Source organism: Apostichopus japonicus, chromosome 9, assembly GCF_037975245.1.
Source record: "Apostichopus japonicus isolate 1M-3 chromosome 9, ASM3797524v1, whole genome shotgun sequence".
Classification (NCBI taxonomy): Eukaryota; Metazoa; Echinodermata; class Holothuroidea; order Aspidochirotida; family Stichopodidae; genus Apostichopus; species Apostichopus japonicus.
In genome coordinates this window covers 30,400,924-30,473,012 of record NC_092569.1, presented here as the reverse complement: position 1 = coordinate 30,473,012, position 72,089 = coordinate 30,400,924, and the positions used below count along the sequence as shown (strand labels likewise).

General features: G+C 34.7%; 4 protein-coding genes and 1 long non-coding RNA gene across 10 annotated transcripts in view; 3 read left to right on the top strand and 2 right to left on the bottom strand.

Annotated features, from left to right (window-relative positions):
* The first annotated feature begins 1,170 nt into the window (after positions 1–1,170).
* Positions 1,171–3,770, top strand: LOC139972943 (alpha-tectorin-like). Its single transcript, XM_071979260.1, has 3 exons — positions 1,171–1,443; positions 2,270–2,481; positions 3,555–3,770. Exons 1-3 carry the CDS (start codon positions 1,326–1,328, stop codon positions 3,768–3,770), a joined length of 546 nt encoding a protein of 181 aa, XP_071835361.1. The 5' UTR covers positions 1,171–1,325.
* Positions 3,771–4,039: 269 nt separating this feature from the next.
* Positions 4,040–6,454, top strand: LOC139973418 (ficolin-1-like). The gene is made up of 3 exons (XM_071980102.1): positions 4,040–4,190; positions 4,442–4,703; positions 5,619–6,454. The coding sequence occupies exons 1-3, from the start codon at positions 4,170–4,172 to the stop codon at positions 6,092–6,094; spliced, it is 759 nt and encodes a 252-aa protein (XP_071836203.1). The 5' UTR covers positions 4,040–4,169; the 3' UTR covers positions 6,095–6,454.
* A 14,195-nt stretch (positions 6,455–20,649) lies between these two features.
* LOC139973421 (uncharacterized) lies at positions 20,650–50,773 on the bottom strand. 3 transcript variants are annotated; one of them, XR_011795207.1, is made up of 4 exons: positions 50,545–50,773; positions 39,441–43,464; positions 26,279–26,616; positions 20,650–23,391 (listed from the first exon to the last, which is right to left on the bottom strand). It is a non-coding gene; the product is annotated as an uncharacterized lncRNA (long non-coding RNA). The 3 variants fall into 3 exon arrangements; XR_011795206.1 differs by lacking the exon at positions 20,650–23,391 and adding an exon at positions 49,577–49,670 and having other exon boundaries at positions 23,400–26,616; XR_011795205.1 differs by lacking the exon at positions 20,650–23,391 and having other exon boundaries at positions 23,400–26,616.
* On the top strand, positions 44,520–57,963 carry LOC139973402 (uncharacterized). 2 transcript variants are annotated; one of them, XM_071980055.1, is made up of 9 exons: positions 44,520–44,600; positions 51,157–51,187; positions 51,797–51,969; positions 52,324–52,588; positions 53,419–53,630; positions 53,901–54,110; positions 54,840–55,139; positions 55,393–55,654; positions 56,979–57,963. In XM_071980055.1, exons 1-9 carry the CDS (start codon positions 44,535–44,537, stop codon positions 57,482–57,484), a joined length of 2,025 nt encoding a protein of 674 aa, XP_071836156.1. In that variant the 5' UTR covers positions 44,520–44,534; the 3' UTR covers positions 57,485–57,963. The 2 variants fall into 2 exon arrangements, with proteins under 2 accessions (XP_071836156.1, XP_071836157.1); XM_071980056.1 differs by lacking the exons at positions 44,520–44,600; positions 51,797–51,969 and having other exon boundaries at positions 50,950–51,187; positions 56,979–57,962.
* A 13,194-nt stretch (positions 57,964–71,157) lies between these two features.
* The window catches only part of LOC139973597 (ferroptosis suppressor protein 1-like), a 16,132-nt gene continuing 15,200 nt past the window's right edge, over positions 71,158–72,089 (bottom strand). For all 3 annotated transcript variants that reach the window (XM_071980398.1, XM_071980396.1, XM_071980397.1), the window contains one exon: positions 71,158–72,089. This exon is cut by the window's right edge and continues 440 nt beyond it. The gene's annotated coding sequence lies outside the window, so the exon portion shown is untranslated.

Sequence of the window (72,089 nt, the reverse complement as noted above, 5' to 3'; positions counted from 1 at the left end):
ATTACACAGGGAATCGTCGGTGCCGATAGAAGATCTTCAGGTAGGTGTAGTTGTTATGTTATATGATTGACCTTATGATAAGAAGTAACCTCAGTAAGCTATATCACTTATGTATTATAAATGTTAACACCTCAGTTGACCAACTTGAATGGCTGGAAATGTTGGTTCTTTAGTGGTCGCTCTAAACGTTTTTTTTTTTTTTTCAATCATGTCACCATTTCCAAACATCTATTATGAAATTGATTTCCTCTGAGTCGTATATTTTCGATCTTTTCATGTCCAACGTGCTACATCGATATTTTTTTCATGTACGTTAAATGGAATATGACTGTTTTCATTAGTCTTTAACTACTGATAACAACGAAAACATTTGATTCAAATGGTCTTTGAATTTTATGTTAACGTAATTGTTTCAAAACAGTTACATCTGAGAATCCAACCACGATTACCTTATTCAATTTAATATTGGTCGTGATATCTTCCTCTATACGGTAGTTGAGTAATAATTGGCATAAAGGCTTATCTATTATCTTAACTCTCATAGTAACAAAGCCATGTTTATTACAATTGGCTCGGAATGCAATATTTGTTAACTGAAATGATTTTTCAATCGCGATAAAATGTTTACTTTGTTTTACCTTTCATCCAGGTTTTACATACTTCGTTTTTCAACAATCTGAGTATCCGAGAGATTGCAGAGAAGTATCGAATGCATGTTCCTCAACCCACAATACATCTGGAGTGTACCTTATTAAACCAGATGGCTACCCGGAACCGTTTGAGGCTTACTGTTACAATGATCTTTATACTGGTGGATGGACGGTATGCCATAGTTGATAACTCGTCCCCTGTTCAACTTTAACCAGTTTTGAACAAATTTACTTCAATTTTGCCTACAGCAATACATAGTGATGTAAAAAATCCTTTTTCAACTTGAATCTTTTTATCGAAGCAAAATTTGAATCAATTATTTTTATACATTTTGAAATTAAGTCCAGTGTAGTTCATCTTCCAAGAAAAACTGTAAACCTTTAGCCTACACTACAAATTGAAGTTATATATATAATTTCTATTTTCTGTTAGAAATGTTAGCAACAAATCCCATTGCGGTAGGGAACGAATAATTAATATTTAATAACGTCCTAGTTAACGCTTAACTTCTTTGGTATTCGTCGTAGGTATTACAGCGCCGAAGATCAGATTCCGTCAATTTCAATAGAAGTTGGAAAGATTTCAGAAATGGCTTTGGCTTTCTAGGGAGTGAGTTTTGGATTGGAAATGAGAAAATTGCCTTCTTAACAAATCAAAAGCGGTACCAACTGCGAATGGATTTTGAGAACGTTGCTGGAGATACTTACTATGTAACATACGACGAGTTTCGTATCTCAGATGAATGGGGGGATTATCATATATCTAGTTTAGGTACATTCGAAATATCAGATGGTAAGTGTCTTTACATTCTTATTAAGCATAAAGCCAAAATAACTCGTATTTGTTTATTAAATGTCGAAAGTAAACGTGCATAAACTGAAAGGTTTATTCTTAGATCGAATTGATCTTTTGGAAGTAAAATTGACATGGCAACATTTTTCTTAGCTTGAATAAACTGCTACAATACATATAGTAAGAGTATACATAGAGTACACCAGCGAGTACAACGGTGCTAAAATTCATATAGAAGCGGTTACAACATGCTATGATATATATGATATGTTGAAATATTAATATTGCATTAGTATCTATACTAGATTTCGAAGTGGCCTCCATTAGCTGAATTTTTATTACGCACTTACTACATTACTGCTTCGTACTCAACACTTACCTTGGTTCTGAACAAGGAACCGTATCTAACATTTGTACAACAGAATGTTTACACTTTAACAGGTCCGTCTCCCAGTTTGATCAGAACAACCAACGTTGTTATTAATAATCACTGTTGTCAAAAAGTAGTATAGTAACTCCGAAGGCACTCAGAAACAGAAGTAAGCTATGACTATATGGTTTCAGACCAGTTGTGCAACAAATTATGGATTATTATCTCGTAATGTTGAATAAATATTAACATAAAGTTGAATAAGAAACAGCCACTACCTGATTTAAATTGTTCCGTAAATATTCGAACTGTTTCTGAATGTGTGTTTTTTCCTTTAACCTTCAGATAAGAATGACATGAGAGGGCAGAATGACAAACCTATTCTTTCTCACGTCATATTCTTCGTTTCTCTATCAGGTTCATATTATTTACATTTTATTGTTTCCTGATCTCTAGGAATAATCCCTGAATGGTGTCCAGCTAATGAGATATTTAGCAATGAGACCTGTGAGAGGACTTGTGATGACCCTGATACTTGCATCTCGCCTACATCTCGCACAGACACAGAGCAATGCGTTTGTGTCGGTGATTATCTGAGACATCAAGAACAATGCATCCCTCTGAACCAATGCAACTGCTTCGTTGCTGACAAAGGAGGTGTATTAAGGGTCAGTACGGCTCTTTCGGGTCATTTTAAATGCTTTCCTCTTCATTAATTGTTTGATAGCTCTCTTTTCTTTTCTTTTTTGGCGAATCCGTGGGCCTGCTTCATCCGAATCGACTTTAAAGACCGCATTAACATTTCTTAAAGGTTCATACCCTTACCTAGATCAATCAAAAGGAAGTTTACATTGGCCACCTACCGTTGAAACCCTGTCTCTTTCGCTGTGACAACCCCAAATCCATCATGATTATTTTTACCCGCTGAATATCTTAAATTAGGAAGGCGAATTTTACGTCAATTCAAGATGTACACGTCGATCAACCTGTAGGAACAACCAGATTATAGAGGCGAGTTTACAGTGTAGTGATCACGCAACCTGTGATGAGAGGAACGGTGTCTCTAAATGTTACTGCAATCAAAACTACGAAGGGGACGGAGTGATGTGCACCCACAACTGCTTCGTTGATACCGAAATAAGTGTATTAAGGGTCATTGTAGTTCTTTCAGGCCATTTTAAATGCTTTGCTCATAATTCTTTGTCCATATAATTTGAGACAAACCTTTTACTATTTAAACGTGTCGAGTATCGCATTACTTTTAAAGATAACCGTGTGGCGAGAGCATCGCGGTTATCCATTGATTCCATTTCATTCGAACAGGCCAGGCAAAACTGTCAGTCAAAGGATGAATTATATTTAGTCGGATTCATAGTATCCCTTCTACGGGTGTGCATTCCCTTATAAACCTTAAACAAAATTATTTGATACATCTTACCAAAATCGTGCGTTTCAAACGTATTGTAACTTGAGTTTTCAGTTTCAACAAACCTTTCAAGGAAGGCAACATTTGGCAGCTACTTTTAAAATAAAAAAAAGTATGGAAAATACCTAGGCCCCCAACATCAGAGTTGGCTGCAAAGACCTCATTAAACTATCTTAAAATTTGATACCCTTTGCAAGAAAAGGAAATTTGCATTGGTCTGCCATTCTTGCAATTCTGTACATTTAACTGTTACAACCGCAAATCCATAATTGATTTATTTATTACTATTTTTTCCCGCTAAATTGATTAAATTAGGAAGGCGAGTTTTACGTCAATTCAAGATGTACACAAAGATCAACTTGTAGGAACAACCAGATCATAGAGGCGAGTTACCAGTGTAGTGATCAAGCAACATGTGATGAGAGGAGTGGTGTCCGTAAATGTTTTTATTTTAGATCTAGCCAAATTGCATATCATGGCAACGCATCATTTGATACACCGAGAACGATGAACGTTACCAAATTTATTTAAAACGCTCATGACCATATATTAAGGTTAATCCAGTGCGTCATCAAAAGTTGTTAAAAATATAACAAATTAACATGTATTTTACTATCTTTGGTATATGTCATTTAACATTTATCTTTCCAGGGAAGTGAATCATACATTAGTTCTGACTGTTCCTTACGAATAACTTGCAACAGTAACGTACTTACAAGTGAGAGGTACAGTTGTATTGCAGATGCAACCTGCCAGAAGCGAAATAATATCCATCGATGTTACTGTAACGAATGGTTTGAAGGCAATGGTGTTACATGTACCCGTAGTGGACCGAGAGATTGTTCTGATCTTTACACAGCGGGTAGAAGAAATAACGGAAAATATACCATTTATCCCGCTGGAAGCTCCGGGTTTGAAGTTTATTGTGACATGTCTAGTGGTGGATGGACAGTAAGTTTTAGCCATTGACAAGCAATATCTTTCCCATGTTAAACTTGTGTTTTCTTATATGACAGGACTTCGTTCACTAACATTTGAAGTAAATCATTCAACTACTTAATTAAATTGATCCATCTTCCTTTCAGTTTAAAATAAATCGGATTATTGACCTTCACCAATGAATTTCTCTTACTTATTGTAGTACAATGAAATATTCCATACGTACGTACTTGGCATCTAAAACTAATTGATTCTCTTTGTAGATTTTGCAACGACGTACAAGTAGTTCCGTCAGCTTTTATCGAAACTGGTATGAGTACAAAAACGGGTTTGGAAGTCCCACAGGAAATCATTGGATTGGCAACGATAAAATATACAAATTGACAAACCAAAAAGGCTACCAACTTCGAATAGAAAAGACAAACAGGGAAGGATCAACATACTACAGCCGTTATTCATCATTTAGAATCAGTAGCGAAGGAGACAGATACCGACTGTCATTGGGTGGCCACTATGGAAATGCTGGTATGTATTGTGCTAAATGTCAATCATACGCATACTTGTAGTTATTACGTCATATCATTCTAGCATAACTACCTGTAGTCGTAATCGCACTCTTGGATTTGTACTCGTACATATACTCAGGTCATGTTATACATCTAGTGTAGATACTGATGTAGAACTGTATTAGACGTCGAGCTTTGAGTCCCGTGCGCATTGCTGATCGTACAATTGCTTTACATTGTATCACGTGTTGGTAAAATGATATATTGTTGTAACATCATCATATATCATATCAACCACACTCCTATATATTTAATAGCGTCTGCTTTCTCGCATTTTCACTATGATCTTGTCGAGCTTATAACGCAAGGGAATAATAACCATTCTGGAAACCTAAGAACTACAATCAAACACTTTAATTCTTTCACTCCAATTTGAACACCTAGCATATATTGAACAGTCAAAACTATACATTTTACAAAATGCCGAATGTGAACACTTCAACAAATGCACCGTTTACATTTCTGTTAATCTGTCACTCACAACTATATTATTAATTAATATTTGTCGAAGGGAAATAAATAATAATATAAATACAATATTGACATTAAGAAATATATTTTAATAATTAACGATGTTTTCAAATGAGGTCCCAGACGAATTGACAGAATTGGAACCGCTCCAGTTAAATTCGCAAACTTGACTCCTTTGTTCAATATTGTAAACTCCCTTACGATAATTTAGAACTCGTATATGAAACCACAAAAATATAACGTAAGCCCAACTTAAACGAACAAAATAACAAACGCAATTATAACCGACAGCTATAGCAAACGAACCTAAAGTGACTTAATAATGTCCAGTATATATAAAAGGAAAAAAACTTCGTATTTTACAAGAAAATACCTTCATTCAGTATTGCTAATTTCCTTCCAGGTTACAATGCTATGGGAGCAAATTCAGGGCATCGGTTTAGTACGCACGATCAAGACAACGATGGATCGAGTACCTTCGACTGCGCAGAAAAACACCGAGGTGGCTGGTGGTATCCTGACGATAGTAATACGGGCTCTACCAGCAACTGCTACTCATTCAGCGACCGCGTGGCTACTGGTGGATACGAGTACTCTGACTGTACATGTTTTTATACTTATTATTATTATTACTGTTATGATTATGATTATTATTACCATTATATATGCTATCATTGTGATGGCTGTAGTGGTCGCAACTCTTGTAGATACTGCCGAAACAAAAACCCGGTCTATGCGACAACTTTCTTTTCCTGTGGCTACTCCAATCTGAATGGGTACTACTCGTACAACGATTACCGCGGTATCTTCTGGAAGAATCTTCAAGGTTCTGATTGCGGAATAACAGCAACAACAATGAAAATACAGCCAAGTCAATGATCAAAGTAGTGGATTTGAAGTCTTCAAAGTAACAAGGACAGGAAGCCGTTGGCGATATAATAACATATATTAAACAAGGAAGTACATATCGAAGCTAGTGGACGTTTGCATATTTAAAAGATGAAAGTGAAGGAAAGAGACACTAGTTAGCCTTCCAAGGCAATACTATATTATGGGGCAAACTATCAAACGACTGTAAAACAATTTAAGAGGGGTACAACGATCACAAGAAACTCGATGGCATTCGATAATTTGTCCAGAGTTTTCAAAAATGGTATTGAATTCGATTTTTCTTAAATGTTATTAGTAATGATGTCACTGAGAATACTAAGAAGTGATGCAAATAAAATATATTAAAAATAAAACATCAGTATACTGACCAGTAATATTCCTTTCCAAAAGTTGCGATTATATTGAATAAACACAAGTGACAATGTTATGACATCGCCTAACTATGAACGATATCTTATACGTTTCGATTTAATTTCTGGGTTGTTTATGTAATATGTTTGAGAGAACAGTTCTACTGCCAGAGTAAAGCGCAATAGTTTATGCAGAAAGAACACAACCAACCGAAATCACCAGAATATGTGCCCTCTTATTCATGAATCAATATCCTTACATTGACACAATTAGATGATACATTTGCTTACGATAATGAAAGAAGCGTTTACATGCACACGAAGTTGATCATATATAACCAGGGTTCTGGGAGACTCCTTTAATTAGATATTTGCCAAAGGTACGTATTCAACCAGACTCACTAACTTACCATTAATCTGCATAACTTTCATTCTTTCTCACTCATCTCCATGTAAGAATATGATGTAGTGATTGTTCATTTTGTCATCTGCTTGATTGTTCCGACTATAGAAATGATCGTTCTCCGAATTCCTAGTTAAGTGCGATAAACACCTGATCATCCCCACGAACCCCAGCGTTTAAAGCGTACTACTGTGTTTGAAATATAACACATATATTCCGACATGAATCCCCTTGAGACTTACAAATTCAAAGGAGAGTGTCATCTTCAAGAATTTCACAGAAATTGGAGGGCATATGTGGGGAGCTGGGGGGGGGGCACGGGATGACAGTGGCCTATGTATTCCGTCTCCACATCCCTGGTATTCAACAACAGATAATGGAGTCTTGTTGATTAGTCAAAGAACTTGCGGGGTTCATCTTTAAGATTAAAACAATGTCAAACACGTTATTTTCAAAGTGACAAAAGGTACACTTTGATTTATGGAAAGTGGTCCTTTGTCGGCCCTGAACATTGGATCCTTAGTTTTTCTTTCACAGTACTGGAAAGAGAGTGTCGCACCATTTTCGACCCTGAGGATAATTCGTAAAGAGGGCAAAACTACAAGCCAGACGAGATGGGTAATATAAAAATACATGGAAATATATAACTAACCTTGATATCGAAAAACATAACAAATGGATGATGTAAAACTTGCAAAACATTTTATTAAATGAAGTTTTGTTATCGCTTGAAAACCGTAGAGTTTCCCTCTACTTTCATTTTCCTGAATACATTTCAGGTAATTTCTAAATAGGAAGGATTGAAGTAAAACTTGAGTTAAAATCAACAAAAACATTCAAAAATAAAAAGGAAACAAGTGCTGTCTTAATAAATATAAAGAACAATTGTTAGAAAACATCAAATAAACAAGTTTAAAGTGTAAACAGATTATAAGAAAGGCTCTTCTGTCTATATTTGTCACCGACAGCAACCCACCCGCTCTTTCCAGCACCTATACCAGTGAAATATGACTCGGATCTCTCTGAAATACCATAGCTTTTTGTTCATTTATGGATGCCAATTACTACAACGAAAAGAAAATACTATTTTAAATAATCAATGGTTGCTTTTCCCTTAATATTTTCAAGCAATATCCAATAACCTAGAACAACTATTATAAATGAAGAAAGAGATACATAAAACTGACGTATTATCCTTACCGTCATATAATTGCTGGTTCGTATGGACAGAATTGTTATCAATCAAATATTGGTGGTGATGTATTTACATGTTAAAAGATTCGGTAGTAATTCTACTTCAAATCGGCTGAAAAAGAGAGAGAGGGACTGTGGATGCAACGCCGTCGCACCATTTAACTTCATGGGCCCAACATTCTTATTTTAACGTTATACGTAGACGGTGAACAGCTACCATGGAAACCGTTACGCCCTAATTATACGGTTGATCGCTACGTAATGGCCTGCTTTCGGGATTAAATAGTATAATCAGAGACAAAGGCAATCAGATCAGTCGTAGTGACTACGCCAAAGGTTACCCGTTTTATGCCTTTGAAATGACACCTGACCTAGCTAGCGGAGGCCACTTTAATTCCGTAAAAGGATAATGTGCGTCTTGAAATGCAATTTGAGTACGCCCTGAGCAGAAGTGTGAGCGTGCTTGTATACGCTGAATATGACGTTGTGTTAGTAGTGGTTAAACTTGTAACGTATTAATAGACAATTTACCCTCTTTTCTAGAACCGTCATTAATACAAAACAATTAAATAAAAGGAAAACCGGGAAGTAATTGGGTGGCAATTCTCGTTAGAGTTGAGCAAATTTTTTTTTCTTTTACTCCTTTGGACGTCTTATTTCTGGCATTTCATATTGCCAGAATCATTTTAATAAGACGTGTGCGTGGTAATCAGGATTCAATTATTCGTAAGCTAAAATGACGGTAGCTCCCATGAGACAATTGCGTATATTGTCCTTTTCATAGTCGATACATTTTTTCTTTATAATTAAGGTGATATTTGAAAACGGATTCATTTCTCTCAATATATCCGAAGTTACCAATATACGCCTGAGAGGGTTGTGCATTGCTATGGGGAATACCAGCCATCTGTTATGGAGCTGTCTGTGATCCTCTCTAAAACCCTTTTGTTGAGGGTCTCCGGTCGGAATTGGAGGCAAATCTTGACCTATCTTACAACAAGTTGATTATTTTATACCATATCATGATGTCAAATGGGAACGATCAGCGCATAAATGATTGGTTGTCTAAAAAGAATTTATCATAGAGATATGATGTTATTAGAAAGATGATCATATGAAATATTTCCATCAGCTATATCACAATTTTTATTTAACTGGCAAAAGAAACAAGTAATATCACACATTACATCGTCTTACTTAAAAACCCTGCAGACAAAACCCAGGTCTCACAATTGGCAAAACAGATGTATCCAGAGCAAGCCAAACTTATGCAGGACGCGTTTGCAGATGCTACCAATGAACGATACGGATACCTATTCATCGATTTAAAGCTTTATACGCCCACGGAATTTAGTGCAAACTCTTTCCACATGAGACCCAGTATGCTTACGTACCTAAGTGATCGAAGTAAAAACAAATTTGATAAAACATAGACGCAAAGTTCTATAACTTTCCTTTGTGAACTGAAGCGCCACCGTAGCACCAGCAACACGTCGCTTTGGAACCATGCCCGTGAACTTGATAATAGTGTTTGTTAACAGGCTACAACATACCAAATTCAAGTTTGAGTATAATATTAACATAATATTTAATGAAGTGTAGGTTAAATGAAAAACAATTTGTTCCACTGTGAACTCATTCTTAGTTCAATTATGAATTGTATTTTATGAATACACAACATTGAGGAACTAATATTTAACGTCGTACATAGACAAGCGTACCAAGTTGCTTATTTTTTTGTGATTTTTCATGTATAACGTCAGAGGTTTTTGTTCTATTAAGTCTAACATTTAAGTATATGAACACAATTTTTAATAGTCCTATCAATGGAATAAGCTATGAAGCTGTAAATTGAATCAATGTGATTAGTTACACCAACATCCTATCATATATTTTATTTAAATAGGCTAATGCTACTTTACGCTTTAACAATAACTCGAAAATTCTACGGACGAAGTATTGGATAGCTTATTAAATTCTTACTGATTAACCTGCACTGGGTAAAAAAAAAACACTGGTGACAAAATATGAGACTTGTCTGCAGCATAAAGAAACAGCTATTTACTAAACTTACCACGATTAATCCGTATTATCGATTAAAACTACCATTCCCACTCCCACGAACACGAACACGAACAAAGTAAGGTGGTTATATGGAAAATTATAACAGCATATACAATGTTCCGACAATGTAATCTAATTTTATAATTTATTAAATAAAAAATAAAGGATATTTCTAACATATAGGTGAAAATATATGTTTGAATAATCGCCAATGAACTCCACAAATAAGAATTTCATAGAGTATATGTTGTAAAGGTTGTCCCCCGATCCATATACCCACCGGAATCGAATAGAAGGGGCTCTTCCATTATTTTTTGTATAGAACTTTAACAAAACCATTTCCAATATCCCATATTCCTAACGTATCCCAATCCCACTCATAACTGTACAACTTTATTACATAAACAAAGGTGGCGTATACGACACTTGAAATCAAAAGATGTTATTCACATATATGTGATTGGTAATTGACAAATATACATGAATATTCATTTTGATATCCTAGTATCGGTGAAAATCGATATGTCCGATGACAGGAATCGCTTGCAGTATGGGACGCAGAATATTGTATTACCAAATTGCTACCAGCAACTCAAAGTGGTGTTTGTTGTGGTAGAGGGTGGGACATAACACAAACATAAGCAGGTAGATATATTCTAAACGTCTTTGGAATGGTTTTTATTTACATTGATCGAAAAAGTTTTCAGTAACAATAATGGTAAGGACTTGGTAAGGCTACTCCGTACAGTAAAAATAAAAACACTTACACGGAATGGGAGAAAATGGTGAAGAACACGAGAGAAATTTAATAATATTCCGACAATGACTTATGATTGACGAATTTTCATATTGCAAGAAATGTGTTTGAATAAGCGCTTATCATTTATAAGTATTTTTTGGCACTTTACCAGACCCACTTTCAATACCCCTTATCCCTCACTCATCATCGCACGAGAGAAAGTTTATTACAACGAATACAAAGTTCCGACAATGTAATCTAATGTAATAAATGATTAAATAAATATTGACGGATATTGTAAAATATTGGTGGAAAAATATGATTGAATAGTCGCTTATCTATTCAAGAAATACATATTCCATAGAGTATATGATGAAAAGGTTCTCTCCCCCCCCCGATCCTTTTACCCCCGGGAATCGAATAGAGGGGGCTCTTCCGATTGTACTTTGTTTTAGAACTTTAACAGAACCATTTCCAATATCCCCTATTCCTAACGTATCTCAAGCCCACTCGTCACTGTACAACTTCATCATCATATATACAAAGGTGGCGTTTACGATACTTGAAATCAAAAGTTCTTAATTCACCTATATTTGATTGGTAATTGAAAAATAAGCATGAATAATCATTTTTATTTCCCAGTACCGGTGAAAGTCGATATGTCCGGTGACAGGAATTTGTAAGCAGTATGAGACGACGAATATTTGATTACCAAATTGCTACCAGTAATTCAAAGTGATCTTTGTTGTGTTAGAGGGTGGGACACTTGCATAATCAGGTGCAAATATTCCAAACGTCTTTGGAATGGTATTTCTTTATATTCATTGAATGAGTCATCAGTTACAATAATGGTTAAGACTTCCATAGTCTACTCTGTACAGTAAATATAAAAACACTTAGACGGATTGGGAGAAATGGTAAAGAACACGAGAGAAATTTAATAATACTCCGACAATGACTTATTATTGACAAATTTTCCTAAATATTGCTAGAAATATGTATTTGAATAAGCGCTTATCGTTTATAAGTATGAGGCGATGGCTCTCCGATATGTCATAATGATTGTCGTTGAGACCGCCTACTTCCTTGTTGTAATATTACAATTGGAGATACTAAAGACATATCTTTGTATCATTTTGACCAAATCATCATGTACTATAAACCCATCGATACCATTCAGTGTAACTCACGGCATATATGCGGGTAAAACTGTTTGATTGATTCTTACTACCAGTAAACATTTTAATACAGTGTCAAACATTTTGTCCGATACAGTACAATTTAATGTGAACTTTTTTAATAGGCTTATATAATACTTCACTATGATCTTCTGTCACCACGTTCCGAATACAATCCTGTAATCACAACTACGTTATACGACGAAGGGGGTATGCAAATGCTTTAATACAAGAAATATGAACTCCGATTTCTTGGCAAAGATGATAACGTCTGACAATTTTCATTTGTCTCATTGTAGTAAAGAATCCAGACACCATTCGTCATAATTCAAGATGTACTTCCTTGTGATGTCATCACATCGAACACGTGGAACAGTGCTACGTGTCTCAATCACGTGATATCATACGGTTTATAGGTCAATCAGATTCCGTTAAGTATCGTAAGTTACCAGCCACGTTGTTTAGCATATAGTAGCTTGTACATACTAGCAAGGTAAATATAAGTCATTACCTTGTAAATGCTTGTGTAAAGTTTGAGCAGTTAAGGTACTTTGAAATCATAATAAATATCATTGTGTTTATTCAAATTGTATATGGAATGGGTAGTCCCTGGTCATGATCATTTAAAGTGAATCGTATCATATGAACAGTTTACTGCATGAGTGATATCGTAACAAACAATGTACTGATATGCGGAAAACCATCCGATACATATAACTAGTACAGCAAATACCGGTGCCACCTGTAACACATGTTACCGTGTTACGAATCCAAAGTATTAATTACTGATGCACTGTTCTGGGACACGAACAGTAGTAACAAGTGTCACAGGTGGCACCAGTAGTTACTGTACTAGCTATGTGTTTGAAGTTTAGTAGGTACTGTACCGTTGATTCCAGTTCACAGCTCTCTTTAAATTACGCCAATTCTTCATGCCGAGAACGAAAAAAGGCCATGTTTCGATATACCCATAGGCCTACTTCTACCATAAACGACTAGATATGACTTCATTTTAGAATCGCGTATTAAAGAACTCGCATCCAATGGTTGGCACATGAACTACTCTTATGTCCCACATCGGTGTTTTAATCAGTTATTACTACTTTGTGTTCAAAACATATGTTACAGGACATGAACAGTACTTACTGTACAAGCCATTCTTATCTTGTGCAAAAAAGAATATTACTGTTGTTGTTTCAACAAAATTATTGTTAATTTTGAACTCCCTAGTAACTAAACACAAGACCACATCGTAAAAAGAGAATTACTCTATTCACTATTAGGCCAGCCAAACTTACTATTCCTGTGATTCGTCTAATATTCGAAAGGTGCTGTTTGATAATGATATGTTACGAGTCCAAGCGTTTTGTGTTAAAGTATTTTAATACGTTGTGAGCATCCTTTCATGTCCCATGTCAATAGAAATGTTCAAACGACGAAAATACACACTTTTTAGTGCTTATCATTAACCTTTCATATTTGACTTATTATTTATTTAACTCGGAAAACATATTTGGCAAACTCAAGACAATGAGAATATAGTAATATAAATCAGAAATGGTTCAAAATACAGATAAGTAGTAATTTATTGTGTAAGATGTACACAACCATACTTATCCTTTCCTTGTGCTTGTATTTCTTATAGTTCTTTTATTTTATTCGAGATAAAGAGCTTCTAAGTAAAATATAGCACATGTTTATTCTGTAATAATAATGACACTTGCATAGTATAACAGTTTTCGATATGGGACACACTAGACTGAAAACATAGATTGTGTGACCAGCTGTTAAATGACATGGTTTTAATGGACATCCGTACGTATGAAGGTCTTTCTTTGGGTAACGATTTCACCTTCATTACTGTCACTGTCTACTCTCAGAAGGTCAGCAAGTCTCTCCTTTATTTCGTGCAAATTTCTCTGTTTCATTTTCGATCGATGGCAGAACTTCGAAGAAAATATATTTTCGTCTTTGCTGTGTGGCTGATTTTAAACTTAAATGGTTTTCGGGTAAGTCTCTAAACATTAGTTGAATCAAATTAATGTCTACAAAGTAAACCTTTACTTGTATATTTTTTTTCAATAATTGGCAATGTGTCAGTATTTCATTCACTTCAGCTTCAAATAAGATCTGTACCTTTTCTCTACATATAAAATAAAACAACTGTCTAACTGCGCTGAATTGTTACCACGATTGCTTGTAGAGAATATTACGATTGATGAGCTATCGGCTCAATGCAACTGTAACTTTTTTGAAACTTGCGTTATCGAGCAAATTTCTCTCTTTATTACTTATTGCATTTAATATATTGTCATTATATATTCTCTAACAGCCTCCTATTCGTACGGTCAATTCTGTTTCATTTTGTTGATACCCAATTAGTCACTACATCATTGAGTTTTGAGAATAAAACAAACACGTAAAAAGAAAATCTACAACATAATTTTTACTAAGCAGAACATCATCTTGTTTATGCCATTTACAGAGGCTAAACTATTTACAATCAACACGAATCTGTTTGGCGGAGAACTTTGAAATACCTGGAAGAATACAAAATACATATACATATTGAAATTTGAAATATTATAACTTAAATATATCCATAATTCACACAATATTGTTTCAAATACAACATGTTTCGCGTCCATCTTGAGTGCAAAGCTTAATCGTTTTTGTTACGAGAGCATATGGGTTTCGAAACCCTACATATGATTAAGTATCCGTTAACTTATTCTAATAACTTTATGATTAACTTGTGAACTAATCATCTGCTTATCAAAGAAAATATATCATGAAGTTTAAAATGCAAATGTATAAAGCAACTAACAATTTCAAAATACAACGAAGTTTTTTCTTCACGATGACAATTTGTTCCGTCAATTCATAAAACTATTCATATTTTCCGAATACAACATTTATCTCTCCGTCAAAATGAATACCCAACTAGTAGGGTAAAGTGAATAAAGTTCAGCTTTTAATTTTTTAAAACAACAAATATGCATACGGAAATGATAACTGCACTTTTGAATACGTTTAATATCCAATTTGCTATATTTAAAACGTTATAATATATAATCAATCTGTTGGATGTAATGTTTGAAAGAAGCATAATGCCTAATACACAGACGTATAATTTGTTCAAGAATGGTTTTGTGTCTTAAATAGATACAGTAAACGTAAAGTTGCCGAAAGAGTATCCGTTTTTCTTGATGTGCACAAAGGGTTATCAAAACAGTTTTGGTTATGGATACGGTAACTTGTTTTTTGCTATGATACATGAGGTTATGTTGATTGAGCGTCAATCGTCATTTTATCGTATCTTGTAAGAAGTTCGCAATCGTTCCATCACATGTGTTGTAAAGATCGTTATCCATTTCTTAGTTTAGGTAATTAAGTTTAGATTAGTTGAAAAACTATAATCATGAGGGTAATAAAGTTCCCATCAAGTGTTAGGCTTTGCCCAAAATTTTATAAAAATATAGTTTATGACATGAACCATGTTTTTGAAGGTAAAACAGAACTCTGCATAATGTATGCACATTGAAAGCCTTAATGATTGCATACGTTCTGAGTACAATTTTCCTAAACAGATCGACATATTTATCTATATAAATATTGTATCTATGATAAAGCAATAAGTTGTTGTTGTTGCAAAAAGTTATTGAAGTTGACAACAAATGTCATACCCACATAGTATACAGTTGTAGCTTTCAGGCGAACTAATGTTGACAATTATCGTCAGTAGCTGGAGCGTACAACGTAAACGTGGTTTGTGATGTTGAAGACAAAAAAGATCTATATGATGCTTGTCCAAGTCAATCAAGTGGCTTGTATCGAAACAAACAAAACTCTTCTTCACAACGGATGAATTTTTATGCATTTTTTTGCTCTTTTTCATGACATGTTTTCAAAACTTGGCTATTTTTAAGCTTTTGATGGTAAATTGCACGTTATCCCAGTGTATAAGTACCTCATTAGCATTATATATTCAGTTTCACCTTACAGATAATTGCACTAAGCTTACTTTACGAACACAACTAGGAGATCAAAGTTTACGGATCACAAATTTTCTTCATTTCTCTTCAAGAAGGACAGAATAAGTGTCTCATTGTAAAAATATAACACAATTTAAAAAATATTCTAACTAGAATACGTTTGCACATAGCTCGAGATTTCTGCAATAATTTGTGTGCATATTTTTATTTAAGTTTCTAAACAGAAAATAATGAATTCTTGAATTGCATCGTTTCTGCATAATAGAGACTTTTCCATTTTTGGTTATAGCTTACGGAAGCGTGTAAGGGACACGAACACATTGCAAAACGTCATAAATCTTATCATAAATCACCGTTTTTAAGAGATGTTCTTAGTATGCGAATAGGTAAAAAGATAAACATTACCGCTTGTGGTCAATAGTATGCAACTTAGGAGCGTGCCAAACAACTTTGGCGGTCATCAAGGTTCTTATATATTGATAAAAGCCTAATTATATCAACTATTTTTTATTATTTATAGTTCACAACACACCTGCAATGAACAAAATTCATTATTGCCAAAATAAATAATATTATGCGGTAAAATGTAGAGTCGGATACATGTTTTTTTTTTTTTTTTTTTTTTTTAAGGACGTGGGTAAGGTTTCAATTTGTTTTAAATCCACATAGCGCTGATGTTTGCACTCTTAATTTTCTTTCAATAATATATTGTAGGTTTTCTTTTCGCTTTTTCAGATAATATGTCATTCAAATTTCGATTAGCATAATGCAAAGGGAATAATTACTTTCATCTACTTATCGTAGTTATGATCGTTAAATTAAGTTAGTGTATTGTGACCTATGATTTTTTTCATGTGTAATAATGTGAATAAGAAATATATGAAGACATGCAAACAGACATATACTCATATTTTCAAACAATTAAAGTTATTCAATAAAACCTACTTTTAATTTTAGCTATGCTTAAGAGCAGTAAAATCAATGTTAAATAAATATTAAGATTGCGAAACATTCTATAACTGCTTAGAATTTGGATTTGTGAATTTTTTTTCCCGTTCTTTTCACCTTTTTCTATAATAATTTACAAGTTGGATATTTATTTCATTTATTTGATCAAAAGCGAAATCAGATTTTATTTTAATGAGTTATAAAATTATATTCTGTATATTTAAACTTAAAATGATAGGATCTGTTAAAGTGAAGGTGTAACGGATTGGCGTATGTCCTGTATATTGTGATACATTGACCTTCGTACAACCTTCTTCACTCGATATTGTTTCTTCAGAATGTACTTCACTTAATCGTACATTCCTTTTATTTATTTTTTACCACAGATAACGTTAAGCATAAGAGTCAACGATTCAAGTAAGTTTTCATTTCAAGGGTAAAGATTAATATAAACTACCGAGAACTAACCAATTAACAGAAATTTGTTATCTAAATAATAGTTCGGAAAATTTAATTTAGAAAATAAACCATATATATAGATGTACTTTATATGTGGTACTTTCTCCTATTTCAATTTGTAAGATAAATAATGATTTATAATTGTCAATAATTTCCCATTACTGTGTATTGAAGTAGATTTAGCGCTGATTGGGGTAAATTTTCGAAACTCAGCGATAATAAAACTGAAAGAAATACAAGCCATTAGTCATTTTTTTTTCAAGCAATAAAGATAGTTCCGATTATATGTATTCATACTTGTTAGTAATTGGATCTTAGTAAGTTGGCTTTGACGTTTCGATCCTAGCAGGATCTTCTTCACCGGCTAAATGGCAAGTAACAGTAACAGAAGGGACAAAAACACGCACTTTGTTAAGACTTTGCATACTGTAAGCTCGTTCAATCATTTGGCACTTTGTAAATCTCAGAACAGTGCTGATGAACGTTAGATTGTTGTAAAACAGGTGAAAATAGGGCAAAATTATACCTTAATGTCGAGGAAAGCTATTACTAATCAGTTTTGCTTATGTGACCATATCGCCAGAGAGTCACGGTAGTTCTTTGCGTTAGATATTCAATTCAAATAAAGTATACTTGCTCATATTAGCCTCCATGAATATTAGCCGAAAGTTATTGAATACCCTTTCTTATGGTTTATAGTATATAGTTACCACGTCATGTTTACTGTGTAGTTTAAACAAATATATTGCAATGTAGCCATATATCATATTTCTCTTGAAATAATTCTTTACAAATGGAACTGCATCTGCAACAGTTTTACGATTTGTTCTCATCTTCTTTACATAATCGTGGTGCTAGACTTGCAGTATTTTCTATTTCAAACACCGGAGGATCCAAGGGATTGTCATGAAGTACTTAACAAATGCTCTTCTACCAACGCCAAATCCGGTGTTTACCTGATTAAACCTGACAAATACCCGGAACCATTCCAGACATATTGTGATCACAACACTACATCTGGCGGTTGGACAGTAAGTAATATATTTCAAGACGTGAACACTTACAATCACAGACGTTACTCTCCAAGACAAACTTTGTAGGACACATTAGAATTTTCAGTCCATTTTAGTTTTACAATCCGTCGGATGATATAACTTGTACGATGTATGCATATTTGGAGCCTAATGTCGGAAACAAAACTACCCAGAGTAATTATATTTAATTTTAGTACGATTATAAAACTTATTTTTTTCTCTGCTCAACTAGGCTAGTGATCTATACATGTATAAAGATAAGATACAACGCAACATCACAAGTGTGTTCTATCCTATTCGTATTTATTGAGATGAGCCGCACATTTTGGCTATAAGGTTAACATCATAAGATAATGAAATGTATCCGTTAGTTGTTTACCTTTTTTTTTTAATTGTTCAGGTCATACAACGACGTTTTGATGGATCCATCGGTTTTAATCGAACCTGGGACGAATACAAAAACGGAATTGGTTTCTTAGGCAGTGAATTTCTGATTGGTAATGAAAAGTTAGCTCACTTGATAAACCAAAAAAGGTACCAGCTGCGCATCGAGCTAGAGAATTATGCAGGCCAGTCATATTCCTTGACATACGACAACTTTCGCATAGCTGATGAATGGGGGAATTATTCTATAACAAGTCTTGGTGTTGTCGATGGAATAACAGGTTAGACTTTTTATATAAAATATTTCCTCTATATCTTTGAACTCAAACCGGAAATTGAAGAATGCTTTAAGAAAAGTTTCAATGGAGGAAATGATTATCATACACAACTATATTGATTGATTCCAATTTTTGAATACATGAAAATGTAATACTATTTTTGTATGTGACATAAATGAGTATAAGTAATGAGCCTTAACAATAACACAATAACAAATCCGGCTTACATTTAATCCTATGTTAAAAGTCACCAAATGTTCCGAGCGGCCAGAGCATCACGATGGTAACACGACTCGCTAATAACGTGATGTCATAACAGTGAGCTAACACTTCAAGCTAGGATTAACTTGTTGTGGTTTCAATTTCCCAGATTTAAACATCACCTGGTGCTCATCCAACAAGGATAATTATGACAATACATGTGTAAGAACTTGCGAGAATCCAAATGATTGTGTCATACCAGTGGATCCAGAGATATGTCTTTGTCCAGAAAACTACATGATTCTTGGAGATAGCTGCATACCTCAAGAGCAATGTGCCTGTTACGTCCAAAGAGAAGGCGTCGTATTAGCAGTAAGTTTATTTGATGTCATTCACAAGTCTTAATATATAACATGAAAAGTACGCTATAACATAAAATCTTGGATTTCAATTGATTGGACCATACTTTTTATTTTATCTGTAATTAATTCTCATGATTATTGATGATATTGATTTTCACTTCCATTTCGGTTTAACATGTTCTTGCAAACGTCTTCTAATTGAGACCCAGCAAAATACAAGGCATCCAAAGCAATTTCACACATCATGATGAACTTTACGTAATATATTTAAAACGCTCACGACCATTTAGTAGTAGAAATTGAGTTTTACTCAGAGAGCGCTACCAAGCGTTGTACCAAATAAACATTGATTTTACTTCCACTGGAATATGTCGTTTAACGTTTATCTTTTCCAGGAAGGTGAATCATACATTAATCATGACTGTTCCTTACGGATAACCTGCATCAGTAACGTACTCACAAGTGAGAGTTGCAGTTGCAGTGCAGACGCAACATGCGAGAAGCTGAATGATGTCCGTAGATGTTACTGTAACGAATGGTTTGAAGGTGATGGTCTTACATGTACCCGCAGTGGACCGATAGATTGTTCTGATCTTTACACAGCAGATAGAAGAACTAACAGAAAATATACACAATTACCCCGCTGAAAGCTCCGGGTTTGATGTTTATTGTGAAATGTCTAGTGGGGGTTGGACAGTAAGTATGAACTATTGGAAAACAAACGCTTTACCATGTTAACAGTACATTTTCTCATACGACAGAACTATGTTCTCTAATATTCGTATTAATAATTCAACTATTGATTAAATTGATTCATCTTCCTATCAGTTCAATCCAATCAGTGTAGTGACCTACCACAGTTAATTCTTAAGTTATTGTAGCAAAATGGGGCACTTCATATATTACTCACTCGATGTACTTGTTTATTCTGTTTCTATAGATTTTGCAAAGACGTACAAGTAGATCCGTCAACTTTTATCAAAACTGGAATGAGTGCAGAAACGGTTTTGGAAACCCCACAGGAGATCATTGGATTGGAAACGATAAAATATACAAAGTAACAAACCAAAAACCCTACCAACTTCTAATAGAAAAGACAAACAGAGAAGGATCAACATACCACAGCCGTTATTCATCTTTCAGAATCAGTAACGAGGGAGAAAATACCAACTGTCATTGGGTGGCTACAATGGAAATGCTGGTATGTATTGTGCTAAATGTCAATCATACGCAGAAGTGTAATTATTGCGTTATCTTATTCTAACATAACTACCTGTAGTCGTAATCATACTCTAGTATTTGCACTCGTACATATACGCAGGTCATATTATAAATCTATTGTGGATACTAATGTAGAACTATGTACTAGACATTGTGCTAACAGTCCCGTACTGATTGCTCATTGTACAATTGCTTAACACTTTGACCCGTGTTGGTATAATTTTAGATTGTAACATAATGATATATCATATCAACCAAGCCTCTATATAGTTCTGGGTATACTTTCTTGCATTTTCACACATGCTTTGTCAATCTTAGGAAGGAATAATAACTAGTTTGGAAATCATAGAACTGCTGCAACATTTCAGTTCACTTTGTGGATGAAAGATATTATTCAAGAGTGAAATAATTACATTTCATGAAAAAACAAAAAGAAATTTAAGTTTCATTTCACAATTCAAAATTAGTTCATTGTATTTATTAAGAAGCCAATGATATTACAATAATAAAAACAAAAGTATACTATAAATTTGAACTTTTTTGACAGAGATCAGTCGAGACGAACTGTATGTTTCACCTTCTCAAAAATCATTACCTGCCTTAGTTCTTATCGTTATAATGTATAATCAGATAAGCAAATAATTGTTTTGTCGATATCAAATGGAAGTAAAGTACGTCAGAAAAGATATTTTACTATAGAGACGATGACGACAAAAAAAATAAAGCAAATTACATCATTTCCTCTTATTTGAAAACCTACACTGTTGAAAATTCAAGACCATACTACAATTGGCAAAATATGAGTACTTCAAAGTAGGAGCTGTTTACATTTCTACTCATCTCACACGTACCTTGATATTGCTTCATTATTTAATATTTTTCGCAATTGTTGAAATTATACTATAAATTATAATATTGATATAACGAAATCTATTAACATAATAAACGATGTTATGAACTAAGGTTCCCATACAAATGATCAGAAATGGAACAAAGTAACAAGAAAATAAATTCCCTAATTATTCGTTATTTCTAGGTAACAACGCTATGGGGGCAAATTCAGGAAATCGATTTAGTACGCACGATCAAGACAATGATGGATCGAGTAACTTCGACTGCGCAGAAAAACACCGAGGTGGCTGGTGGTATCCTGACGATAGTAAAACGGGCTCTACCAGCAACTGCTACTCATTCAGCAACCGCGTAGCTACAGGAGACTACGAGTACACCTACTGTATCTGTCATAGTGATTGTGACAGCAATCTTTATCGTATTTTAATGATTATTCCAAAAACAGAAGCTGCGCAAACCTAAACCCGGTCTACCAAACAACTGTCTATTCCTGCGGCTACTCCAATCTCAACGGTGACTACTTGTTCAACGATAACCGCGGTACCTTCTGGAAGAATCTTCACGGTTCTGATTGCCGTATAACAACAACAAAAATAAAAATACAGGCAATCCGAAGATCAAATTAGTAAATTAGAAGTCTTTAAGGTCACAAGGATCGGAGAAATTACAACATATGTTAAATATCGTTGTATCGAAATTATAGAAGATTTTTATAATTAGAAAACCAAAGTGACAGAAAGGCAGCAATGTGTCGATCAGCCTTGTATAGTCATTACATATCATGTACATTATCCTTAACATGGATTAGGTATACCCAAACGTGATCATCGGTCGAATTACAATGCTATCATATGTTATGCGGTAAATATCGATGACGGTGCACCATTTTCAAGGGAAAAGTTAGCACTGCATGGAACTAGTTGACGTCTAATATTTTGTCATTTATCGATAATTGCATTGATTCAAAATGTGTTTATTCAAATAATAAAAAAAAAGCTCGCCATCAGTATTTTGACTAGTAATATTGTTTTCATTATATTGGATAGAAGCTTATTTCAATTTCATGCTATCGCCTAGGAACGACTAATCTTATCATTGATGGGTATCTTTGATCTCATTGACGTGTGGAGAAGAGAAATCAGTTGTGCAAAATATTTACATGGAGCTCTAACGTAACTCCTGGCCTTCATTTCTTTCTTCTTTCTAGTGACCTCCAGCATTGTATAAATAGCATCACCCTTTCTCCTGCTATCTTGTCCTACCATTATATGGTTAATCTTAGCCTAACTATGCATTCAAAAAACAGAGGCCCGGCTACTGAAATTCAATAATGATTTTCTAAATGATCATAATTTTGTTGCCCTCATTAATGCACTTATCGGTGAAAACCTGTCTAAAGGTGCTTTTCCGGATCCATCTTTACGATGGGAGTACTTTAAATATTGTATTAGAAGAAATAGTATGGTATAGTATAGTATGGTCAGAAAGAATGTGAGCTCCTTTCAAAGATTCTACTTTAGAACAGCAGCTGTATATTTCCGACACTGCTGTTATCCGTTCACAACCAAAGGAGGCCCGCATAGGCTGCTGGATTGTTATAATTGTAAGCTTCAGGCTGACATGCTAGATGAGTTGAGAAGAGAGAGAAAATACCAAACATTACTTAGCCTTAGAAAAAAAGTAAAACCAATAGTTCAATTCGGAAACTTTAGAATAATGATGGCTGTGTTTTGACTGATAAACACGGTATATTCAAATAAATATATTAAAAAAAGTGGTATTACTCTAACACTAGCTTTGCAAAGAACTTCCTTAATAATTATCCAAATACATCTTTTATTGTAGAAGATTCTGAATTATGTGAAGATGCTCTTTCCCTATATGATTGTAAACAAGCCCTTTTCTCGATGGTATATGCAACGCCCCAGGCTCTGATGGTCTATGTGTTAACTTTCATAAGAATTTTGACAGTGATTGGTCAAACTTTGTTACACGCATTAAACCATAGTTACCTTAATGGTACTTCGTCGAAGGAACAATCAAGAGGTACTGTACTTCTTAATATAAAAGCTGGAAATAATCCTACAAAAGTTACCGTCCTATCGCATTACTGAATACCGATTACAAAATAGTTGCTAAGGCCCTTGCGTCACGACATAAACTAGTTATTCCTAAAGTAATCGGTCCTCAGTAAAGCGGTGTCATTAAAGTAAAATGCATTTGCGAAAATATGTGATTTGTTTAGATCTGATTAATTATACTTCTGAGCTAAATGTACCAGGTTTCATTTTTATAGTTGACTTTGAGCACGCTCTTGACAGATTGGAGTGGAACTGTATTCACTCTACTCTCACTTTCTTTAATTTCGGCAATAGCTTTAAAAAGTGGATTCATGTTCTCTTTAATAACAGTAGCTTTTGCATTTGTAGCAATAGTTATACTGCAGCTTTCTTTTCAATTAATAGAGGTGTTAGGCAAGACTGCTAATTAAGCCTTCATTTTTTTACTCTGTGTGCAGAAATTCTAGCCTTGACAATTCATTGTAATACAATTCTAAGGGGACTTCATTTCACCGGGAATGAAACAATGTTGCTTCAATACGCGGATGAAGCTGTCTTTTTCATTTATCATAACAGACATTCTCTTAAGAAGGCCATGACATGTAAAATCCAACTAATCGAGCGTAACTTCCGCTGAATCTATGAGAAAATCTTTGTTCAGAACTATTCTCATCACCTTCAAAACTTCAAGGAATAATTAGAAATTACATTTTAATATTTGCATCCGAATAAAGAACTCTGAAAAAAGCGATTTTAAAACAAGACAACGATGACGTCATATTAGGAACACAAATGCCAAGCCAATGCAAGTGCCGGATGCGCAACGATCATACCGCCACACATTCACGAACATTTACACTGAAAGAACAACCACTGTATTAGGCTATATTGTTATAAATTTCAAGTTTGTTTTTACATGTTGTAATATATCCGAGATAAATGGTCAGTTGTGTTGCTAGGGGCTGCAGTAATGTCATTACCCATGTAATTAGCCTTCATCGATGGCCGAAGGACGAAAATAACATGGCGATTATGACCAAGTTAGTGCAGAACAGCAGCGCCGATTCACTGGGCCTAACCAGTGTACAGCTCCGTATGAAGCGAACACTTCACGGAAGCAGACTATCATCCTTCCTTTCTTATGAAATAAAACAATTGGGCTTTAACGGGTAGACATAAACGAGTCGTTCTCCTGTAAAATAACCGACATTAAAAACTCCGAAGACCAGATCGGGGAAAAGAAAACCTCCAGTGGTACAAGTGGTGAACCCACGGAGGAAGCGCGGCCTATCACAAGTACTAGTATAAGCGTTACTACACTGAAGTCGCAGTAGACAAAGAGTTTTTGCTGTACCATATAAATTAACACCCCCTTCATTGCCCTATTGTGTAGTAATAAGCTACAAGGTTAGCTTCAGAAGGGCTAGGTTACATCTTCTTGTGAAAAAGCTCAGTGCCTCAATGTATTCCTGGAATATGCTGGGTCAGTTAGTTATGGCAATAATATTTCTTATTTGTATTCCAGGAAAACCATTTTTTTTTGTTGGGCAGGGAGTTTGGGTGATAGTGATGGGTCAAAATAAGTATTTAAAAAGACTATATTCCAAAGGGTGTACAAATCTTACAGCGATTTATTTTAAACAGTCACATAGCCAACAGTTCACACAACGTAGTTCAAATCTTAAATCATTGAACAAATTGTATTCATTATCAGTTCTATGCAGTCATTCTGTTCAATCTGAACAAGCCTGTGACTTAAACAACATTAATAACAATCATTGTATATAGGACATAAAAATAAAACTGTACTTTTCATAGACAATATCATTCTTAAATTACACTAATGTCATTTGTGACTTCGAAGGAGGTTTCAGAAAAAACAACTTTCATGAAATTGTTGGCTTTAAGCCTTCAAAACAGATGTATGTCCATTGTCGTCAATCGTTGTTGTGATAATTATTTAGAATAAACCAGAAACAAATAGCATAAAGGGTAATTTAAACCAAGAAACACTGCACAACGCCACTCACATCCAAAAATGTAACCCACACACGACCACACGTACAACACTCACGCGCAACATGAAACACAGCATCACATGCATTAAAATAATCGGATACCATTTAAAGGTTGTACTGCTTAGCTTCTGAAAAGAGATTGTAAAACAAATCCCTGCTGTTGAAGAAGAAAAGTCTAAACATTCAAGAGTTCTTCCGCCTCCATTGGTCTTTATTATGACTTTCTATCAAATATCATTGGCGATATGGATATTTTGGATTCCAGATTAAAGGTACTAGGCAAACATGTCTGGGAGGTAAATGCTACTATAAAGGTCAATCCCCGTTCACTTTTGCACATATTACATAACATCACGGTCACGCCGCTACATGTGTCCATGGAGGTAAAATCTGTTTTACCTCCATGATGTGTCCAAATGCTTCAAAACTTGCCTTTTCTTTTCATTGTTGATGTTGGGTCTGGAAAAGTGCCATTTCATCCTTAATAAACTCTTGAATATCAATACATCAACACTGAGGGAAACTTGGCGGATTGATAATCTTACACAATCGTAGAATAGAACAGGTGCTTCTGGAGGGATTTCTCAACCAAGGCTTCCTATACAACTGAGTTTTCTCCTGGCCACTTGAATCCAGTGTACTGACCATTGGCCAGAAACTCACTTCTGATCCTTTGGACTGCACATGATGGTAGCACAACCCTGACGTGTCTTGCTAGGAGCCCCCAACACCATTGAACCTGTTGACGGTAGGCTTTGTATCTGTACTGCCTACAAAAAACATAATATAAGTTCAAATTTATCAATGTGGGCCCATGATATCAACATTAACAAGCAGTGATGTAATCTACAGTTATGGTTACATTTGTTGTGAATTTACACTTTCATGTTTCATGAAACATTCTTTAGTTTCTTTGATTTTCAAAACTAGATTTTGTAAGGATTATATGGTTTCAAGTCACAGTAACACAATCGCACAATACGGTTTAGCCAGTTCTGCGAATTCCAACGACACATGTACAGAATGAACCAGATTTAAAAAAAACAAATCTACGTTACAAAATTCTTATCATGTTGTATGTTCCTTGCAATATTTCCCAACGGTTTTCTTCTTCAATATGTTTTGACTCGTTAACAGGCCCGAACTAATACTGTTCCATGCCTAACAGTAACACCTCAGGTCCACCCTCAACGTTCTGTTCAATGTGGGCATGATAATTGCCCTCACTCTCTGTTTCGAATATGAGAACGGGCACTGTACCTCTAGCCCAAGTTCACTGCCTGGTGAAGAACCACTATCACTTAAAAGTTTGATTGCCGCATTTGGTTCTAAATCTGCCATTCCACGGGAAATTTAGATATGATTTCTTGTTCTCGATTTTGTTGGGTATTTATGTACACTTGTCGTATGTGTAAGTACGTGTATATATGTTCGGAGGAAACAGCGAGAGCAAATCGTGTTCCTAACATGACGTCACATGACGTCATGAGATTTCGAAAGTTTCGGGCAATCGAACTATTCAAACCCCGGAGAGGGTAGATTAATTCTCAACTTTCGACTAAACAAATCAAGTTTTTAACTAACACAACGGTTGATATATGTTCTAAAGAACATGCTTAGATGATTCCCCAATTTATAGGAAGTTCATATTTTCGTGTCATGGCCACTTTAAGAAATTCTTCGTGTTCTTAATAAGTTCAAGCTCTCGTCTGGTCTTGCCGTAGACTTGGGCAAGTCTTATCTGTTTCCGTTGGGTCTTTTGTTCGCTGTAGTCCAGTGTTTATTAATTATTTCGGTATTAAACCTCCTCAAGTTCCAGTAAATGTCTTATGCATTGTCTTCACTAATAACGGCGACGAACTTCTTTTTGGGGACTGCTACGTAATTGCAAATTTATCCTTAATTTCGAAATGAGTTTCTTTAATAAGCTATTCTTTCTCTCCAAACAAGATAGCTTTTGTACGGTTTTGGCAACGCTTACTGTCACCCCTTACAACTTTTCAATTATCCACATGAAGTCTAATATTTTCGTATGCAAGACAAGTAACACCGAGCCAAATATTAATGATTTCTTTTATGAATTTAAATTTGCTTTGAGCGTTGAAAAGCAGCCCCGAAAAAAAGCGAATTTTTCGGAGCTTTGAATTGCCTTCTCCTTTTGTCCAAACTTGTCTACGTAAATTTTTCTCATTTAGCTGCGTATTGCAAATGGTTTCTTTTGCTGTCTACTTACCTTAACTGATAATTAACTGCAGATGCTTGAATATGTAACAGACCATACAATATTTGTTGTTGCAATTTATCATATTAATGGGTACCATGTTGACTGACCGTGAATACACATGGAGGGAAAAAAATGCAACAAGGCTCCAATACCCACGTAGTTCACTGACAGTAATCCACCCACTCTGTCCTGAAACTAGACCAGTGAAAATATGACTAGAATGTTTTGGTCCTAAAATATCATTATTGTGGTCATTTATGGATGGAAATACTAGAACGGAAAGAGAATGCAATTAGTAATAGCCAAATGGACTTGACATATTGTCCTTCTCAATGCTGTCACATTATTGTTGATTTTTGTTGAACTAATTGCTCTCATTCAAAATGGTTTTAGGTAATTCATATACTTGCTTGATGTTTTAATACTATTTATACCTTAAAAGGCTGAGGATTATCTGACAGATTCACATTTACACTGGTCGTATTTCCATATCAATGAATTAGCTGATGAATCTAAATTTCTGGGTATATTTGTAGCATTTTACCAGAGCCATTTTCAATACCCCTTATCCTTCACTCATTAGCGCACGAGAGAAAGTTTATAACAACGTGTCATCGTTGCCGATGTGTGCTAATTGCTTAGCGTGACCAAAGGGAAATTTCCGCTTGGTCGAGGTCTGGCAGAGGTCAATACTGCCCATTTACTGGTTGCCTTTCATATCCACCTCCTCGATTTGCATACTTATGTAATCGATGTGCAATTACGTAATCGATTTATACTTGCGTATTTTGTGAGGTGCACATGCTTCATTCCTCTCCTGGCTCAGAGAGGCGTCGCATGTGTTTATAGCACTGTTCCTTAGTATAAAGCCGCCGTTAACCCCAGAAAGCCGCCGTTATTCCCTGTAAACTCCTGTACACCGCAGTTTGTCGTGCTGTTGGTTTTGCCCGGTAACGATTGTAAGTTAATTATCAAGAATGTAATTGTCGCCAATCTTTCTCTATGTCTTGTTTCATGTTGCCAAATGTTATTTGTTATTTGTTATACTTCTTCCTTTTGTGCGTTGTTTTATAAGGAGAAATATAATGCATTATTAGGTTATTATTGATTTGTTCAATTCATGTGTTTATTTCACCAATGTTTGTATATTGATGTTTGGATATCTTTACTTTCTAGTTTTCACCGTGGTCCTGTTCAAACCACGCGTGTGAATAAATAGGCTAAAACATACAACCACCTTGTTCAGCTTCATTGAGCGTCGTCTCGGTGACATGATATATATATATATATATATATATATATATATATATATATATATATATATATATATATATATATATATATATATATATATATATATATATACATATATATATATATATATATATATATATATATATATATATATATGTATATATATATATATATATATATAACACTGCATAAGTGAAATTTATAATCATTTATTTATAATGGAGCATAAATTGTAATATTATTGTCAGCGTACAGGTTTTCTCCAAACATGGTTCTGATGTAGAAATATTCCGTCTCTCGTTATTTTAAAAGATAGGAAAGCAATTATGTAGTGATTTTCTACTCAAATTTCGCTATTATGCTATATGGAATATTATATGAAATCTTGCTAGATTGAAAAATTGCAGTCAATCAATAAATACATTTATTGCTAATATACGTGCTGATATAGATACAGTGCGATGTTGAGTGGCGGTGAAAAGGAGGGGCGGGGTAGGGTAGAAAACAAATATGTTTTTTTCTTTTTCAACAAGGGGCACATTTCAAGTAAAATATACTTTTGTAAGTTTTCACTGTTCAATTACAAAATGGTAAGGAAGTAAGCCTTCCTTTATTACCAAAATTCTCATTCGCAATTCGCAATTCTCATTCACGAGAAAAGACACTTTTGTATGTGCGGAATGGGGAGTAGTGGGGAGGGAGGGGATGGGCGGAGGAGGAGGTACGTTGCCATGTATCCTCTGGTTCGGCCGCCCCTGGTGAGGTTAAACAGGGAAAGAAGATAATTACAACAATCTGGAGTGGATAAGGACTATCTCGTGGTAATAAACTACTCCAATTTACAGAAGGTGTAAAAACGCGTGGAATCGTTTTTCTCTGACAAAGTGGTTTTTATTTTCCCACTACAATGTACTTCTTGGAGCCAGCAAAGTTTAAATGTTACCTAGATTTGAGTTGGTGGGTTTTGTGTTGCATTAAAGTTACCTAGATTTTGATTTGGGGGTTTCTTAAGGCTACAACTGTTCAGAATTATTTTAAATATAATGAGTTAGATTGTCTGCCTGTCCGGCATATCCCTTTCATTAGTGCTAAACGCATACACACATTTACTTATATAGAGATGAGCTTATGCTACACATATATTTAATGGTATGGAAAAATAAGTTAAGTGCCAACAGAGGAATTGCTAGGTAGAAAGCATGACCGAACTCTACTTCAGATATATTATTACGATATTTTGATCCATGGTCAAAAATTTATGGTTACATTTTAATGTAAACGATAGTGGCTAAGCACAAAAGTTTGCGTCAACACACTTAATTGAGTATTACTTGGCGAGATCGACCCATTAAATGACTTGTTAGTGACATTATCTGTACATAATTACGTTAGAATTTATACACTGTCTTTATTTCTTAGACTATAGAGGCTCAAACTTGTTATTGTGATTTCAGAACGACAGTGTTTTTTGTTTTTTTAAGAGCTACGCTGAAATAGCGAGAAACTTTGACCATACATGGTTATGGATCTTCCAAACCCGACCTTTTGTATCGTATGTGGGTTGTAATGGTACATTATTTCAGTGTAAATGTCCCAGTATGAGTTTATACCAGCCTAAGCTGCTTAATTGACCGATCTGTTGTAAATAAACATCAGCCCTCTATATATCTGTCAATGTCGGGAATGGATAGTTACACTATAAAAACCACTGCAGTATGAAGTAAAGGGAATACTCGAATGAGAGATAACTGTAATTAAGAAAAACTGAAGAAGATATAAACATACATGGACTGTATATTCACTACTATATCACTCCTGCTCACAGCTCCGTAGATACAAAGGTTAATAATGCCACCAATGCTTGCAAGTAGTGTGAATGTGATTAAGAATGCTTTGGACAAGCACTTTAAGCATTGTAATCGGGTCCGAGTGTTTGTGTCTTCAGTTTTTTCCGGGTCTTTGATGTGGACTTGAGTGTCCCTCCTGATCCTTTTTTTCTACTAAACTAAACCAAATAAATACACGTGATACGAGTAAACCACAATGCTTCAAGCGTTTGCGCATTGTAATTGATTAAAATATACCTGCCATGAACCACAGACACCCCTCCCTATCGATGTGTTAAATACACGTTGTATATAATTAATATTACTTCATGATAAAAAAAAAATCCATATCGTTGGGAGAGCATGTGGTATTTAAACTAGTACACGTCAATGGCTATAAACTAAATATCGTATACTCTCCTGTAAAGTGTATTATCACCGATGACACGTTTGGTTAACTTTACTATCGATTTATAAGCATGTCGTTATATTTGCATATATGCACACTGAGTGCTTCTGTATCCCTTCTTCGTTAAAGTTTGGTATAAAGAACATGCGGGTTGTGCAAAGTACCGAGTGGACACTACAATAACACGCAGTTACCAAGTTGAAAGTTCATTCGTTGATTTTTAAAATATTTATATAAATACATGCCTCTTTTTTACACAACCCTCTGACTAAGATATCGAAAATCACTATTTTACGAAACCAGAATAATTCAGACAGTGCACAAGAAATGATAGAGATGTCTTTAAGATAACGAAAGCATTCTTTCCAAAGCTATTTTTTTTTGCTAACGAAAGATAACATCATTGAATACCGCCTTGGAATAACTCATTGAATCAAACTTTCAATACAACAGTGTGCATTTGTCTGTTCTTTACCTGTTTTTTACTTATTCCTCATATACCTTCATAACAGTAACTACAAAAGTGGCGTATGCAACCCTTGAAAGCAACAATAGTAAGATCTTTATTTACTTATAGTTGGCTGACTATATACTAGACAATTAACATGTATATTCATTTTTATTGCCTATCTTTCGTGGAAGTAGTTATGTCGTGTGATAGTAATGGAACTTATGGAACGCCGATACTGCAGAGAAACTTAAATAAATTTAACATACTGTCAGTAATTAAGCTTGTACAATCTTGTGCTGTGTACAAGGGTTGGGCATGAGACAAGCAGTATAAACCCATAGAATATATTAACAATTTATTTTAGAACGTTATTACCAATTTGTTATATACATAGTTACAAATCGTTTCTCATATTTATTTTGATTCATTGAAAAACACATTTGTAAACTTTCATTTGAGAAAAAAACACTGGTAGGACGTGTTAGATATGTCGACATTCATAAGCTACTCTTTAAGAAAAACATAAACCAAGAAACCAAAACAACTTCGCCGAAACGGGAGAAAATGTATGAAGTGCACAAAAGAAATGTTTATAACAATCTAGAAAATGTAAACTTATTGAATTATGATTAAGTTAATATTGACGGATCTTGCTAAAATATTGCTGGATAAACGTTTCAATAAAAGCTCTTCAATTCCATTACTTCATATCGTATGCGATGAAAAGGTTCCCCTCCGATACATGTACCACCCGGAAGTAATAGAGGGCGCTCTTACAATTCAACACGAGCGCAAACCACGAACCCAAACTGCCAGTCAGTCATTATGGAGACCATTTTTTTTTTAATTTTCATTTCTTCTCTTTTTTGATATTGAAATGCACTTTACCAAGTGGAATCTTTAGTAAATATCACAGTTTCCTCTAGTAACCCCCCTCCCTCCGTTTAACGATGTTGTTTCCTCTCATAAATAACTTTCCATGGCAGGGGGAAGGTAGGCGTTGAAGTACCAGGATTGTCCAGCATGTAATTATAGACGTATCATTAAGAAATAAATAATAAATAAATGATAGTTTAATTGTAAGGTTCAGATTAAAAAAGAACGGATAACATTAAATACAAAAACTTTGCTTCCAGTTAATTTTGGCATTTGTATCACTAAGAGGGACATATTAATGTATCACGTGAGTTATAACTTTTTGTACTGTATGGCGTTTAGGCAATGAACACTTTTTCAAGGTAATTGAGCTCTTTTTCGAATACTGTGAACATCTCTTATTTTCTTTTTGGTATCGAAGTCTAAGATTAAATGTAAATTTACAATAAACAGGAAGCAAGTTAAAACATATGAGTCCACACGCCCTCATTCCTAGTTCGGAAGCTCGGAAGGAAATTTTGAAAGTTCTTGATTGTATTTCGACTGACACATTGGGTAAATGTCTAGTGATGTCATACATGGATAATATCGCAAATGGTCGTATCCGGTCGGTATATTCTACTATTAAGAGAGGGGTGTATTGCATATGTGTACAATCTAAACAGTTGTTGTTTCGTCGTTCTCAAATTATTAAACGATACTTCACATGCCGACCTTTAACCATTGTTAAACTCGAAGCGAACCTATTATCTAATGGTATAGTCCAAAATAAAATACACCGGAAAGGAGTGGAACTTTATTCAACTACTCCTCAATTGAAATCACTGTTCAATGATGATATAATCATCCCTTCATAAAAAAGATTCGAATTTTCCACCACAAGGCTACCATCACTTCAGCAAAAGAATAACAAAACAAAATAAGTGGCTGGTGTTTAACCCAACTATGATATCACAGATGTTTGCGCCCTCAAGAAGGGTGATAAGTCTAAGCCCTGTAATTATAGGCCCGTTAGTCTCAATAGTGTTGTTTGTAAGTCTATTGGTAAAAAGTCTATGGTCTGTCACTTTAGCAGTCAGTCGTTGTTCAGAGAGTCTCAACACGGCTTTTGTCAAAAAATGGTCTTGTCTCACTAATATCCTTGAGTTATGGAAGATGTAACAAGCTCAGTAAATAGGCAGAAGTCTGTAGATGTTGTGTTCCTGGATATCCAGAAGGCTTTGATAAAGTGCCCCACCAGCGTCTTCTACTTAGGTTGAAGAGTATAGGTGTCAATGGCAATTTACTGTCTTGGATCGAGAATTGGCTTGGTAATAGGAAACAGAGGGTAGTAATTAAAGGCTGTGCTTCTTCTTGGCAGGATGTTACTAGTGGGGTTCCACAAGGGTCTGTTTTGGGTCCCTTGTTGTTTGTTGCCTATATAAATGACATTGACGGAGATATTTTTTGCACAGCTAAGAAGTTTGCTGATGACACTAAATTGTATTCTGAGGTCTCTTCCAAAAACGATTCTGAGAAGTTTCAAACGGATTTGGATAAGGTTTTTTCCTGGTCTCAGGGATGACACATGCCTTTTAATATTGACAAATGTGAGGTAATACACATAGGTAGTAGTAACCAAAAGTATACCTACAATATTAATGGTGTGGAGTTACAGGAGTTCTTTGTTGAAAGAGACATAGGTATCTACATTGACTCATCTCTGCAACCTTCTAAACATTGTCTTGAAGCTGCTAAAAGAGGTAATAGGGTTTTAGGTATGATCAACAGGAACTTCAGTTTTCTGAAAGAGGACATAGTAGTTAGGCTTTATAAGCAATTGGTTAGGCCTCATCTGGAGTATGCTGTGCAAGCTTGGAACCTATATTTTGCTAAAGTTAAGGAAGTACTTGTAAAGGTCCAGAGGAGGGCTACTAGGATGATTAGTTCCTTAAAGAGTGTTCCTTAGTATAGGCGGTTACAGCTGTTGAATCTCACCACACTGGAGCTTAGGAGGTTACGTGGGGACTCGATTCAGGTTTTCAAGATTGTGTATGGTTTTGAAAATTGATCCTTTACCGACTTATTCATGTTTGCTAATAGTAGTTGTACCAGAGGTCATTGTCTTAAACTCCAAAATTCACAAAGTAGGATTAATATTCGGCATAACTTTCTAATAGGGTTGTGAATGAGTGGAACGGTTTGCCTGAGAAAGTTGTACTTGCAAGTAGTGTCAATGGGTTTAAGAATGCTTTGGACAAGCACTTTAAGCATTGTAATCGGGTCTGAGTGTTTGTGTCATCAGTTTTTTCCTCTCCTATAGGGTCCTTGATGGGGACTTGGGTGTCCCTTCTCATTCTTTTTTCTACTAATCTAAACTTAACTAAACTAAACTAAACTTTACAAATAAAGTGAATATTAAAACAACAATATCTTAAATCTCATTAACGGAACAAGATGTGAGGCCGAGAGCTGGAACAATGTGCTTCGTTTCACAAACACTACATTATTTGATTTGATTTGATTTATTTGTTTTTCACGTGTAAATTTACAGTGTGAAGGAAGTCTTCCAAAAGGCATACAACAGCTTAACAAAGTAGAAGACTCCCTGTATAAAGAAAAGAAGAAAAGTATTTACATATCAATACAAAATAGAATAATTCGACAATCAATGAATACTATTTGATGATAATATTTACAATAATAATTTGTTATCGTGCCAATGAATGGATGACTTATTAATAACTGGATATTACGTCTTTAGTTAGATGCTTTTTGAATATTTTACTGGATACTTTGGTTTTGAAACTCTCTGTTATGCAATTCCATGTCTTTATTGCACGATTTCTAAGACGGAGCCTCCCAATTGATGTTTTATAAGGAAAGTAATGTGCATTATCAGCATTCCGTGTGTTGTGCCCTGGTAGAAATTCCAGTACAACCCAGTTAAAAAATCAACGAGGTTCTACAAGGGCCTACTATGTTTAAGTGGTTTTTTAACTGTGTTTAACTGGGTCTTACTGGGTTCCAACTGGGCTATGCTGTACATGAGCTAGGTTCAACTGGGTTTACACGATGTTCAACTGGGTTTGTTCAGGCCCAACTGAGTTTGAACTATGTTTGAACTGATCCAGTTGGGTTTCAACTAGGTTTCACTGGGTTTTGCCTTAGCCCAACTGGGTTTGAACTATGTTGACTGGTGAACTTGCCCTGTTGGGTTGAACTAGGTTTCAACTGGTTTTGCCCCGGCCCAACTGGGTTTGGACTATTGGGTGGTGAACTGACCCAGCTGGGGTTTAACTAGGTTTCACTGGTTTGCACAAGCCCAACTGGATTTGAGATATGTTTACTGTTGAACTTGCCCTGTTGGGGTTGAACAATAGGTCTCACACTGGATCAACTGGGTTTGGACTATGTTTACTGCTTTTATTTTAGGCGTAATTATTATGAATATTTTAGTGTAAGTTCGTAAGCAGTTACCGTATAGTAATATATTGAAAAATGCTAAATTAGACAACTTATGAGGGGTCTAAAATAAATCTTTGTCATATTTATCACAGTTATGATTAAACAATTACATTTTTGTACCGCAATGATTAAAAATATGAAATAATTATTATATAATAAATTTGAAAAAAAATATGTTATAATTTGTTCGTCGATTTGAACAATTGGTAGGCAAAATGCCTTGCTAGTGCAAAATAGTATGATCCGACCAAATTTGAACTTTGACATTTTTACCTTGTGTTAGCGCAAAATTTATAAATTTCGAATCCGCAAACCACATACGCCAACAGAAGCTTCGCAGAATAATCGCATTTGTAACCGATTTTGCCAACAATTTTAAATTATTACCGCGGCTAAGTTCCCTCCTTTGTGATCTTGCAGTATCTTTATATTATTGACACATACTTGTAATATTATAATTGTTTGTAAACGTGCTCTTCATCATAAATATTTAAATTCAACAGAAACTTTATAGGCCTATATAGGCTAGTGACTTAGGACTATAGTATAGGCTAGGCCTAACAAACCGGTTCCCTACTAGGTATACCACATTTACTAACGTTAGACATAACCTAACGTTATAGTTGCCTAGCTTATAGGGGCCTAACCTAGTTATACTCAAGTTAACACCTATATTTAGCCGCATGATTTAAGGAAAGTTATTGTCAACTAGCAAACATACAATAGCAATTTTCAAAATTTACGCAATTGCCTTGATTCTTGTTTCAAACATGAAGTGTCCTATTGGCATAATAACATACTTTGTCATTTTGCCTAGTGAAGTGTACAGCATACACTTATATGCTACAAATGTGAGGATGCCCGACACTGAACATTATGAGCATATGATCAAACTTTCAATCTAATTTCAAGTGAGGCTTCATTTGTACAGTGTAAGATGGTCAGCTCTTACATCAAGTTTTGTTCTGTACCATAGTTTTACTTGTTTATTAGTGCGCTGTGCAGTGCTCACTGTACAGAGGCTATACATTTGTATGTTGTCTTCTGGCAGCAAAGAGGTTGATTAACAACTTTCTCTCTTCTGGGTTGCTAGGCAGCTATCTTGCTCTTCCTGGAAATAAACCATCACAGGAAATGGGGTCTGTGCCTATATATTTTAGGAACAAAGGAGTTTTGTGAGGGTACAGGGTATAGGGATTTGGCAGTTGGCTATGAGTATCTGAGCAAGGCAGTTTTAAAAGAAGAGAAAGATAGTTCAATGGCTGGATAGTTTGTTTTAATCCTTAATTTACATAGTTCAAGTTACTGTACATAGACCTTATTATTTTATGGAAGTTGTGATATTCAACTGCCAGTCTGAGACACTATTTATATAGGATACTATTAACTATAAAGGATATTGTTTTACAATAAAAGATATATTCCAGGACACCGTCACTTATAAAGGACATTATTTTATTACAAAGGATATTGACAATATTTTAGTGAAAGGATACCCTGGAACACTATTTCATATAAATTAAAGGATACTTTTTTGCTGGGATCGGACATTCATAATACCATTTATTGGGTTCAACTTTACTGATGTCGTAGAATATCTGATGTCGTGGAAGGTCTGAGGTCGTGAAATACATAATGTCACCAGCAGGCCAACTCACCAGAACAGACTTTTTAATTAAGTGTATTACTTTTTATTTTGGGTGCGCACCTCACGACTGTAAGTTGTTTCATTTAATTTTTTGACTGGGCCCAGATCAGCTGTACATTGTTTGTTATTCATAATTATAATTTCTTTTGATCCAATCCAGTTGACTTCTTCATTTTTATATGTATCTTGCTCTGTGTTAGGTCATCACACCAAACCCAGAGTTCTCTGATCGAGAACAAACATTTATTTTCAGTGGCTAACACCCTTAATACTTACAGTATAGATCTACTGTTAAAAAATGAACACTTCTTACAGTGTGGTGTTATATAAGTGTAGAGAACATCAGTTGAGAATCCCAGTTAAAACTATTTAAAAATATAAGAAGTAAAAAAAATAGTTCACCCAGTTTAACCCAGCAAAATATAGTTGACCCAGTTGAATCCCAGTAAAACATAGTTGACCCAGTAAAACATAGTTGACCCAGTAAAACATAGTTTGACCCAGTAAAACATAGTTGAACCAGTTGCACCCAGTAAAACATAGTTGAACCAGTTGAACCCAGTAAAACATAGTTGATCCAGTTGGACCCAGTAAAATATAGTTGAACCAGTTGGACCCAGTAAAACAAAGTTGAACCAGTTGGACCCTGTTGGGAACCCCAGTTCACCCAGTTCGACCTAGTTCAAATTTGGGCCAATTTCCGTATAGAAAATTCCAATTGAACCTAGTTCAAAAGTTCAACTGGAATTTCCACCAGGATGGTGATGTATTATATATTGTGGTGATGTGGTGTTGTGGTGATGTATTATATATTTGATTTAAATATGTGACTTCGCTCTCACTTTAATACTAACACGAAAGTGTCTGGACGAAGTATGTAATAGCTTCAGGTAATAAATCCCTGATTAAACTTCATTTGGTAGAACAAAGTTTTTGACGTCTAGATTTAACGAAACAGCTACATATACTATACTGACCAAGATGCATTTATTGAAGCGGTTAATAGTACAATTATCCAGAACAATTGTGAATAACTCTAACTCTACTTAAAGTAAGGTGATGAACTCCTGCTGAAAACAGCTTAGCTTCGTCATGGAAACCAAAGTACTGAAATCTTAATCGCCATCTCTATTTTTATAAAGTAATGCCTAAACTGTACGTAACCTGTCTTTTAATTCTACATGAAGTTACGAATAACGAAGAGTACGGGATTTGTCTGAAATGGGGGCATCTGAAAAAAAAAATCATTGATCAACACAACAGAAACAATAAGGATAGGTCGCTGTGACCACCTAAGACCGCCCATCCCTAACTACTAATATTTCATTGAGGGAGAGCAGAAACCCAGGGTCAGTTTGGATACTAATATCACATACGGAAATTATTTAAATTACACGTTGTGACAGATGGACCGTAATCCGGAGGTTTAGATATGCGAATCTGTTATAAGGGCACTTACCTTGAGTCGGGATAGCAGTCAGTCCCAATATATTCGTCGTTTTCCGGCCTCCATAATCGTCCATTACAAAAACTCCTGGTGCAACACGCGTAGACAGTAGTTAAAACAACAACATTATCCATGAACTTGTTATCCCGTGTAGAATATAAGGTACCGTGCGTATTCGATATAGAAATATACACACTAATCATATATATTAACTGAAGGCACGTGTATACGTCTTATAACTATAGCTTGTTGTAGGCTCATACTAAATCCCTAATATAATACTACCATGGATGTCTAACGCTAACGTGTCCCTGAAGTCACATGTAGAACACAGTTCTTGACATTTTGTAAGTGAGCATGTCAACAACTTCCCGTGAACCGGATGACTATGGAAGAGTTTGCAGTATCTAAGGATAATATTGACATTACGCTTGTTAAGGCAAATTTATTGTACGTCGTCGAGTTTAGGCCTGAGCAAAGAGTTAAACAGTAGTGTCAATACGTTGACTTCGCGTCTGTTTAATTTCTCCTTCGTTCCGGTGTGGTTAATGGTTTGATATTAGGTTTAACTTCGCGATGTTACTTATAACTTGTATTTACTTCATAATCAGAAGGCAAAAGAGACGCAGTGTACAATTCTGGATGTTGTTTTACTTGCGTCAATCGTTCCCACAAACACTACACTATAATGTCAACTACCGTAAAGTTTGCAAATTACAAGAACAACAGACTTAAATGACGGAAAGGTATGTTGTGATTTAGTAAAGGAGCCAGCGTAACTTGACGGTAATTCGATTGACAGTGTTAACGTAACACAGTAATACAATTTTCTTAGAAAGGATAACATTCAGGAGAAATAAAGGCACAGACTTAAATTTGATATGACCGTAAGAATCACTGCTATTTATCCATGTTGTACTTCTGGACCATTTTTACTTGAGGAATGACCATTTGAGGCTCATTAATTACAGCGGCTGGACTATTTATTCTAACACACAAACTATTAGGTCAGTTCCTCAGATACAACACGAAACTCAAGAGCAAACCATGAAACTTCAAATAACATTTTACTTCAAACTTCAAACATTTTACTTCAAACATGAAACTTCATATAACATAACGGCGGAGTGTATAGCCTAGTGGTTAACGCCGGCGTCTCCCAGTCATGAGATCCCCGGTTCGATTCCCGCCGACAGCAATGTGTGTCGTCTGGCAAGGATGTTGTTCAATAACAACTTCACGACATGGACGCTAAATGGATGTGTGCCGAGAGATTGGCTTCGGTCAGCTTACGAGTCTATAAGCCTCCATGGCTTCTTTCGCGAGTTCCTGCTTGCGGGAAGATCACATATACATACATAAATACATATATTTATACAATTCATTTCATGTTGCTGTCCAGCACAAGTGGTATTGAAAGTTATCCAAGAATGCTCTCTCGTTTATATAAATTTAAAGGAAAATGATTTGGTTCGGAAACATTCAGTCCTGTAATGAGCGGGACTAGTCATCATTTATGTAGCAATGGATCATTCGGAGGTTTAGTACATATTAATATTGACTATAGTAAAAACCGGAATAGCTATTGAAATATCAATATCACTCAATTTCTTCTTTTTGCGTGGACTATTACGATACGCAGCATATGGAACGATTGTTAAGCAAGAGCCCAACAGGCGCTATGGTTCCTTGCTAAGTGGAATATTAATGTGTTGTATGTCATCATTCAATAGCAAAATATTTATGCCCACATGTACCAGCTATCAACGAAAAACTGTATTCCAAGTTTAGATGCAACTTGATTTAAGGTTGTGGAGTTATTGCAAGTTTAAAATTTGGCACCTCCCCAAAAAATTGGGCCCTGATAAAATGTTACGCCTAAATGGTCCCAAAAATATTTGGCTCAAAGTCGCTTAAAATATAGTTTCCCCCAAAAGAACTGAACCCTCCAAAATGTGGGCCCAAATGGTCCCTCAAGAAATCGGGCCCAAAGAATGTGACCCAAAATGCATTTGACGTAAAAATAAAATTTGGGCCCACCCGGCCTAAAACGGGCCCGGAGATTTTGTCGGGACGAAATGTACCAGCTACATTAACCAACAACTGTAAACTGAGTTTGGCTACAATTGGATTTACGGTTGCTGAATTATTGCAATGTAAAGAAAATGTGGGCCTTAATGGTCCCAAAAATATTGAGGCCCACAAAATCGGACCCAAAGAATGTGTCCCAAGAGGCATTAAAGGTGGAAATTTAAAATTTTGGGCCTTCATGTTCCATCTACATTAACCATCAACAATATCTCAAGTTTGTTTACAGTCCGACTTACGGTTGCGGAGTTATTGCAATGTAAAGATTTTTACGGTTGACCCCATTACCTCATTAATATTCAAAAGGTCAGTGCCAACAAATATGAAGCACAAATTCTTACTATAGTACATCTACATAGAAAGTATGACAAATATCCATCACTCCGTTTTTGAGATATCACCGACCAACGCAACTGTCAGAGAAGCGCGCACACCGACACCCGCACACCCGCAAAAACATGGCTGAGTATCCTTTGCTACCAGCAAGTAACCAACCAGATCAGCAACGCTGAGAAATTTGTTTTGAATGACAATATTTTTGAGCCGTTTATCCATTTGTTTGTGCAAAAAAGTAAGACAAAGCAGACACATCGGGTTTCATTTCCTTCCTCCCATCTCCTGTTTTGCTTGGAAACACTGTCACGAACATATTGTATGCAATATGTCGTTGTACTAATTACTAGGGATAAACTATGCCCCATTGCAAAAACAAAGAACCAACAGTATATGCACTTCGCAGCGACGTAGCCAGGAATTTGAAAGGGGGGGAGTACATTTTGCGATTGATATGGAATTTCAAAGTTGTAGGCACGACTATCTGAGCGGAGCGCCACCATCAGTTGGCGCGGAGCGTACAAAAAAATTTTGGTTTTACAAACCCCCCAGATGGCCGGAAACAGCACTTCCCGAATGTTCATTCTGGTTCCCTGGCCTCTTGCTAACTTGAGACACCTCATTCAATATCACTTTTAAACCCCAAAAAACCAACGATTTATAATAGTACGTAATTCAATACTACATAATGCATTAAAATTAGCAAGGTACATGTACAGAGCAGTCTTACTTTTCAACTTCTGATACTTGTAGATACAAAGATAGTCCAGAAATGTATGATACAACTGTAGCTAGTAAATGTTTAAGTTAGCCTAATAAGAGAAGGCGAGAGCTATCCGACGATTGCCATCTGATGCAAATTTCTCAAGTGTTTTCTCCACTGAAATATTATCTGCGTAAACGGGTTAAAAACAAAAACATGTTAAAAAACTGACAAGATCGGATCCTAGTCTTTTTCGGCGGGTAGAGTGCTGAATGAAACGGCACGCGATAGAAATGACAGCATAGATGACAGAAGAAGAGGTCACCTAATTTAGCCATATTCTTGCTACGTTCATTTCAATAGTTTTTCCTGTCTAGACTCTTAAACTCGTCCAGCAAGCTTATCGATTTGAATTTGTTTTTAAAAAAGGAAAACTTGGCCAAAAAAAAAATGTAGGCTACGCCCCTGATAATATGATATCATTATCAGCAGATTTTGTTTCCTGTTTAAATTCTTTTACATGTTCTTTTTACATAATATATCAGAAAGACAAACATAGTACTCTTTTACAAGTTTTCCAGTATGATGATTCTTGTTTATTGTTCAATGTCTGGACTTTAATACATTTGACGAACTTAACTGATGGACAATATAAACTTTCATATTTTGTAATATAGCCAGATATGCAGTGGCCTAAAAACAAATATCGTTACGCAGTGTATTTTCGCAGCATGCGCATCGCTATAGCTCATCTGAAATAAGTCAGCTGAACTAGAATGTTTTTTTTAGAAAATTTTTACGTTTGGTTTGCTGCCGTGGGAACGAATAAGGTCTCACGTCTAGCCTTCCCTCCGACCACTCGTCTCTCCTCTGCATTCTTGACTTGTTTTAAAGCCCCTGGAGCCTTTCTTGCTACAAATTAAAATAATATTTTAATTAAAAGAGAGGTTTGTAATCTGATATCAGTGTACATTTTTAAATGTCAAAACAAGCTCTTTGGATTCAATATCTAATATAAATGACAAAGATGTTTTTATTGTTTACAGTCAGTATGGATGTAATTTTTACAGATAATAAAAATTCAGTGAAAGCCCAACAAAACAGCTGACATGTTTATTCAATCAGATATGAGGATACTCGATTCCGCAAACAGGGTGTGACGTAGACATCATAAAACAAGGAAGTATTGTTCATATAGCATACCACTGACAAACTTCGACTGTTCCAAACTGTGATAATTAGATATTTGTACATACATATTGATAGTGTAGAATAGATCATACCGTACATTTCACGGTATATAATATGTATTGTACTAGTTCATGCATGTTATAAAGTGTTGGTTAGTAGTATCACTTCCTGTCCTTTCGAAACTGCTTTAATTTTGCCTTCCCAACCAAAAGCAAAGTAACTTAGCTAACATAATCACTCATAAAGGGTTCTTAAACATATGGATGATATCAACCAGAACAAGTAAATCAGCATTCCTACTCTTTTTATCGGTTTGGTAGAATTGACATCACAACTACGCACAATTACAAAACCTTCGATCATAAACCACACTGAACGTAATAAAATTAAAACGTAGCACGATACTCGTTTTAAAAACCAAATACATTAAGAGTTATTAAATTGCAATATGACTGCTGTCCTTGGAACTAGAGACACGATAGTCGATTAGTATACAATAGGTTTTATGCTTTATTTATCGATGCAAATAGCTACAAATAATATTAAGTTAGATTGCGCATGACCACTAGCCTTATTAACAGAGAGGCCAATGTACAGCATTTCCTCGTATGTGTTGTACCTATAATCCAAACCATATTTCAATTAAAATTATGGATTTAATGGACATCCATACCACTACTGCGGTCATTTCAGTAGGGAGTTGATCACCCCTAAAGAGAGACTCTGTGCCATTTGTCATCTTGCACTTCATCGAATATATTTTTGCGTGACATTTCTACAGACCCGAAATTATGGAAACGCTTTTCAAAGTTTGTTTGACTGTTTTGACGATTTGCAACTCGTTTGGAACAGAAAGGGTAAGTCTTTCTATTATTTAAATTTTTTAATATTTTACCACTGTTTCGAAAATAATATAAGTTGTGTTGCTGAGCTAACTCTGTTTATTTAAAATGATGTGACAAACTGAAGTAACAACTTTTTTCCATTTAATAGGAAAACATCGACAAAAATACCGGATGAAGTTCAGTTTTAAAGGCCTTCAATTTAAAATACTTCGAATTTTTAACCTTGCGAAAGAACAACAGTGTTTCGACATATAACAACACGTCTTTAATTGAACCACACATACTGGAAAAAAAAACTAACTTAGATCAATTGGTTTTTCTATGCCTTAATCAAGTATTCTCTCATATTTGCTCACATGTAAAATACTAAGAAGAAAAGCTCATTCATATATACATCTTAAACGAATTTTGTTACACACCAACTAATAAAAGTCAATCAAGTTGCGTGACATGGCCAGGAAAAAGTAATCTCTTTTCAAACTATGAGTATATCGCTCTCCACATATCCTTTACAGCACATCAGTGCACAAGGTTACCCTCTAATAGCCAAGCCCACCTTTCTGAGGTGCATATCAACACGTTACAAAATTCCTTCATTTCATCAATTATTGAACTTAATTAACAAGTAGATTAATCAAGTTTATAAATTCATGTTCCATAATTTTTGCTACAAGTACAATAACTAACACTTTGAAATTCAATCATTTCAGCGATAACTACAAGCTAAACTATAAAATCCAGTTATTTCTAGATTCATAAGTGAAAATGTATCTTCTTGTTAAATATCCAGACATAGGATTCCCCATCGATACAGAGCGACAGTCGCTACTTTTTGTATGGTTATGTGTTTCTAATGTTTTTTGTTAATAATACAACGAATAACTTGATTCCCATTTGTTTAAAGGCAACTTCCTTTGTCAGCTCTGTTATTTTGATATGATTTCCAAACAGGCTCGTTAGTGCTTGTATTCGTCGAAGTTATCATTATGTATCCATCAAAGCAACATCTGCGTTGGCTAATCTAACAACAAAATATTTCTATGTCATAATCCAATCAGAAAGATGCCTCAATTTACTTCAAATACAAATAGTCAACAGTTGGGTAACTACTGTAAACAAAACTATAATGATAAGGTATATCCTTTAAATAAGATACATACTTCAAAGGGTGGTAGGTCCGATTTAATTTCATCAAATTTGAAACAATGCTCATTTTTAAACTTGATAATATTTCTGCAAACTATCATCCAAATGCGAAATTTGCAGCTTTAAATTTTCTCAGGGAGCACCTAAATGTTTACTTCCTTCACATGCTCATCGATATCACTTTAAAATATATCATTATTTATGTAGCAATTTTGGAAAAACAGTCTGCAACAAGGCATTAGGATATTTTGAAATGCATTTTGAAAAAACGTAAACATAAAGATCACTAATTTGGATATGTACATTTTCAAGGAAACAAGGTTTAATAACATTAATTTAAATTAAAACTAACTAGTAATTATAATAACGATACTCGGCTTAGTTAACTTGATAACAGCAATTGTTTTAAACGCAATTTTTATAGATCATGGATATAAGAGCAGAGGAAATGTAAGACATTTTCATTTATTTTATTTAACATGATAAAGTTGTAAAGAACGTCTCCTATCGCATGCCTTTCTAAGTGAAAGTTCAATACGATTGATATCATAAGTAGAGATCAAAGTTATTTCCTCTATGAAAATATCAAAACGAGAAGTATAGTAACACTTAACTAGAGGTAACTCCTCTATACTCAGACTTAATGTCCTATAACGATACCAAGATAAGAGGAAACTTGAAAGAAAGTAAATGAGATTTTAGTAGTGAATGGAGTTAGTTGAGATATTTTGATATATCCTTACCTTAAAATAAAAAGTACAAAAAATGTGCACATCCCAAAATATGCTAATATTTCTATCAAGTAATTAATGCAAGAAACAACAAAATAAATTTATGTGTAATTCACTTTCATGAACATTGCACTTTTTGAAATTTCTGTTTTAATTATCGTGAGTTAGAATGAAACACCTATAAAGTATTGTTTGTCGAATGTGTGAGACTTGTTTAACTGTTTAAAAATGATACTGTTTTTTACGAACATGATCTTTGAATTGTATAAACTAGAAGATTTAAAAGACTGAAAGTCGCTTTCCAATGCCATAGACGTTACTTATAAGTATAAGTTGTTTTATAAGATCTTATAAATTGCCATTTTGGTAACATCTGAATTACCTCTTCGAGTCATTCGAATAATGTAAAATAATCATTAGTTTTGTAATTGTGACCGATGTGAAAGTCTGAGGGAAAATAATAGTTATTTTCATAAAATAATACTCAAAATAAAATCGTAGTAAGATGTTTCTTTAGTCTTTGAGTCCAGACAACTAGTCACACAAAAAATTGTTCCAAAATACTTAAATGCCTCATCAAATAAATAAATTTCACTGAAGAATTGTATGTTCTCATGCATTAAATCAGTTTGTTACATTGTAGTTTTTAATATAAGCTATATTCTGGAAGAAAAGCAAAAGGCAAATCCTCTATTTTATCCTATCATTAGTAAATAAATAAAAATAAAGGTCACATAACTAGCGGAATAACTTAGTGCAGATGCAGAAAACATTTCTAACACTTTAAAAATAACCTGATGCTCATTCTGGTTGCTTGCCTTTAAATAATTATGCTTTTCAATTTTCATTACAATGGTAAGTTGATTAGGAATACCTTAATGCATGTTTTATTGTTTTGTCTTTAGTTTTTTTTTCTTTTTTTTACTTTAAATTTGGATAAATCTATAGAAGCCAAAAAAAACAAAAACACAGAGTATAAATAAAAATATTTTCAACAAAACGTATATTAAATTTTTATTGAAAATCTTACTTTTGACATGATCCAATTCACCAACATTTTAATGACAATCCAATGTGATGATTTTGTCTATATCTGGATTATAACACGTTAGGTTATTGTGTAAAGAAATTAAATATTTTATGTATGTATATATATATATATATATATATATATATATATATATATATATATATATATATATATATAAATATATAAATACAATTGTGAAAAAAAAAGTATTAGGTGATACGTAAAATCTGGAAATACTTCAAGGAAAGAAAGTTTTTCTCTAATTTATTTGTAAATTATCTAATCACAAATACCGTAATTTACATTGATTTTCACATAAGATACTCCATAAAGTCGTGACGATCATGTAAAGTTCCTTGTATTTGACAAACTAGGTAACGTTTAATAGTCTCAATTTGAATACCGGAATTAAATATAAAACCTTCGCGAAGATATTCTCATAAATGGCCAGATTTCCTATAATGGGACCACTGAAAATGTACTCTAACTATAGCATGTTTGTGGTTGGAGTAGTCACCGATCCCCACCCACACTCTCCCTATTCACTGTTCTCCATCCCTCCCTCCCTCCCACCGACTTGCACCTTCCTTTCATGATACCATGTGGCTGGTCGATGTAGTACAAAACTTAACGTTTCGTTTGTCGTTTTAAAGTAACAGATAACATAATTCAGTATAGAAAAGGAAACTCTCCCTATATTTAAGAAAACCCATACATGATAAACGTTTACAAATTAAACAATATCAAATCTATTACACTGTATTTAAATGTCTCTATTCTAACACGTTGCAAAAACTAGAAAGCATTGTCATAACTCTACTCCATGTATGGTTATAATTCGCCTGAAAAACTTTCGGTTTACTGATGTGTTTAAAGATATCTAATTAAATTCCTCCATTTGATATTTTGTGGCTATCGTTCGAACGAGTAATGTATACAAGAAATATACGACTTGCGTCACTCAACTTACGGTGACAATAAACTACAATGGTTTATACAAATAGAACAGTAACGTCTCATACAGTGTAAATCATTGCTTCCTTAAAGCATTATCGACGATACAAAACTTTGGCTACGTCCCAAAACAATCGCCTTTGACCGCGTTATTATCTTTGTAGAAATGATACCATGTTGTGTATTTTACCTTGTTCGCAACAACAATTACATTGTGTAATTATTTCGATTCTATTGATTTTATTTTCATGATTTAAGGTCAAGGTGGTTTGATATCCTTGTATCAAAGGATCATATTCTTCTGTAAACCGTAGAACGTTTTAAGGCTATATTGACATGATGACCAGTGTGCAGACAAAAAATCAAGAATTTGATAAAGACGAATAAATCAGAGAATTCTTAACATTTTAGGAAAGAACTAAAGAGTGTTGTCTTGTTTATACAGAGATTTGGAAATTCTATACAATATGTTTTTTCTTGACAGATAACATCGTAATGTCATGAAATTTGAACTGCCATATACTCGTCTGTTCAAAGATGTCGGTATTCAGAATATACCAAACAAGATAAAAAATGTAATTGTTTAAGGTGCTATCGACCATTCTTACTGTAACAAATTTAAAGCCGACTACCTGTAAAATTCTTACTACTTATGGTTCTATGGACTTATTATCATTGAAGGACTTGTCTGAAAGAAAAAAACACAATTTAAATTTCTTTGAAAGTTCCCCCTTTCCTTTTGCACTTTTTCTGGTGAAATTCTATATTTCGTGCAATTGTCATCATTGTCATGTTATAGAAAATAAAGTTTTTAAGTTAAATCATCTATTTCCCTCTATATCAGGTAGCTTTCTAGAATTAACGTTCAACAAAGATATCTTAAATTCTCTATTTCATAACGGACTGGTGTATTGTATTATAGGTTTACTTTTAATGCTGTGGATTTTTAAAGAAACTGACAAAACCATTAAGACAAAAATTCTCTTCAACTTATTGGTTGCTGTGTTCTCACTACGTCACACCTTATAGCTTAAAATTAAATACTGATCCCTACAATCCCGTCATTTATTAATTACGCTTCATGCTTCTAATTAGTAAGATATAAAAGTCTATGGCTAAAAACTTACCTTACAAGTAAATGGAACCTTTCACTTAGAGTTCATTTTGTTCATGTTTGTCTTTGTTCTTTCACGTTAGCTTACATATCATGTGCCAGAGTAGCTGTAAAACGGGACAATGTCAATAATCTAAGTCTTCCCGGAAGAAAGTTGTAATATAAAGTTTAACTCTCTAAGTGTTTATTGATGTTTGCAATACCGGCGGCATATCAGTATCGGTAAAAGTTAGCATCATTGAAGATAACGGAAAACTAACATTTAACTTTTTTTCCCCACAAAAAGCCAGTTTCCATTAATAGCAAGTGGCCAATATGCCGAACAGCTGGTCAAACAAGCATGACGCAAGTTCTGAAAAATACTGACCGATCTAAACAGACCAGTCATGGACATTTACCGATAAAAAAATCATCAGTCTATGTCGCGCATTAAAGAAATTGTCACCAGTCTGGCTGATGTATTATACAATTTTATATTCAGGATAGTAACTTAACTTATGTGAATATATGTATATAACTACAATAGTAACCTATCAGTCCTCCGCTGAGAATAAATGTTTAACACGTCGAAAACCCCTCTTCTAAATCATTCCAAAAATTGTGTACATTGCAATAGCTGCAAAGAGTATCATGGATGCCGTTTGTTAAAACATCAATGACTAATGAAAAGATTGTATTTTGAGAGTCAAGTTTGCGTATCACATTTTTTTGCCGATTGGTTTACGAAATATTTCAAACACGAAGCACTTGCTAATTTTGGCTAGACTTAGTTGTTAGTATAGCCGGCTGATGGAAGTAAATAAGTGTCTACAGAAATTAGACAATGTGTAAAAGTAAGCTGGCCTGGGGATTCGATCCTAGCAGGATCTTCTTCAAAGGCTAAATGACAAGTAACAGTAACAGAAGCGACAAAAACACACACGAAATTAGACAATCAAAGAATATCTTTTCGTTTTCGTTCTGATAAACGCATGAACTTACCTTATAAGTAAAATGACCCTTTCAAATCTTAGAGTTTCGTTGTGCACGGTAAGTATCAAGACACGGTAATCTTAGAACAGCTAGGACGATTTAAATGATCCCTAAGTGTTATTAAGGACTGATAAACACAAATGCGTTACAACATTTGTCTGTAATCTTCTTACGTCAAAATATAACTTGAACAAAGAACATCTGTCTGCATTAAGTAACAAAGCTGTCTAGGGAAGCAGTCAGCTATTGCCTTTGTTCTTTACGTGAACTTACGTATCATGTACCAGGATAGCTGTTACACCGGAAAATATCCCATTAATCTAAAGCTTCCAGGAAGAGAGTTGTATCCTGTAAGTGATCATTGACCTGTAAATCAGCTACGGAATGTAGACAAAGATAAAACATCAATACAAGTGGTGATCTGGAGAATTTACCAAAGTTTATATCGACTTAACTTGTTTTAACCTCACATGTTTTGAACCAGTTTGCGAATTGTTCTTTCTTTCCCTCGAACTGTTTTTATAAGACATTAGCTTTAGATTTAATCTGATCCTGCTTAATGTTGACTGCATCAATCTGTATGTCTTGTAATGTATTAATTAAAAGTATTTTATTACACAGGGAATCGTCGGTGCCGACAGAAGATCTTCAGGTAGGTGTAGTTGTTATGTTATATGATTGACCTTATGATAAGAAGTAACCTCAGTAAGCTATATCACTTATGTATTATAAATGTTAACACCTCAGTTGACCAACTTGAATGGCTGGAAATGTTGGTTCTTTAGTGGTCGCTCTAAACGTTTTTTTTTTTTTTTTCAATCATGTCACCATTTCCGAACATCTATTATGAAATTGATTTCCTCTGAGTCGTATATTTTCGATCTTTTCATGTCCAACGTGCTACATCGATATTTTTTCATGTACGTTTAAGGGAATTTGACTGTTTTCATTAGTCTTTAACTACTGATAACTACGAAAACATCTGATTCAAATGGTCTTTGAATCTTATGTTATCGTAATTGTTTCAAAACAGTTACATCTGAGATTCCAACCACGATTACCTTATTAAATTTAATATTATTCGCGATATCTTCCTGTATACGGTAGTTGAGTAATAATTGGCATAAAGGATAATCTATTATCTTAACTCGCATAGTAACAAAAGCCATGTTTATTACAATTGGCTCAGAAAGCTATTTTCGGTAACTGAAATGATTTTTCAATCGCGATAAAATGTTCATTTGTATTACCTTTCGTCCAGATTTTACATACTTTGTTTTTCAACAACCTGAGTATCCGAGAGATTGCACTGAAGTATCGAATGCATGTTCCTCAACCCACAATACATCTGGAGTGTACCTTATTAAACCAGATGGCTACCCGGAACCGTTTGAGGCTTACTGTTATAATGATCTTGATACTGGTGGATGGACGGTATGCCATAATTGATAACTTGATGTCCCCTGCTCAACTTTAACCAGTTTTGAACAAATTTACTTCAATTTTGCCTACAGCAATACATAGTGATGTAAAAAAATCCTTTTTTTCAACTTGAATCTTTTTATCGAAGCAAAATTTGAATCAATTATTTTTATACATTTTGAAATTAAGTCCAGTCTTCCAAAAAAAACCTGTAAACCTTTAGCCTACATTACAAATTAAAGTTATACATATAATTTCTATTTTCTGTTAGAAATGTTAGCAACAAATCACATTGCGGTAGGGAACGAATAATTAATATTTAATAACGTCCTAGTTAACGCTTAACTTATTTGTTATTCGTCGTAGGTATTACAGCGCCGAAGATCGGATTCCGTCAATTTCAACAGAAGTTGGGAAGATTTCAGAAATGGCTTTGGCTTTCTAGGAAGTGAGTTTTGGATTGGAAATGAAAAAATTGCCTTCTTAACAAATCAAAAGCGGTACCAACTGCGAATGGATTTTGAGAACGTTGCTGGAGATACTTACTATGTAACATACGACGAGTTTCGTATCTCAGATGAATGGGAGGATTATCATATATCTAGTTTAGGTACATTCGAAATATCAGATGGTAAGTGTCTTTTACATTCTTATTAAACATAAAGCCAAAATAACTCGTTTTTGTTTATGAAATGTCGAAAGTAAACGTGCATAAACTGAAAGGTTCATTCTGAGAACGAATTTATCTTTTGGTAGTAAAATTGACATGTCAAACATTTTCTTAGCTTGAATAAACTGCTACAATACATATAGTACGAGTATACATAGAGTATACCAGCGAGTACAACGTTGCTAAAATTCATATAGTAGCGGTTACAACATGCAATGATATATATGATATGCTGAAATATTAATATTGCATTAGTATCCATACTAGATTTCGAAAAAGCCTCCATTAGCTGAATTGTGATTACGCACTTACTACATTACTGCTTCGTTCTCAACACTTAACTTGGTTCTGAACAAGGAACCGTATCTAACATTTGTACAACAGAATGTTTACACTTTAACAGGTCCGTCTCCCAGTTTGATCAGAACAACCAACGTTGTTATTAATAATCATTGTTGTCAAAAAGTAGTAGTATAGTAACTCCGAGGAAACTCGGAAACAGAAGTAAGCTATGACTATATGGTTTCAGACCAGTTGTGCAACAAATTATGGAGTATCATCTCGTAATGTTGAATAAATATTAACATAAAGTTGAATAAGGAACAGCCAGTACCTGATTTAAATTGTTCTGTATATATTCGAACTGTTTCTGAATGTGTGTTTTTTCCTTTAACCTTCAGATAAGAATGACATGAGAGGGTAGAATGACAAACCTTTTCTTTCTCACGTCATATTCTTCGTTTCTCTATCAGGTTCATATTATTTACATTTTATTATTTCCTGTACTCTAGGAATAATTCCCGAATGGTGTCCAGCTAATGAGATATTTAGCAATGAGACCTGTGAGAGGAATTGTGATGACCCTGACTCTTGCATCTCGGCTACATCTCACCCAGAAACAGAGCAATGTGTTTGTGTCGGTGATTATCTAATACAGCAAGAGCGATGTATCCCTCTGAACCAATGCAACTGCTTCGTTGCTGAAAAAGGAGGTGTATTAATGGTCAGTACCGCTTTTTCGGGGCATTTTAAATGCTTTCCTCTTCATTTAATGTTTGATATCTACCTTTTTATGACGAATCCGGAAAGCCTGCGTCATCCGAGTTGGCTTCAACGACCGCATTTAAATTTCTTAAAGGTTCATATCCTTGCCAAGATCAATCGATAGGAAGTTTGTATTGACCACACACTGTTGAAACCCTGTACATTTCACTGTGACAACCGCAAATTGATGAAAGATTTATTAGTATTTTCGCTGAATATCTTAAATTAGGACGACGAGTTTTACGTCAATTCAAGATGTACACTGAGATCAACTTGTAGGAACAACCAGATTATAGAGGCGAGTTACCAGTGTAGTGATCACGCAACCTGTGATGAGAGGAACGGTGTACGTAAATGTTACTGCAATCAAAACTACCAAGGGGACGGAGTGACGTGCACCCACAACTGCTTCGTTGCTGCCAAAGGAAGTGTATTAAGGGTCAGTACATTTCTTTCAGTACATTTTAAATACGTTGCTCTTCACGCATTGTCCATATTATTTCAATCAAACCTTCAAATAGTTAAATTGTCGATTATCGCTATACATTTACAGTAAACCGATTGGCGTGTGTATCGCGGTTTAGGTAGGGACCATGGACCCCAATTCCGTCGCCGGTGCAGGCAAACCTGTCAGTCGATTGATGTATTACATTAAGAAGGGATTGATAATACTACTCATACGGATGTGCATTCCCTCATAAATGTTACAGAAAAAGTAATGATTTACTTTTGAACCCAAAGTCTTGCGATTAGAAAGAATTGTAGCTTAAGTGTTAAGTTGAAATAAACCTTTGAATGCATCATGTTTTAGCTACTTTTTGGTTTTAATGGCGAATCACTAGATCGAATATATTGAAGTTTGCTCCAAAAACCTCATAAAACTTTCCTAAAGTTGATACCCTTTGCGAGTTTCTGCCAAAGGAAGGGTAGTGAGGGTAAGGTATTTTTAATGCTTTGCCTGTAATTCATTTAGACCTAGCGAAAGTACATAGCATGGCAATGCAATTATGATACTCCCAGCACGATGAACGTTACCTAATATATTTAAAACGCTCATGACCGTATATTAGTGTTAATCCAGTGTGTCATCAAAAGTCGCTAAAAATGTAAAAAATTAACATATATTTTACTAACTTTGGAATATGTCGTCTTACATTTATCTTTCCAGGAAGGTGAATCATACATTAATTCTGACTGTTCCTTACGGACAACTTGCAACAGTAATGTACTTACAAGTGAGAGTTACAGTTGCAGTGCAGACGCAACCTGTGAGGAGCGAAATGATATCCGTAGATGTTACTGTAACGAATGGTTTGAAGGTGATGGTGCTACATGTACTCGCAGTGGACCGAGAGATTGTTCTGATCTTTACACAGCGGGTAGAAGAAATAATGGAAAATATACCATTTATCCAGTTGAAAGCTTCGGGTTTGAAGTTTTTTGTAACATGTCTAGTGGGGGATGGACAGTAAGTTTTAGCCATTGACAATCAAAAGCTTTCCCATGTTAAACTAAATGTTTTCTCATATGACAGGCCTTCGTTCACTAACATTGGAAGTGAATTATAACATTATTTAATTAAATTAATCCATCTTCCTATCAGTTTAAACAAATCGGGTTATTGACCTTCACCAATTAATTTATCTTACTTATTGTAGTACAATGAGATATTCCATACATTACTTACTTGCCATCTATAAACTAATTGATTCTCTTTGTAGATTTTGCAAAGACGTACAAGTAGTTCCGTCAGCTTTTATCGATTCTGGAATGAGTACAAAAATGGGTTTGGAATTCCAACAGGAGATCATTGGATTGGCAACGATAAAATATACAAATTGACAAACCAAAAAAACTACCAACTTCTAATAGAAAAGACAAACAGGGAAGGATCAACATACCACAGCCAGTATTCATATTTCAGAATTGGTAACGAAAGAGAGAGATACCGACTGTCATTGGGTGGCTACAATGGAAATGCTGGTATGTATTGTGCTAAATGTCAACCATACGTCTTGTAGTTATTACGTCATATCATTCTAGCATAACTACCTGTAGTCGTAATCACACTCTTGGATTTGTACTCGTACATATACTCAGGTCATGTTATACATCTAGTGTATATACTAATGTCAAACTGTATTAGATGTCGAGCTTTGAGTCCCGTGCGCATTGCTCATCGTACAATTGCTTTACATTGTATTACGTGTTGGTAAAATGATATATTGTTGTAACATCATGCTATATCATATCAACCACGCTGTTATATATTTAATAGCGTCTGCTTCCTCGCATTTTCACTATGATCTTGTCGAGCTTATAACGCAAGGGAATAATAACCATTCTGGAAACCTAAGAACTGCTGCAGCATTTCAACTTACTTTGTGATTGAAATATGTTATTAAAAAGTGAGTTCAATTAATTTCTTTAAAAACGACTTTATCATTTCCAAACAATGGAAAATTAAGTTTCATTTGTCCATGCAATATTTGTTCATAACATTGATTGAAAGGCCAATGATATTACAATAATAACAACTAAAGTATCAAATAATTCGGACATTTTTATAAAGAGATCAGTCGAGACGAATTGTATGTGTTACATTCTTAAAGAGCATTTCTTGCAGTATTTCTTATCGTTAGAAATGTTTAATCATATGGTAAACGTGTTTAATCATATGGTAAACGATTAGTTTGTTGATATCATATTAAATTAATCCGTCAGTATGAAATATAAGACGTTATCACGAGAGAAGATGATGACATGAATGATACAATCAAACACTTTAATTCTTTCACTCTTATTTGAACACCTAGCATATATTGAACAGTCAAAACTATACATTTTACAAAATGCCGAATGTGAACACTTCAACAAATGCACCTTTTACATTTCTGTTAATCTGTCACTCACAACTATATTATTAATTATATTTGTCGAAGGGAAATAAATAATAATATAAATAAAATATTGACATTAAAAAATATATGTTCATATTTAACGATGTTTTCAAATGAGGTCACAGACGAATTGACAGAATTGGAACCGCTCCAGTTAAATGTGCAAACTTGACTCCTTTGTTCAATATTGTAAACTCCCTCACGATAATTTAGAACTCGTATATGAAACCACCAAAAAATATAACGTAAGCCCAACTTAAACGAACAAAATAGCAAACGCAATTATAACCGACAACTCTAGCAAACGAACCTGAAATGACTTAATAATGTTCAGTATATATAAAAGGAAAAAACTTCGTATTTTACAAGAAAATATCTTCATTCAGTATTTGCTAATTTCATTCCAGGTAATAACGCTATGGTAGCAAATTCCGGATATCGATTTAGTACGCGAGATCAGGACAATGATGGATCGAGTACCTTTGATTGCGCAGAAAAACACCGAGGTGTCTGGTGGTATCCAGACGATAGTAATACGGGCTCTACCAGCCACTGTTCTGCATTCAGCAACCGCGTAGCTACAGGTGGCTACGATTACTCTGACTGTGGCTGCTATTATTACTGTTATTATTATGATTGTAATTATCGTTATTCCTCTTGTTATTATTGTTATTATTATGATGGCCGTCGTGAATATAAATGCTATAATTGTGATGGCTGTAGCGGTTGTGAGAATTATAGATGCTGCCGAAACAAAAACCCCGTCTATGAGACAACTTTCTATTCCTGCGGCTACTCCAATCTCAACGGTGACTACTGGTACAACGATAACCGCGGTATCTTCTGGACGAATCTTCACGGTTCTGATTGCGGTATAACAGCAACAACAATGAAAATACGGCCAAGTCAATGATCAAAGTAGTGGATTTGAAGTCTTCAAGGTTACAAGGACAGGAGACGGTTGGCGATATAATGACATATATTAAACAAGGAAGTACATATCGAAGCTAGTAGAAGTTTGCGTATTTGAAAGATGGAAGCGAAGGAAAGAGACACTAATTAACCTTCCAATGCAATACTATGTTATGGGGCAAACTATCAAACGACGGTAAAACAATTTAAGAGGGGTACAACAATCACAGGAAACTCGATGGCATTCGATAATATGTCCAGAGTTTTCAAAATGGTATTGAATTCGATTTTTTTTAATGTTATCAGTTATGATGTCACTGAGAATACTAAGAAGTGATGCAAATAAAATATATTAAAAAAAATACATCAGTATACTGACCAGTAATATTCCTTTCCAAAAGTTGCGATTATATTGAATAAACACAAGTGACAATGTTATGACATCGCCTAACTATGAACGATATCTTATACGTTTCGATTTACTTTTTGGGTTGTTTATGTAATATGTTTGAGAGAACAGTTCTACTGCCAGAGTAAAGCGCAATAGTTTATGCAGAAAGAACACAACCAACCGAAATCACCAGAATATGTGCCTTCTTATTCATGAATCAATATCCGTACAGTGACACAACTAGATGATACATTTGCTTACGATAATGAAAGAAGCGTTTACATGCACACAAAGTTGATCATATATAACCAGGGTTCTGGAAGACTCCTCTAATTAGATATTTGCCAAAGGTACGTATTCAACCAGACTCACTAACTTACCATTAATCTGCATAACTTCATTCTTTCTCACTCATCTCCATGTAAGAATATGATGTAGTGATTGTTCATTTTGTCATCTGCTTGATTGTCCCGACTATAGAAATGATCGTTCTCCGAATTCCTAGTTAAGTGCGATAAACACCTGATCATCCCCACGAACCCCAGCATTTAAAGCGTACTACTGTGTTTGAAATATAACACATATATTCCGACATGAATCCCCTTGAGACTTACAAATTCAAAGGAGAGTGTCATCTTCAAGAATTTCACAGAAATTGGAGGGCATATGTGGGGAGCTGGTGGGGGGGGGGCACGGGATGACAGTGGCCTATGTATTCCGTCTCCACATCCCTGGTATTCAACAACAGATAATGGAGTCTTGTTGATTAGTCAAAGAACTTGCGGGGTTCATCTTTAAGATTACAACAATGTCAAACACGTTATTTTCAAAGTGACAAAAGGTACACTTTGATTTATGGAAAGTGGTCCTTTGTCGGCCCTGAACATTGGATCCTTAGTTTTTCTTTCACAGTACTGGAAAGAGAGTGTCGCACCATTTTCGACCCTGTGGATAATTCGTAAAGAGGGCAAAACTACAAGCCAGACGAGATGAGTAATATAAGAACACATGGAAATATATAACTTACCTTGATATCGAAAAACATAACAAATGGATGATGTAAAACTTGCAAAACATTTTATTAAACGAAGTTTTGTTATCGCTTGAAAACCGTGGAGTTTCCCTCTACTTTCATTTTCCTGAATACATTTCAGGTAATTTCTAAATAGGAAGGATTGAAGTAAAACTTGAGTTAAAATCAACAAAAACATTCAAAAATAAAAAGGAAACAAGTGCGGTCTTTATAAATATAAAGAACAATTGTTAGAAAACATCAAATAAACAAGTTTAAAGTGTAAACAGATTATAAGAAAGGCTCTTCTGTCTATATTTGTCACCGACAGCAACCCACCCGCTCTTTCCAGCACCTATACCAGTGAAATATGACTCGGATCTCTCTGAAATACCAAAGCTTTGTGTTTATTTGTGGATGCCAATTACTACAACGAAAAGAAAATACTATTTTAAATAATCAATGGTTGCTTTTCCCTTAATATTTTCAAGCAATATCCAATAACCTAGAACAACTATTATAAATGAAGAAAGAGATACATAAAACTGACGTATTATCCTTACCGTCATATAATTGCTGGTTCGTATGGACAGAATTGCTATCAATCAAATATTGTTGGTGATGTATATACATGTTAAAAGATTCGGTAGTAATTCTACTTCAAATCGGCTGAAAAAGAGAGAGAGGGACTGTGGATGCAACGCCGTCGCACCATTTAACTTCATCAGCCCAACATTCTTATTTTAACGTTATACGTAGACGGTGAACAGCTACCATGGAAACCGTTACGCCCTAATTATACGGTTGATCGCTACGTAATGGCCTGCTTTCGGGATTAAATAGTATAATCAGAGACAAAGGCAATCAGATCAGTCGTAGTGACTACGCCAAAGGTTACCCGTTTTATGCCTTTGAAATGACACCTGACCTAGCTAGCGGAGGCCACTTTAATTCCGTAAAAGGATAATGTGCGTCTTGACATGCAATTTGAGTACGCCCTGAGCAGAAGTGTGAGCGTGCTTGTATACGCTGAATATGACGTTGTGATAGTAGTGGTTAAACTTGTAACGTATTAATAGACAATTTACCCTCTTTTCTAGAACCGTCATTAATACAAAACAATTAAATAAAAGAAAAACCGGGAAGTAATTGGGTGGCAATTCTCGTTAGAGTTGAGCAAATTTTTTTCTTTTACTCCTTTGGACGTCTTATTTCTGGCATTTCATATTGCCAGAATCATTTTAATTAGAAGTGTGCGTGGTTATCAGGATTCAATTATTCGTAAGCTAAAATGACGGTAGCTCCCATGAGACAATTGCGTATATTGTCCTTTTCATAGTCGATACATTTTTTCTTTATAATTTAGGTGATATTTGAAAAAGGATTCATTTCTCTCAATATATCCGAAGTAACCAATATACGCCTGAGAGGGTTGTGCATTGCTATGGGGAATACCAGCCATCTGTTATGGAGCTGTCTGTGATCCTCTCTAAAACCCTTTTGTTGAGGGTCTCCGGTCGGAATTGGAGGCAAATCTTGACCTATCTTACAACAAGTTGATTATTTTATACCATATCAGGATGTCAAATGGGAACGATCTGCGCATAAATGATTGGTTTTCTAAAAAGAATTTATCATAGAGATATGATGTTATTAGAAAGATGATCATATGAAATATTTCCATCAGCTATATCACAATTTTTATTTAACTGGCAAAAGAAACAAGTAATATCACACATTACATCGTCTTACTTAATTCTTTTTCTTTCTTGAAATAATATCACGTTTAGGCTTACAAACTTGTCAAAAGGTAAATGAGTTTTTTTGTCGAAAATTGACAAAATTTCCTCTTTTTATTGTTGTATCGGAGTATAATATTAACATAATATTTAATGAAGTGTAGGTTAAATGAAAAACAATTTGTTCCACTGTGAACTCATTCTTAGTTCAATTATGAATTGTATTTTATGAATACACAACATTGAGGAACTAATATTTAACGTCGTACATAGACAAGCGTACCAAGTTGCTTTTTTTTTTCATGTATAACGTCAGAGGTTTTTGTTCTATTAAGTCTAACATTTAAGTATATGAACACAATTTTTAATAGTCCTATCAATGGAATAAGCTATGAAGCTGTAAATTGAATCAATGTGATTAGTTACACCAACATCCTATCATATATTTTATTTAAATAGGCCTATGCTACTTTACGCTTTAACAATAACTCGAAAATTCTACGGACGAAGTATTGAATAGCTTATTAAATACTTACTGATTAACCTGCACTGGGTAAAAAAAAAAACACTGGTGACAAAATATGAGACTTGTCTGCAGCATAAAGAAACAGCTATTTACTAAACTTACCACGATTAATTCGTATTAGAGATTAAAACTACCATTCCCACTCCCACGAACACGAACACGAACAAAGTAAGGTGGTTATATGGAAAATTATAACAACATATACAACATTCCGACAATGTAATCTAATTTTATAAGTTATTAAATAAAAAAATAAAGGATATTTCTAACATATAGGTGAAAATATATGTTTGAATAATCGCCAATTAACTCCACACATAAGAATTTCATAGAGTATATGTTGTAAAGGTTGTCCCCCGATCCATATACCCACCGGAATCGAATAGAAGGGGCTCTTCCATTATTTTTTGTATAGAACTTTAACAGAACCATTTCCAATATCCCATATTCCTAACGTATCCCAATCCCACTCATAACTGTACAACTTTATTACATAAACAAAGGTGACGTATACGACACTTGAAATCAAAAGATGTTATCCACATATATGTGATTGGTAATTGACAAATATACATGACTATTCAGTTTGATAACCTAGTATCGGTGAAAATCGATATGTCCGATGACAGGAATCGCTTGCAGTATGGGACGCAGAATATTGTATTACCAAATTGCTACCAGCATCTCAAAGTGGTGTTTGTTGTGGTAGAGGGTGGGACATAACACAAACATAAGCAGGTAGATATATTCTAAACGTCTTTGGAATGGTATTTATTTACATTGATCGAAAAAGTTTTCAGTAACAATAATGGTAAGGACTTGGTAAGGCTACTCCGTGCAGTAAAAATAAAAACACTTACACGGAATGGGAGAAAATGGTGAAGAACACGAGAGAAATTTAATAATATTCCGACAATGACTTATGATTGGCGAATTTTCATATTGCAAGAAATGTGTTTGAATAAGCGCTTATCATTTATAAGTATTTTGACACTTTACCAGACCCACTTTCAATACCCCTTATCCCTCACTCATCATCGCACGAGAGAAAGTTTATTACAACGAATACAAGGTTCCGACAATGTAATCTAATGTAATAAATGATTAAATAAATATTGACGGATATTGTAAAATATTGGTGGAAAAATATGATTGAATAGTCGCTTATCTATTCAAGAAATACATATTCAATAGGGTATATGATGAAAAGGTTCTCCCCCCCCCCCGATCCTTTTACCCCCGGGAATCGAATATAGGGGGCTCTTCCGATTGTACTTTGTTTTAGAACTTTAACAGAACCATTTCCAATATCCCCTATTCCTAACGTATCTCAAGCCCACTCGTCACTGTACAACTTCATCATCATATACAAAGGTGGAGTTTACGACACTTGAAATCAAAAGTTCTTAATTCACCTATATTTGATTGGTAATTGACAAATAAGCATGAATATTCATTTTTATTTCCCAGTACCGGTGAAAGTCGATATGTCCGGTGACAGGAATTTGTAAGCAGTATGAGACGACGAATATTTGATTACCAAATTGCTACCAGTAATTCAAAGTGATCTTTGTTTTGTTAGAGGGTGGGACACTTGCATAATCAGGTGCAAATATTCCAAACGTCTTTGGAATGGTATTTCTTTATATTCATCGAATGAGTCATCAGTAACAATAATGGTTAAGACTTCCATAGTCTACTCTGTACAGTAAATATAAAAACACTTAGAAGGATTGGGAGAAATGGTGAAGAACACGAGAGAAATTTTATAATACTCCGACAATGACTTATTATTGCCGAATTTTCTTAAATATTGCTAGAAATATGAATTTGAATAAGCGCTCATCATTTATAAATATGAGGCGATGGCTCTCCGATATGTCACAATGATTGTCGTTGAGACCGCCTACTTCCTTGTTGTAATATTACAATTGGAGATACTAAAGACATATCTTTGTATCATTTTGACCACATCACCATGTAATATAAACTCATCGATACCATTCAGTGTAACTCACGGCATATATGCGGGTACAACCGTTTGATTGATTCTTACTACAAGTAAACATTTTCATGCAGTGTCAAACATTTTGTCCGACACAGTACAATTTAATGTGAACTCTTTTAATAGGCTTATATAATACTTCACTATGATCTTCTGTCACCACGTTCCGAATACAATCCTGTAATCACAACTACGTTATATGACGAAGGGGTATGCAAATGCTTTAATACAAGAAATATGAACTCCGATTTCTTGGCAAAGATGATAACGTCTGACAATTTGCCTTTGTCTCAATGTAGTAAAGAATCCAGCCACGATTCGTCATAATTCAAGATGTATTTCCTTGTGATGTCATCACATCGAGCACGTGGAACAGTGCTATGTGGCTCAATCACGTGATATCATACGGTTTATAGGTCAATCAGATTCCGTTAAGTATCGTAAGTTGACAGCCATGTTGTTTAGCATATAGTAGCTTGTTCATACCAGCAAGGAAAAATGAAGGCATTAACTTGTAAATGCTTGTGTAAAGTTAAAGCAGTTAAGGTACTTTGAAATCATAATAACTATCATTGTGTTTATTCAATTTGCGTATGGAATGGGTAGTCCCTGGTCATTATCATTTAAAGTGAATCGTATCATTTGAACAGTTTACTGAATGAGTGATATTGTAACAAATAATATACTGATATGTGGAAAACCATCCGATACCTGTAACTAGTACAGTAATTACTGGTGCCGCATGTAACACATGTTACCGTGTTACGAATCCAAAGTATAAATTACTGATGCACTGTTCTGGGACATGAACAGTAGTAACATGTGTCACAGGTGGCACCAGTAGTTACTGTACTAGCTATGTGTTTGAAGTTTAGTAGGTACTGTACCGTTGATTCCAGTTCACAGCTCTCTTTAAATTACGCCAATTCTTCATGCCGAGAACGAAAAAAGGCCATGTTCCGGTATACCCATAGGCCTACTTCTAACATAAAACGACTAGATATGACTTCATATTAGAATCGCGTATTAAATAACTCGCATCCAATGGTTGGCACAGGAACTACTCTTATGTCCACAACCGTGTATCAATCAGTTATTACTACTTTGTGTTCAAACAAATGTTACAGGACATGAACAGTACTTACTGTGCGAGCCATGGTTATCGGGTGGAAAAACAATATTATTGTTTTTGTTTCAACCGAATTATTGTTAATTTTGAACTTCCTAGTAAGTAAAAACAAAACCACATCGTTAAAAGAATTACTCGATTCACTGATAGGCCAGCCTAACTTATTATTCCTGTGATTCGTCTAATATTAAAAAGGTGCTGTTTGATATTGATATGTCACGAGTCCAAGCGATTTGTGTTAAAGTATTTGAATACGTTGTGAACTTCCTTGGCATACATGGTGTCCCATGTCAATAGGAATGTTTAAACGACGAACAAACACACTTTTTAGTGTTTATCAATAACTTTCCATATTTGACTTATATTTATTTAACTCGTAAACATATTTGGCAAACTCAAGACAATGAGAATATAGTAATATAATTCAGAAATGGTTCAAAATACAGATAAGTTGTAATTTATTGTGTGAGATGTACACAACCATTCTTATCCTTTTATTGTGCTTGCATTTCTTGTAGTTCTTCTATTCTAACTAAGAATTCGAGATAAATGAGCTTGTTACCACGAGTGTTTGTAGAGAATATTACGATAGGGGAGCTATTGGCTCTATTCTACTGTAACTTTGAAACTTAGATATTTTTTACAAATGTTGTGCGTTATCGAGCATTCTCTCGATATGATTAATCTGTTGGATTTAGTATTCCCTAAAAAATATTTTCTTATACACAGAAGTTTAATATGTCAAATCTAAAGTATTGATAGGTTTTTCGTGTACATAAAAGCTCAAGAACTCCTACATCGGAGCTCAAAAATATAACGTAAGCGCAAACTTAACATACACAGCAACATACGTCCTAAAAACCGATAATTACAACACAAGGCCAAAATAACTCAAAATAATTCAATAACTTCTAGTATATAAATCCAAAAAAGTTTCATATTTAACAAGAAAATACATTCCCGAATTATTCACTCATTTCCTTCCAGGTAACAATGCTATGGGTGCAAATTCAGGACATCGATTTAGTACACACGATAGAGACAATGATGGATCGAGTACCTTCGATTGCGCAGAAAAACACCGAGGTAGCTGGTGGTATCCAGACGATAGTAATACGGGCTCTACCAGCAACTGCTACTCATTCAGCGACCTCGTAGATACAGGCGACTACGATTATTCTGACTGTATCTGCTATTGTGATGAATATGATTATTATCAAGATCCTTATTATTATTATTATGGTTATTCTTATTATAATTATAAAATTAACTATAATTATTATTATTATTGTTCTAACAATAACTGTCCGTCCAGCCGTCCACATTATATATGCGATGACTGTCATGGATGTTCTGATAATGATAACAGATGCTGCGCAAACAAAACACATACCTATGAGACAACTTTCTATTCCTGCGGCTACTCCAATCTCAATGGTGACTACTACTTCAACGATAATCGCGGTATCTTTTGGAAGGATCTTCACGGTTCGGAATGCGGTATCACAGCAACAACAATGAAAATCCGTCCAATTAAATAAACAAATTTAACTTTGAAGCCTTCAATGTAACAAGAATCGGAAACATTAGAAAACATTATAAGTGGAAGACAAAGACAACAATGAGTCGATGAGCCTTGTATAGTCATTATTTCTAAAGTACATTATCCTATACAGGGACTAGATATGGCCGTGATCATGTTTAGACTTCCAGGGCAATAATATGATAAGATAAAAAGTACCAAAGTGAAGGTGAACCATGTTCAACAAGGAACTCGATGAAGTATGATATTTTATCAGTTTTTGATAATTGCAATGAATTCGAAGTAATAAAATGTCATCTTTATTCACTGAGAACAATTCAAAATGACTCAAATAAAATTATATTCAAACATGATGTTAGTGTGCTGACTAGTAATATTTTATGCCAAGTGTTTCACTATATTGAATAGAAAGCAAGTGCCATTTTATGACATCGTCAAAACTAGAAGAGACATCTTATACAACCACATGTACCGTTCTGTGTTGTTTGGTTAGTCAGTCTGGAGCTCAGTTCTACTGGCAGAGTCCTGTTTTATAAAAAAAGAATATAACCTACAGGAACCACTGTAAGATGCTTCATCCATATTACCAAGTCGATATCCTCACAGTGACTCAATTAGGTGTTGCATTAGCTGTCAAGAATAAAAGCAGCATTTAAATCATGACAAAGTTAATAATTAGTCATACTACAGTAAATTTCGTGTAGTAAATAATATTCTTCAGCAACTGCAACCTCGGGGTAGGTACCAGCTGGGACATGTGAGCACCCTATAAAAGCTCCTCGATAGCCGTAAATTTTAGATCCTCGCAATGAAGGTGGAGGTAGTGTGTGCTGGAGCTTTACTAAATTGAAATTTAAACCAGTATTTTTCCTTCAATAACAAATTTTTCTATGCTTTGTAAACGTAAAGTAAGGAAAAATGTGAGCGGAGAGGTTGCAACTCTTTGCATAGATCATATAGAGGGCAAATTGCGGGCCAAATGAGATGGACACTGGAGAAACGAAAAACATTTAAATACATACTTTACGTTGCTATCAAATGAGACGACTGAAAAAAAATCAAGCAATAAGCTTTTTTTTATAGAATTTCTGGTTTATTTAAACATTGAACTTTACTCTTTCTTTGGATTCAGTTTCATATAATTATTTTATAACTTTCAAGCAATTTATAATTTTGAAGCATGTCATAAAATGAATACAAATAATAGAAAACATAACAAAAACATCAAAGATCAACGGTTGGAAGATTAGAAAGATCTACAAAGTCTGTAATACTCCAAATTGGCTAATACTAAGCCTTGTCTTAGGATTTGTTAAATTTTACTTGATGTTATTGCCCAGATCGATTAGCTTTGAAAAACAGTTACTTAAATCATTGTTTGAAGATTATTGACTATATTTAAGAGGTCATTGCTGTCGGTTTGAAAATGTCAGCACAATAATTGGGAAACTTCCTGCTCGTTGTGAAATGGATACAGTACAGTGCTATATAAAAAATAAAAGGATACACTAAGCTATAACCGGAACCTTTGGAATGTGATAAGTAACGCTCTGTTTATTGTGTAATACACAACTCAAAACACAAGGTCGGATCAACCGATTGACCATGAAGACACATGTGCTGCATCATTTTCAAATGCTACAGGTGTTAATATCTTACCGATGATAAATTTGGTAGAAGGGGTGGGTGAAGACTGTCGAATCATAAGAAATGGAAAGAGATACGAGGTTTGGATAATAATAATAAAAAAGTCTTTTCAACTGACTGTGAAATAATAGCAATTGAATAATTATTGGTACAAAGAACTAAAAGTGCTAAACTCAAATACCCTTCGTCATCAGCGCACCTTCGTGTATTCAAACTACGGATTTCTGAAAGAGTTTTTAAAACTACAGATTTGTGTAAGCTCACCAACAATGCAAGTGTAAAGTTTCAATCATAGATACATTATGTATACAACAATCTCAACTATAACACAATATTTAATCCAGCGGCGAAGAAGAGGGGTCACTACATGTTAAGAATGCATAAATGTTCTTCGTAGAGATAATAAATTACATTCTTGTGTCCATTATAGCTGAAGGTTCATTAAAGAAAGCTAATTCTTCATCCTTTGAAACTTTCATAACAAAATAGCCATATATCATGTAAAAACAAACTACTGATTAGGTATATGTACTATATATATATATAGCTAAAATTAACTCTCATCCTATTAGATTGCTGTAGGCTGTTGTTTCCTCCTCGACTTAATTCTTCCGCTCTTATCACAGGACTTCAGAAGCGAGATTATTGCCGAATTGAATATACATAAAGATGGCAAATCATCGTTCCTTCGAACCGCTTTTTATCAAACGTCAGTTAGAACTTAGGGTAATGTTAAAGTAAGTTATCGTGCTAGTACTATAGGTAGAAGCCTAGGTCTTAGTGTAAATTAGTAGCCTAGTCACAGACCCACTTCTGATAAAGGTAGGTTATTGGGAGTAGTTAAAGGGACATTGTGAATATGATCGAAGCTATGTGATAGCAAGTGTTGTATTATGCGTGTTCATAGTCTTCAGCGGGTATTATTTATATACTTTCGATCATTCATTTCTAATTAATGAAACATGTTCGGTAAAATTAGCTTGGAGAAACCTGTTCAGTTGTCATGGTTTGTCAGATAAGCAGCTTAAACGAAGTTCCATGTTTGAAACCTAGTGGAAATATTCAAGACGAAAAACAACCTCCCTGTCATTGAACAATCCAAATTCCCCATATTATATTAAGATACAAAATTATATATAAATTATATGATACGGCAAGATACAATTTCCTGGTCAGTTCATTGGCATTTGACATCAGTAATCGCCTGTACCAGAATATTATAAGCTATTGGCAAATTGTAAAACTTGTTTGAGAAAAACCACCATTATACAAACATATCATCCGTACAAGAATTAATAGAAAAAAATTCTTGTAGAAGACAATCCTTTGAAATCATTGAGTTAAACAGAACAATAATAGTTCGACGTATATGTAGACTGTGCGATTGGCAGCCATGATAGTTTGCATTATAGGCTAGCTTACACAGCATTTGATAAAAACAATTGTAAGAAAGTAAGAGGTTTATATTTTCGTTCATATATTGTAAAGCCCAATGTGCAATGCATAGATGCTAGATATACCCTTCATGTCTATGCTAAATACGGTGCTTTATATACACTTATTATCTAGGTGAGGAAAGGTGTACTGTATTGTTTTTTTGCATAACATGATGAACGGAGCAAGCCCCAGCAAGATTTGATAAGCCTTACAAAAACAAGGGTTTCACTTTTATATTAATATACATCAACGTAAAGATTTCGTATGAGTTTCCTCGTATCTCATCCAAAAAGGTTTCAATTTTTCAATTGATTCAAGCTTTCAAATTCAAGCATGTTTATTGCTAATTGGTGTATGTCCATAGTCGTTGAATACTTCATCTCCCTGAAAAAAATACGTGATTACCATGAGGTATACATGGGGTGTGTTCGTCAGGCGTCTTCACAATAAATGAATTTCCGTTTGAACTACACGGTGACAATTCCTCGAAATCAGGTGGATGGACGGTAAAGCTAATTGCTTTGTCTGTAATGCACTCATCTGGGTGTCAATGTTAGCGGCATTAACACGATGAAATAATTTCAAATGTTCGAATCAATGCTCGCAGTGACAACATTCTTTCCGAAAATAGTATACCTCGTTCAACATAAAACAATGACAGAAACACCGTATATTGCATACTAGCACATCCCCGCGCTTAGATTTAGCCTATGGGAGTGGCGGATATAAGGGTAGTCGGGTGTAGGATGTCACTCCTTTCCCACAGCGTAATATCAAAGTCAGTCTCAACTGAAGCTAAAGTTAGTGTGGTATTACACCCATGAATGTAATTAAACACAAAACAAAGCAAAATAAAATAATGTCTCGGGAATTCTTCCTAACGTAGAACATTGCCCCTATTTGGCTAACAAAGTGTTAAAGCTTTGCACCCGGACCTCCACCGAATGATTCCGTTAAAACTGAAAACCAATTTCTGTGCTTTACAGTCGCTTCAACTCCACCTCCCCCTTTCCATTGGATCCCCCGGTAGGGATATGAAATACTTTCCGTTGAAATTGAATTCTTTTCTCTCTCTCTAACGTGTATTTTTGTGCCGTAATCTCGCTATGAAAAAACAAGAAATACGTAAACAACTTTTGGGGAATTCGCTCCCTCTATTCCACTAGGTCTTTAGAATACATTATATTAAACAGGAATTGAATTCCTATATCTGATATCTTTTTTTTAAAACTTGCTACGAGAGTGCGTTGACATTTCCAGAGGAATTGAATTCCTATACCTGATATATGTAATTTTGTGCTCTCAACTCGCCTCGTGAGAGTAAGAAATATCTAGAACGGTTTTTTTTTTTTTTTAAGCCTAGTATGACTTGTTTGTTGACGTCAGTTGGTATATCATCGTTTCCCTGTCGACAACACAAAATATATGGCTTATCGTCCATGAAAATACTAGGGCTTTAGCCAGTTTCTCGATATTTAATTACTTTAGGATATGTCTTTTTTTAACCACTCGCTGGTTTATCCTCGTTGTAGTTGCTCTACGACCTGTGTATTTACTCCAAAAGGTACTGTCCCGTTACGTCACGAACACTGACAGTCTCTATGACTCGGTAAGAAAGTTTTTCTTTCCGTATGCTATGGAGTTTTCCTTGTATTTAACTCATGACAAAAATATGTTCGCGCATCAGATTGTTGTTTCTCCACGTAGCGTTAGAGCTACAAGGAGTCAATGGCCTCGGCTAGTAACAGAAGTGCTCACCAACGGTAGAGGCAAGCACTTTCTCAATGAAAATTGCCAATTAAAAATTTATTCCGATTTCAGTTTCAGTGTCAGTAAAGTGAAGCAGAAGACTGTTCAGTCCTCTTTTGCGGATATATATATATATATATATATATATATATATATATATACATATATATATATGGTATAAGGGCTCTATACTATGGCTTCCTTTGCGTTGGAACAATATCCGAAAGTCCGTGCGATCATTTGTTTTTTTTCGTTTTGGCATCCGATGGTGTACGAAATGTACTATGTAGTGTCAACTTATCGCAATTAGGGGTGCCGTTACTGCTGTTCTCGCGTTGCCGTTGGGAGTCAGTGTAAAGTTATGTTAATTTTAGCGACCGTAATTGTGATGAACGAAGCTCTTTTACACTCTCCCACCATGTAATCCTATCGATCGACCTGAAGTAGCCGAGAATCCAAATAAGATACAAATATTTCTGATATGATATAACGGTTATGATATCTTTATTAATGATGTACTCTCGAGGATGGCAAGGCGATAAGAAGAAGAGTAACAGAGGCCACATATATGAATAACAGGTAAGTATCATATTACAGTGTATCAGTGCGCAGAGGGAGCACTGAGTATGGTATGTAGAAGCGCATATATAAAGTAGGTCACCGTATTACACCATGTAGCACGAATGCTGCTGCACACACCTAAAACACTCTATTGAACGGTTAATATTATTACAGAATTACCATGTGAATCAAATATCCCCAATAATAGATTGTTTTGCCAGAGAAATTAACAAACCCTCAAGACGACATGCCTGTGATCAAATAAAATTGCACAGTAATGCAATATGCTACTATATTTGTTTTACAAGTGAGCGGTAAAAGGAAAATACTGCAACCGTTTTGCACAAAACACATATTTTCGTTCTGGAAATAAACAATGATTCTAACACAGTGCTTTGTCATGCATGAAATGTAGCTATATCATGAAAAAATAATATCTAAGAGATATATGTATATTTATATTCAAGTGTATTTGACGTAAGTATACAACGTCATTAAAACAAAAATTAATGTTGCTTTAAGTTGGATTATGCTAAAACAAATCCTTAAAAAGTCCTTTATTTGTAAAGTATTGTTTGATGTCTCCCCAAAAAAATGACATTTGTAGGGATGTGAACTAACTCCATTGTTCGATTGGGGTTGGAAGTGGAATATCAGTTTGAAGTACTTATAGTAACAACATGCAATTAACTGATACCTATCTACAAGCAGAGAGCAGTATTTATTTATGGTGTTAACCTATTAAATCATTCGGACTGCTTTTACACTATACGGTACAGATAATTATGAATACAACCAACAGCAATGGTATTAATCTCTGTCGTCTACCATTTTATCTGCCTTTTTTATTTGTGGGGGGGGGGCAAG

Coding starts and splice junctions, on each gene's coding strand:
- LOC139973402 (XM_071980055.1), top strand. CDS start 44,535: ATGGAAACGCTTTTCAAAGTTTGTTTGACTGTTTTGACGATTTGCAAC. Junction 53,631..53,900: donor AAAAAGGAGGTGTATTAATG/GTCAGTACCGCT, acceptor ATCTTAAATTAG/GACGACGAGTTTTACGTCAA. Junction 54,111..54,839: donor CCAAAGGAAGTGTATTAAGG/GTCAGTACATTT, acceptor TTATCTTTCCAG/GAAGGTGAATCATACATTAA.
- LOC139973418 (XM_071980102.1), top strand. CDS start 4,170: ATGTCTAGTGGTGGATGGACA. Junction 4,191..4,441: donor TGTCTAGTGGTGGATGGACA/GTAAGTTTTAGC, acceptor TTCTCTTTGTAG/ATTTTGCAACGACGTACAAG. Junction 4,704..5,618: donor TGGCCACTATGGAAATGCTG/GTATGTATTGTG, acceptor ATTTCCTTCCAG/GTTACAATGCTATGGGAGCA.
- LOC139972943 (XM_071979260.1), top strand. CDS start 1,326: ATGGATTTTGAGAACGTTGCTGGAGATACTTACTATGTAACATACGAC. Junction 1,444..2,269: donor TACATTCGAAATATCAGATG/GTAAGTGTCTTT, acceptor CCTGATCTCTAG/GAATAATCCCTGAATGGTGT. Junction 2,482..3,554: donor ACAAAGGAGGTGTATTAAGG/GTCAGTACGGCT, acceptor TGATTAAATTAG/GAAGGCGAGTTTTACGTCAA.